This window comes from Adiantum capillus-veneris, chromosome 11, assembly GCF_014529385.1.
Source record: "Adiantum capillus-veneris isolate H3 chromosome 11, ASM1452938v2, whole genome shotgun sequence".
Lineage (NCBI taxonomy): Eukaryota > Viridiplantae > Streptophyta > Polypodiopsida > Polypodiales > Pteridaceae > Adiantum > Adiantum capillus-veneris.
The window spans coordinates 142,105,498-142,177,586 of NC_140941.1; the positions used below are offsets into that span (position 1 = coordinate 142,105,498).

Here is a 72,089-nt window from a genome sequence, read left to right on the forward strand (position 1 = left end):
TTTCATTTCCACAGAGTTGGCCACCAAGCTAGGCATCCAAGCCTATGAGATGGAAGATGTCCTATCAGCCAATGGTGATTTCAAGGGGCAAGAAGCTTCAGTCATTCCCTTAATTGAGAAATTGAGGCTCCATGTCCAAAGCTATGTGGGTACGGAGGATTTCTCCATCTCTCCTCTCAAGCATGAGGATGTAAACCTAGGGGCACCATGGTTTGATCGCATGGCTACCAATGTTAAATTTCCTGAAAGGAAAATCTACTTTAGGTTCAAGGAAAAAGATATGTGCATAGATGCTAAGGAGTTGGGTAGTACCATACCTATTGTACATAAGCAAGCTTTCAATAAGTCAATAAAGAGGTCTATTTTTGTGTTCCTCAACGGATTTCAAGATGTTTTTATTGATGACATCCCTTGTGATCTACCTCCCAAACGAGGGGATGACGACCATGCAATCAAGCTTCTTCTAGAAAGCTCACCACCTAATAAACCTCCTTATAGAGTTTTTCAAGCTCAATAAGAGGAGATTATGTGGCAAGTGCATGAGTTAGTTGAGAAAGGCATGTTTTGGCCTAGCTCATCTCCATTTTGTTCACCAGTGTTATTAGTGCAAAAGAAAGATGGCACATATCGTATGTGTGTCAACTATTGAGCACTAAATAGAATCACTATCAAGAATAGGTTTCCCGTTCCACGGGTAGAAGACCTGTTTGATAAGCTACAGGGGCGACCTACTTCAATAGGATTGACCTAAAAAGTGGCTACCATCAAATAAGGATAGTTGATCAAAACATTGTAAAGACCACATTTCGCACTACGTTTGGTCTTTTACGAGTACATTGTTATGCCTTTTGGCTTGGCCAATGCACCAACCACATTTAACCGTCTGATGGAGGAGCTATTCAGGCCTCATTGAAGCTTTACTGGAGCATTCTTTGATGATATAATCATCTACTCTAATTCATTAGACGAACACAAACGACACCTCTAGGAAATATTTCAAGTTTTGAGAGAATAAGCTTTATATAAATCGAAAGAAAAGTGAATTTTTCTTACAAGAGATTTAGTAGTTAGGTCACATTATCTCTCAAGATGGTATCTAAATGGATCCATCAAAGTTAGATGTAATAAAAGAATGGCATAATCCAAGGAAACTGCATGAATTAAGAAGCTTCATAGGTATGTGTGCATACTATAGACGCTTCATAGAAAAATTCTCACAAATCACGGGACCATTACATGACCTAACATCCACGAAGGAGAACAATGCTTTCAAAAAGCTTAAAGAGAAGCTTATCTCTCAACCTGTGCTTACACTGCCGAATCTCTCAAAGCCATTTGAGGTCCAATGCGACACTTGTGGTGATTGCCTTGGAGCTGTTTTGCTCCAAGAAAGGCATGCCATAGCCTATGAAAGTCGAAGGCTCGACCCTATTGAGTAAGCTCTAGGCATATATGAAAAGGAACTCCTCGCAGTTCTACATGCCTTAGACTCATGGAAGCACTATTTATTGGGGACTCCTTTCATTCTGTGGACGGATCACCAAAGCCTTAAGTACTGCATGACGCAGACCAAGCTCTCCAATAAACAAATGAGGTGGGCAATTTTCTTTTGCAATTTCATTTTCATATTGCTCCCGTTGCTGACAAGCATAATCAAGTGGTCGATACACTCTCGACACAACCGAGAGTGAATGCGGTATTTATAGCAACTCACAATGATCTATCTTCTATGATAGATGAGTACGCTATCGATCCCGATTTTACAGATGTGATTTCAGTCTTTGCACTAGGGAAGAAGGAATAACCATAAACCCTACAAGATGGTTATCTTCTCTATAGCAATAGACTATGCATTACTAACTCACTACGTGAGAAAGTATGTATGAATCTCATGCTCCTCCTTATGCGCGGCATAGAGGGGTTGAGTCTACCCTAAAAGGGATAGAAACATATTTCTATTGGCCTGCCATGAAAGCAAACATACAAGAGTATGTTTCAAAATGTGTGGTATGCCAAAAAACGAAGTTTGATAGAGGGAAGCAACCTGGATTGCTTCAATCATTGCCAATCCCTAATTCACCATGGGAGAGCATATCCATGGATTTTATCTTTGGATTGTCCAAGTCTATCCATGGGAATACGAGAATATGGACAATAGTAGACGGATTTAGCAAACAAGCACATTTCATATCTGCCAAAAAGAGTATCAAGCATCCAATGGCAACCCTCTTTATATCACAAATCTTCAAATACCATGGCTATAGTGTCGGCTAGAGATCCTTAAATGACTAGTAACTTTTGGAAGGGTCTCTTTGAGAATTTAGGTGCAAGGCTAAACTTTTCTTTGGCCTATCATCCCCAAATGGATGGCCAAAGTGAAGTAGCTAACCTACATTTCTTGGTCTACTAAAAGCTTATGTCACATAAGTAGATCAAAAGTCCCAATGGGAGAAGTACTTACCCTTAGTGGAGTATGCTTACAATAACATTGTACATACTTCCATCAGAAAAGCACCTTTTCAAGTGATGGAGGGAAGATCAAAAAGTCCCTTGCTACTCAAGATCTTTGTTGCTGATGAATACAGTCGAGACCTGCAAGAATCTTTGCAAAAGATAAAGGCAAAAGTCACAGAAGAGCCCTAACCTTTAAACAAAATGATTGGATCTTGCTTAAGTTTCCCAAGGCTCGATTAAGGCACACAACGGGCAAGAATCCTATAGGACACCAAAAGTACTATGTTAAGTTAGCAAAAAGATACTATCATCCCTTTCAGATTCTTAGGCCAATCAATGAGATGACCTATCAACTTAAGTTCCCCAACTATTGGCTCATACACAATGCTTTCTATGTGAGTCTACTAAAGCCTTACAAAGCCACCTCAAGAAGCAATCATTGAAGACCCAGTGGAGATCGAGGACCAAAAAGAGGTGCTGCAGCCCGAGTCCATTCTTCGACACAAACACAAGGTATTACGAGGTGGTAAGACTATCCGCCGACAATATCTTATCATGTTAAAAAGTTATCCTTTTGAAGATGCTAGATGGATGCAAGGCATACAATTAAAGGATAACCTAAACCTTGTCAATGCGTACAATGATTCCCTAGAGTAAGCAAACGTATATATGTTTAAATGAGCAAAGTTTTTGTCTTATGAGACTCTCTTTTCCTTTATTGTGCACAAATGTCAATGAGTATGCATGCTTCGGATCATGTTTGTGGAGACAACGTCTCCTAAACACCAAGTAGAGCTTGTCACTCTACTATGGAAGATTGATATGGACTAATGTACAGACATGCTTGCAGTAGCTAACACTCTCAAGCACCAATGACGAACCAGTCATCCATTCTGGGATAATGTCGTAGGGTACAATAGGGATCCTCTACCCACTAGGAAACGGACTAATGAGTGACTAGGCTTTATCTTCTCTACCTCATAGTCGAGGACGACTATGATTTCAAGAGAGAGGTAATGTCATAAAAATAAATATCTAATGCTCCCAAATGATTTTCTCATGTCAAACTGATCATTTAATATGGAGAAGTACCAGGGAAGTAAAAGCTAGAATATTTGTAAGGCTGTCAGACCGATCCCTATCATGGATCCAAAGGAGAGAAAATAGGGATCCAAAGGGGGACAGTTTGCAAAAGAGCAATGTGCTTCAATGGGGCTTAAAAGACCTAAGGTTTAGCTCCACTAAGACTTCCATAGGCTAAGGTTCCTAATTATTTATTCAATTGTCCAAAGGCTAATGTAGGGGAAAATTAAAAGTCTTCCCACATCCCTATCAAGGAGGGGGCGAGCCATGAGAGTAGGGGATGAGAGAGAAACACACACACACACACACTCCAAAGCTCCCCCTTTACACAAAGGGAATACTGGACACATGTCAGGCTCCTAGCCTAGTTGCTCCCAATCTCACGTCAAATCCTATTGGATGGCCATAGAGGTGGACCAATGAGAATGAGGCTAGAGTAAATTTAGTCTAATCAATTTAAAAATTCTTGATAAAAGAACCAATAGAAATTAAGCTCCCTACCAAGGGGGTCCAATGAGCATCCAACAGCCCAATGGCTTGCCTGATTTCTATTGGCCAAAAGACAAAAAGGTCTAATTAGAGTTTAGATGAGTTATTTAATTATCTAAAGCTCTCACAAAAGGGGAAAGGGGGACACAAGGCTTGTCTACACACTTCCTTGGCCTATGGGAACAACTGGGAGATTTTGGAATATCCCACCTCTACGTGTTTGTGATTAAGTGGAATTGAACATTCATACTTACTACCTTTTATGTGTTTTTTTCACCTCCATCTAGGGAGGTGTAGTGCATACTTATTGACATGTCTTTGTGTTATAGAAGACTCCAAAGTATAGATTGACTGCATGTATGAGCACTATTATTGACCCAAAAAAATAGCAGTAATTAATGCCAAACTTTGTAAAGTTAAGAAACAGGTATATGTGGCCCACTTTGGGACAAAAAAGCCTCATAAAACTCGTCTCTGGCCTTATCTCATGAGATCTTGTAAAGCTATAGGGGCTCCACATGGTTTCCATGCAACCCCTTGTAAAAGAAACTATATCTGAATATATGTTATTGTTAGTTTTCACTATTAGTCTTTGAAAGCAATCTAGTGGGGTGACATCTATAACATCTGGGATACCCATGCATCACCTGCATACGGTGCCAATGCTAACTATATGTTGTGTTGTTTTCATGGGTGCAGGTGAGGGTTACCTTCTCAACTATGGTTTTCAAAGTTCCTTGGTTTGAAGATGGCGGACTTATATATCTTCAAGCTCTTGATTCTCTTATACTTGTATATAAAAACTGTTATGTACTATGAATAGGAATTATACCACCTTTTCATTGACATAGTTTCTTGTATCTTTTGTAATTTGTAAGGATTCTTTTGTGTATATGTTATATTGTTATTGGAACACACACACACACACACACACACACACATTCACACCCAAAGTACTACGCTTAAACACTTTGATACACTTTCTAAAACATGTTATACACATAGGGAAAGCACTTATGCAAAGGCACACTATTGGCGCTTTGTGATAGTATGGGGTGATAGGCCAAGCCAATAAGGTTGCTAGAGTAGTTGCAAAAGGAAATTGGGATAACCAATACAACACAATTGTACCAGTACCAGTTTGACTCTCTCTCTCTCTCTCTCTCTCTCTCTCTCTCTCTCTCTCTCTCTCTCTCTCTTCCCCAAATATGCTAACACGTGGCTACAGCTTCACTTTGCCATTATACTATAATATAGACTTCATTTCCCAAATCAATGAAATGTGTTATCTAATTTATGGCCGCCTCTTTGGGAATTCTTGTTTCTCATGACATTATCAAAGTTGATGAGGCATGCCCACATCCATACACTTTGTAGAGCTTCAAGCAAGAAAATATGCGTGAAGGTGCTACAAATCTACTCCAAAGGGCTGGTTGTTGTTGTTGAGCAACAATTTCTTGAAGCACTATTATAATGCTACCATCCCTTGCACTTGGATTCCCTCTCCACTATTAGTGGATCCTTCATCATGGCCTTGCCGGATAATTTTGTACAGAAAGTGGTAGCTGATATCTCTTTATATTGTATATAGCATAAAGAAGTTTACACACTGTGATTTTGTAAGTAGAGTAAGAAACATTGCAAAGTTGCTCTCACTTTCAAAAAAAGTCTCATGGCCCATTATCTAGAATCAAGGCTTTAAGAAATTCCACTAGGCAAGGAAAATTGGCACATTTAGTTGTAGATCATCTATTTAAATAAACCAATTGCTTAATCAACCATTTTCATTGACTTTCTGTTGCCAACAAAGGCATCACAAAGTTGAAGAGGAGACAATCATGAGCTGCGACTCCACAATTGTTATAAGGTATTAAAGGGGATGACTTAGTGCTATAAAAAAAACCCTAGCTTAAGTGTAATCCCACCTACAAAATTTGAGATTTCCCTTTAAATTTTAAATTGAGAAAACTTGCAAAATTTAAAGAAGTTTAGTGTAAAACCCTTCAATTAATCAACCTGTTAAAATTTTCACTAGGAGGAGGAGGCACACATGATGATAATGGCGAGAACGGACAAAAGAGGATAGGTAGTGGAAAAAAAACATTTAGAATGGGTATTTGGTTAGAGTCATTACAGTAAATCAAGGATGAGCCTGTCATTTTGACATCAAAACCTCTCATGACCCAGCTATGCGTGGAGAGAGAGAGAGAGAGAGAGAGAGAGAGAGAGAGAGAGAGAGAGAGAGAGAGAGAGAGAGAGAGAGAGAGAGAGAGAGAGAGAGAGAGAGAGAATGCTATGACTATGACTAAATGTGCTAACTATCTCTCCCTAGATCTTTGGGGTCTCTTGGGATGGTTCCTAAGATGTTGAAACTTCTTTTTTTCTTCTTCTTTGTTTCTCTAAAATGATGTTCGCACTGAACTCCCAAGTTCTTCAACTACAATTTTTGCACTTGATGTGGACATACCCTAGGGAAGTTATTACCTATAGGGAAAGGCAAACTTAATTCTACATAGCTTCTACACAAAAGGACAACCTATTTCAATCACGAAGGATTTCAACCTAAAACAGACTACAATCTTTGTAGCTTGCATAGAAAAGCATCCATCCACATTTTTCATTAATAATGTTGTCCATGAGACAGAGAGATTGAGAGCCTACTTCTTGCTTCTTATACTTTCACCACCCCTAAAAAATGTCACATGTTAACATCCAAAGATGGATACAATTGTTGAGATAATTGAGTGGACACTTTTGTGTTAAAGATTACACATCACATTTTAGACTACAACAACGACACTCGATAGTTCTTGTTGACAATATAAAAAAACTACATATAAATGCGTCATATTCAATGTGTGTGTGTGTGTGTGTGTGTGTGTGTGTGTGTGTGTGTGTGTGTGTGTGTGTGTGTGTGTGTGTGAGAGAGAGAGAGAGAGAGAGAGAGAGAGAGAGAGAGAGAGAGAAGTTATGCAAGTTCAAGGATTGGCAAAGCTTCCCATGCCACTAATTATGGGCTCCACCCAATTTGACAGGCAACTCCACCACCTTGTCGAATTTCTCCGTGCCATCCTTATATTGTCTTTGTAGTGAAGAGGCAAAATAAATGGAGAGAGAGAGAGAGAGAGAGAGAGAGAGAGAGAGAGAGAGAGAGAGAGAGAGTTTTTGGGGGTTACTGAGATGGAGGCCACCACCACGTTAATGTCCATGAAGTAAGCATCTGGGTGTGCGCACATCCATCACCTTCCAAACATTGTCTCTAGGTCATCTTTCATCACAACAACCCTTGAATCAACTCTACACATGCGCAGTTATCCAAGGACATGTCCAAATCGTGGTATGGAAACTCCTCAGTGGGTGCTACAAAGAGCAGGGGTCAAATTAAGGACCTAGAGGGTAGATGTACAAAAGCACGGCCTGGTGTTGAATAGGGCCACGAAGGCAATGAAGAGCTCGATTGGTAGGGCAGTGGGAGTCTAGCATTAGCCATTGCCAACCATGACTTGGACCAACTAATTGGAAAAGCCAAAGTCGGAGAGCTTGTGACCTTATCCTTATCTTGTCATAACCGCACAACCCCGCCCAATGCCCTCGCTTTGCATCATGAATTTAGAGATGCATCTCTTCTTGTGTGTGTTTGTGTTGCTGTTTTAAATTAATACATATACACAAAAGAACATAATAGTCCAAAAGACATCTAGCTTTAGACAAGTGACAAGGGGTAGCACAAAAAGAACTCAGTCTTTGAATTGTTTTATACATAGACATAAGAATCAGGTCTCATTCTAGTGTTTTTATACATGGGGTAATCTGTACTGATTGTTCTATATTGTGACAAGAGTTAGCTAAGTACATTAGTGATGGACAACAACTAAGCCAAAAAAAATAATCCAAGAAAGGATAGAGTCCTCACCTGCATCCATGCAAACAAGACAAAAGATATGTTAGCCTTTAATACATTTTACAAGTGTCAATGGACTTTATCAGTTGTTATCCATGTCCATCTTACAACCTTTTTAACTTAAAACCATTGTTCAAAGTAATCTTGAATTCTTCTTTGCAATATAAGATGTGTTTTTGTTTTTTTTTATCTTTTTTTAATTCCTTTTTAAGTTCCTTTTAAACTTGTAATAAAAAAGGTCATCACTTCTTTAAGATACAAGTTAATTTTTGTAGGTAATAAATAAGAGTTATATACACTAATTTTTCAAGACTTTAAATAGCTATTTATATACATAAAATTTTGATCAAAAGGCCACTATCCCTTCTGATCCAAGTGTTTTACTTGCAATTTTGTCCCTAATCATTTTGTATCTTTATACCAATCCTTCCACTAGGCATATTGCACTTTTGAATGTCTTTATTTTTGAAGGAGTTTAATGGTGCTATGAACTCAAAAAATATTTTTGTACAGTCTATCCTTGTGATCTTCTTAGAGAAATCACTTTCTATGCCACACAAGCTACTAAAATAAACTTGTCGAAGTAATTGAAAAAAACCACGGGTTAGTGTAGCTATTCCAAGATAGCCAGAGTAGAGAGATTAAAAAAACAATGCCAACTCTATAATCTTTACACCCAAAAATTCAATATTTCATCCTGAAGAAACCCTCACCTCATTTTATAGAAAAACACACTAGATGGAGGCCTCTTGTAATGGCATAACATGGAGAATCACCCCCATGATCTGCATACTAAGCAAGTCCAGTTCTCAAGGTGCATGATGGCCAAAGGTAGTTGCCATGGTTAACACTGTAAAAGCTAAGGTAGGAGAGAGGCGAATAATAACCTAGTCGGGTATCACAAGTGAGCCAAAGAGTGTTCATGCAGTAGTGGGAAAGAGAGGGGAGTAGAAGGGGCGTGAGGGGCAATAGTATGAGCACGTACAACCAAGGAGTGATAAGGCTCTTGTATGTAGTCTTACAGAGATTGAGAAGGAGTGAATAATTACCCAGGCGCCTTATGAAGGGTGTATGAATCCTAGCGGGATAATTTTATGCTCAAAGCCTTAAGGGAGGTAGGCTATAGGAGATAAGCAATATATGATAAGCCACCCGGTGTGGAGTCCCATGCTAGAGAGAAATAAACAAGTCACCCCCGGGGGGGGGGGTGTTAAATCCCTATAAAATATTTCTTTTTTGATGTGGTCAGGGAGGTTAAGAATATAGGGTTTATTTATGACTTAAAAAATCTGCTCAAGGTTCAAGGTACCCACTGTTAAAGTCATAGATGTGTATAGAAGCATGATTCAAATCAAATCTATTGTGAGTGTGAGTGTGTTCATCCTAGTAGCTATAACATGAATTTGGTAGAGGAGACCCTAAGCTGTCAGAGATAGTGTCATTGAGGGAGAGCGTGTGAGGGCATGGGTTTAGTCAATTATAGCCAATAACAATACGTACGTGTGTGTGTGTGTGTGTGTGTGTGTGTGTGTGTGTGTGTGTGTGTGTGTGTAAGATATCCAAAGTTAGCATTCTTTTATTCTAAATGGCTAAAGAAAACTCTAAATTGGATAAAGTATGATATTTTAAGAATCTTAAGTTGGACATTACTTCACGCAAAAAATTCATGGTTAAAATCAAACCAATCTAGACCCTTGAAACCCAAACTAAAATTTTAATGTCTAAAATTTTACAGATCTTTTGGAAATTGCAAGGGTTGAGAAATATGCAATCCTATTGGCTAGAATGGATAAGAAATCACATGGATCTCACATGGGGCCAGTGTGGCACTCAAATGAAGCATGGAAGCAAATGCAAGGCCTAGAATCCCTAGAACTTGAGAAAATGGGAAGTGTAGAAGCAATTGGTGACCTCTAAGACCTTTTTAGGCTTAATTTAGCAAGCTAGGACAAGTTAAGAAGCTAGGGGCTTGCTCTTGCTTGGAAACATCTATAAATAAGCCTTTATTACTTACTTATTTACACATTGTGTTGGGAATACTTTGCCCCTCTTTCAAAACATATACTTCTCTCAAGAGAAAGGAGTTGAGCTTTCGAGGGAGCTTTTCTCAAATTTTTGCTCAGCTAAGGAATTAAAAAAAAAAAGCTCACTTCACTTCAAAATTTGTTCTAGGAGTGAGTGTTTTTCCTTAATTGCTCAATCTCTCTCTCTCTCTCTCTCTCTCTCTCTCTCTCTCTCTCTCTCTCATCTGAGGATGAGAGAGAGAGAGAGAGAGAGAGAGAGAGAGATGTAATTCCAAAAAATCTTATGCCCACATGCACAGGCAACGTATACACCTGCACTTCAAGAGCTTTATAATTTGAGTGGGAACGCCACTTAAGAAGTAATCTTCAAAAAATGAGCAAACATGGTCAATTTTCCACATGTGAGTCGATTGATGAGTCATGACAAAGCTGACAAGGACAAGCACTTGTTGAGGTCGCTTGTGGAGAGAATCAGCACACAAGATCGAGCAATGCAAAGTGCAGCACCTATTGAAGACTCACTATATTTTAGTACAGAGGTGTGAAGTCGATAATGATGAGGTGAGCAAGTGAGCACTATTTAGTGTTCAGCTTTAATTAAGGCAACACCAATTGATAAAATCACGTAATCCTCGTAAGAATCCTTAGGTCACTTCAACCTAAGTATGACTGAGCAGTGTAAAAAAGCAAGACAATCATTAGTGTGGAAAGAACTTTGTAGGTCTAACCTATCAATTTCTTTTAGATTTCCATTAGCGTGTGTGTGTGTGTGTGTGTATACTTGCTTATTGAAGTAACAAGTATGCAGCTATGGAGTCTCCATTGTGCGGCCACTATACCGTAATTGATCATGATGGATTCATGTGTTTCAATGAGACCATTGTCTCTTTACAACAACCAACGTCACTGGGAAGCCAACTAGCACAGATAAGAGACCATTGTCTCTTTACAACAACCAATGTCACTGGGAAGCCAACTAGCACAGATAAGTAGTTGCATGAACATTATCTATGCACCACAATCCATTATGCAACTTTCCTCTTCATTCCATACTTTTTTATGGACATGTTAATTGAGGTCAAAATATGAGCAAAGTAGGTGACCATCTTATTGAGAATCTGCTTAGTAAGCCTCTTAGCACATGACATCCCTAGTATCTAATAAACATTCCAAAGACATTTAGACCCCTGGTAGTTTCCATGTCATATGTGGTATACGAATTGTAAGGGAGCTGCTTGCTATTTACACGACGAAAGTGGTCAAATCCAAATAGTGTCACCCCAAACTCTTTGCTCCAGCACTGCATTGCCAATGCCTCATCCACGTGCTCAGAATGACAAAAACACAGCTCCTTATCCTCACTATTGTTCAAATTCAAAGCTTCAATATCTTTACAACCACCATGAAAGCCAGCACAAGACTCAAACGCAGGCTTTAACAAGGATTTTTTCATGGTTTTTTTGCTAAGCTTTTAGAGAATTTCCTCAGTCTTATTTTGCACCTTTGTTGTCTTCTGCGTGACTTACAACGCAACTTTGACTTAGCATCATTGAAATTCAGACAAAGTTTTTAGAGATCCTTCAGGGCTATATTTCTTGTACCCTGCTGATCTCTTCGTAAAATAATCGGACATCTGTTCATGTATATCTAGCCCATTCTCAATTGCGTTGCCGGTGTTATGTTTTAGGGACCAATGAAACTTGACGGCTATACCACTAAGAGCTATGAGGTAGAAAGGGTCAAGACTAGTTGCATTGCAGTATGCACTTTCCAATTTGATTTCTATTAAGTGCAACATCGTAGACTATAATGGAGTTCAATAGTCAATGACTCTTGCTTGAGGATCTTCAATGTTGAGACTCACAAACCATGGTGTCTGTGTAGTGCTAGAAAGTACAATGTTACTTCTGGGTTATGTTTTCCCTTAGCTTTCACCAACCCTTCACTAGTATGCATGCCTAAAGCTACAAGTGTAGCGAGGGCAATGTCCATTGGTTTTCTCTCCATCAATGGGAATAGGGTTAAAGACTTATAAAAGGTATCCAATACTTCATATTGATCAGGGGATCTCTCTCTCTCTCTCTCTCTCTCTCTCTCTCTCTCTCTCTCTCTCCAAACCCAATTTTGAATATGTTGACATGTGGATGAAGCTTCACTTTTCCACTATTCTAGTGTGTTATGTGTAAAATTAAGAGGACTCCATGTTTCCACATCGTCGACTTTGACATGGTATCAAAGCAACGAGCTCTCTAATCATAGAAGTACAAGCACACAAATAAAGGGAACAAGCAAGAGGACTAGCGTTTATGTAGCACCCTCAAGAAGGAAGCATAAAGAGGTGCTTTTACCGCGTGTTCACACACACATACACATGTGTGTGTGTGTGTGTGTGTGTGTGTACATAAATACATACATATGTATGTACACTATCCAATGCACATATGCAATTAAATACATATTTAATTATTCATAAACATACTTATGCACATGGAATAAAAGAGGGATTCAAAAGTGTGTGTGTGTGTGTGTGTGTGTGTGTGTGTGTGTGTGTGTGTGAGAGAGAGAGAGAGAGAGAGAGAGAAGGGGGAGGAAAAATACATAATTTTCTCTTTTTACCGGATGAATAAGTCAAAACATCCCAACATCCCTTTTCTCTAAATGTGTGTGTGTGTGTGTGTGTGTGTGTGTGTGTGTGTGAGAGAGAGAGAGAGAGAGAGAGAGAGAGAGAGAGAGAGAGAGAGAGAGAGAGAGGAAAGAGAGAACCAAGGAGCGTAAGTTGGGGGGAGAGTAAATATGCATAGTGTGGACAAAACTTCTACCAAATAAATAATCCAAAACGTCCCAAAATCCCTTTTCTCTAAATTTGTGTGTGTACTTGTGTGTGTGTGTGTGTGTGTGTGTGTGTGTGTGTGTGTGTGTGTGTGTGTGTGTGTGTGTGTGTGTGTGTGTGTGTGTGTGTGTGTGTGTGAGAGAGAGAGAGAGAGAGAGAGAGAGAGAGGAGGAGGAGGAGGAGGAGGAAAGATTCAAAGTTGTAGGAACAATCCCAAGAGACCTCAAAGATATATTCAACAAGGCTGTGAGAGAGAGAGAGAGAGAGAGAGAGAGAGAGAGAGAGAGAGAGAGAGAGAGAGAGAGGAAATATTTAATGTTGTAGGAACAATCCCAAGAGACCTCAAAGATATATTCAACGAGGTTGAGAGGTAGAGAGAGAGAGAGAGAGAGTTTCAACGGTTTTTTTTTTGGGCCCGTGGGGGGGGGGGGGGGTGGTGGTTCTTATGCAGAGGGGAGAGGTGTAGATGTCCCTCCTACAAATTATCATAGGGATTTCCTAGCTCCACACACACATCTACGATGCCAAAAACTTGACCTAAAGAAGCTTCTATACTAAGGTTCTAGTAGCTGTGAAACAATTTGCCACACCCACGGCAATGGGATTATTGATTACCAAAACAAGATGGTCCATGTTTTCCTCAAAGCTATAGGAAATTCGTCCCAACAATGTAAAAAAGAAAGGGAATAAGAAGGGCTTTGCATAGAAGCTCACAGTTACACATCAATTATAAGCATTATCTTTTCCTCCTTGCTCACTACGTGACCGTCTCAATTGGGCGAAGGTAGAGAGAACTCCGCTGCAGAGTTCAAACCCCAGGCGACACAAGCGGAGGGTGGGGGGACAGGGGCGAGGGTAGGCTAACTTAGTGGGTGAGGGTCTGGTGTTGGGGGGGGGGGGGGGGGGGGGGGGGGGGGGTAGGTTCTATTCTTAAAATGGCACCTTCTTAGATAAGGGATAAAATTTGTGTCAACACCTTTGTTCTTCTCTGTTTGCTCAAGCCAAGACTCTAGGCTCTAGTTGTCTTCCTAATTAGAGACTCACTAACACTACCAAAAATGGTAGATTGAGGATGAGGAGGCAATGATGTTGATTCACATAAGGTGTTTCATGAAACAAAAGTAGCAGTTTATGGAAAAAAAAAGAGATAATCAGGAATAAATAATGAGATATCCTATCATTTTCTTCATAACGTATACACTCTCCTCCAAAATAAATCAAGACTCCGATTACGTTGACAAAACCGTCGACTTTGTAACGATCAAATTTTGAAAGTGACTTATTGAGAGATCTTAGATTACGCACAAAGCATATATCATAATAGTGATCAAAATAACCCCCATCTAATGACCAAGATTGAACAAGCAACCCAAATTTACTGACTAATTTTCTACTAATTTTTTAGTAAAATAAAAATATTTATAATGAAAGAAATAAATATTCCAAAAAAAAGATAAAATCGTTGGGATTAGATGGCTTTTATGGTCGAGTTCAAACTGCACGACAATAGGGAGTGACACAGGTACGTGCGTCTCTGTTAACGAATGCTAATTGGGGGAGAAAAACGTTTTAAGCTTTTGGACCCACCTTCAATTGCCCCCCCCCCCCCCCCCCCCCAGCCCCTCCCTTCTCTCTTGCAAGCACTATTTTGTCGCCTCTTTGTCACACACTTTATCAATACAAGATGCAGCTATGCCTTTGATCTTTAACATTATGCTACCAAAGTGACCGAGAGCAAATTGTGTTGTGAAATATAGGAGGTTTCCTGCATCGTGTGTGAGAAATAAGAGGTGGAGGTAACAAAGCTTGCGAGCTTTACCATTGTGTTTGTCTGAACTCATCCTATATTCCTTAAAATTAGTGAAAATCTCTCTCTTTCTCTCTCTCTCTCTCTCTCTCTCTCTCTCTCTCTCTCTCTTTTACCGTATTTTGTAGAGAGAGTGTCCAAAATGGGCTGTCCAGAGAAGAGAGAGGAGGGTGGGAGTATTTTTTTGTATTTCAAATATTACCGTGGATATAGCTGCTAATATTATCGCATATATTACCATGATTATTGCCGCCCTAATTGCCACGTCTATTACCAAATCCCGCTTTAGCGCTTAAACATTCAAATTTTGGTGTTTCCCTTGACTATGTGGATAAACATGAAACTACAAAGAGCCTGCTCCATCCTAGAGTTATGCATGCACCTCAATGTAAAGCAAGCACCGTCATAGATGAGAAGCCAAACATGTACGACATCTTCTGTTGAGGCATGGCCATGATAGAGTGAAGTGTGCCCACATTTTACCAGATGGTAGCACCTATGTTAGTTTCTTCAAGCTCTATCTTGCAACAATGTACACGTGGTCTACACTTTTACAACAATCTTTCTCATTCTCTTGCTTATCGCACATACTTTTGCTTTTATTACCGCTTCTACTACCACACACACATTTCACCCAAGCGATTGTATCCATGCACTCTTCGCATATTCTAAAAGGCTTTATATAGTGGTGTCAAAGAGCTCTCTTGTCATAAGGTGTTGAGCAAGGAGCATAATAAAGAAGCTCTTTCTGAAAACACTCACACTGTGCACAACACAAAACCCTAGCTCCACTTGCATCCATAACGCTTTATGATAACAACACTTCTTAGAAAAATGCAAAGCATTTGTTATTTTTTATAAATAATTGTTCCAAAAAATTACAGATATTTTGTCATCAATTAAATTAATCACTCCCACTTGATTAACATAATTTAGCATGCTTCACAAAACCAGAGAGAGAAAGAGAGGGGGGAGAGAGAGAGAGATGAATGGACGACACGACAAAAAAAATTCATAACTTATACAAAACGTTTATGAATCATCTTCCAAAATATCTCTACAAGAAGCGTCATCCAATTCTAAGCCCATGGCTCCTAAATCAATACAAAGAAAAATAGAATTGTTGTGTGTGGATGTGTCGGCTCCATCATCTTTGAATTTGTCATCCTCCATCTCATCATCATCATGGCAATCAACCTCGCTAAGACTTGCAGTTGTGGGACTTGAATCATTGATCTCTCTCTTCTCTGTCTCCCCCTCATCCAAAATAGTAGGTGGGAGAGGGTCAAAGATGGTCCACTTCATTAGTGGCAAAAATGGTTCTCCTTCGAGGTGTTATGGGAACTACAAGCCAAAGTTTTGGTTGGTGGATTGTTTGGGATATAGATGACCTAAAGAAGAGAATTTCAAAGTGAGTAACATTGGTATAATTAATGTTACAAGTAAATAAGGGTAAAAAAAATAGTCACTCACCTGCTCACAATTACGCGGCAAAACTAAATTGTCATACCTCCATGTGTGATGCAGACTAGAGTCCACCATGTAGAGGTCATTCTCATGCCGTATAGACACATTTGCAAATCATTTTCACTTGAAGATGAAGGTATGAAAGGTTCTTAAATTAACCTTTAGTATCTTTCAATAGTCCCACAATACCCGGATTCATCACCATATGTGTCAAAGTTGCCCATGATGCCACATTCCATGGTGGTTTGACGCTAGTCAATGTGGCGTGTACGAAAGTGTCGACCCTTTGACCACTCTACCTTTGGTACGCAACCTCGTGCATACTCCCATTCTTTGTTAGTGATGTCTTCTCTACGTGCTTTTGCTTTGGTCATTCTCTCATGAATCCATTTAACACTAATGAGATCTGGAAACATGCAAGGTGTCTAGGCACTGAGGGTACCCTCTTGCCTCTATGCGCTTGCTTCTATGCTTTCCGCTCCAACAAATGCCTTGCTTTTGCTATTGTCCACAAGTCCACCCACTTGGTCATAACCTTTTCATTGAGGATACAAAAGTTATTGACCACTCAGGATAGATCCATATCCATGTTAGATAGTTTTTTCTTTCCACTCTGCAAGTGTGAAGTCATCCTTGCATCCTCCTCATCTGACTACATATGAGGCATTGAGAGATCAAATTGTGCTAAATCCTCTGAAATGTAAACAAATGTCTCTTGCACGATCCACCCTTTGGCCATACATGCCTCTAGCTAGGACCATAGCTGCACAAAATCTTTGAGAGTCTTTAAAAACCTCTCTAAAAAGAACATCCATCATGTATGCACTGCTCCACATATAGTGGTCTCCTCAACCACGTGAACCAAGTGGTGGATTTGGCTAAGAAGAACGGATCGAGGAAATGCATCCTCAATGGCACACATGGTTTCCATAGCAAGTGTTTGAGCAGTCAGGATGACATCTATTTCAATTTCTTTGGAGCTTACAAATCTATAAGAAAACACACAAGAGTACACTTAGTACTTGTTGAGGATATTGCGTACATAGAAAGTTTAGTTTAGTGGAGACTCTCCAAGTTTGAAAATAGCTTCCGTCACTTTCTTGTCCCGGCATATGCACATACTCATTGGAAAAATGAACTACAATGTCAAAATAGTAAACAAGAAAGTGAGAGAGTCATACACACAAATCAATATCTAGACAAAATGGGAAAGGGAAGAATAGAGAGAAAGAATTACCTGTAACATCTTGTTTCAATCATGGGATTTCAACCCATACAGTTGTATGCTTCCACCTTTCTTTGCTTTTGTGAAAGCTCCCTTTAGTGACCTCATGTATCCTGTTGGTGTGCGAATAGACACAATGACACCCTTCACTTGATCTAGCTCTTCTTTGGTTTGCATCCATGGCGCTTTAAGAAGCACAATCTTCCCATTGGGGGGGGCCGTTTCAAGGGCCTCAAATCCTCCCTTGCCCCCGATGAATCTTTTTTGCCAATAATGCGGTCCCACATGGTGTGAGCTACATTCTTGAGTACGTGCATGGGATCCAAGAGGTGTTGTATTTTTAATTCCTTCCAATATGGAAGCCTTAAAAATATGGAATACCTTGACATACCTTTTGGTGGAGTAGTTGGGGCCGGATCACTGTTGTAGTGCTCTTCCCAAATAGTTGCCCAATCTGCCATCGTGCGCTTTAGTGGCATCTTCCATTTGTTGGAGCCTTGTATTTGTTATGACCTTGGGACAAGAAATGATGGTTGTTTGGATAGATTACCTTGCGCAAGGCATCTAGATGATAGCCCGCAAGTAGGGTAGGCATTGTGGCCCAATGTGGACAACCATGTACACATACCACATCATTAGAGAGAAGCTTCAAACTACAAATGGTAACTAGAGAGAAGAATGAAAGAATTTATACCATAAATTTCTCCAGGCCCAAGATAGTCATGCATATATGGTCTACAAAAGGATTCCCCTCACAATGGCTTCTCTCCTCTCATTTTGAAGTGAGACATCTACAACGGGGATGCCTCTCCATAACTCCTCGATGAGGGGCTCGAGGTAGACATCAACATTTGCTACCTTGTATTTCCTTGTCACAAGCAAGAGAGAAGTATATTTCTCCTCTTGGTTGTCTCCCATAGTGGAATTTTGTAGTTGATGATCACCACAGACTAAGTGCTCCATGAAGTGGACTTGGTGCCAAAGGGATTGACACCATCACTGGCTAGCCCAACTCTCAAGTGTCAAGGCTCTAGCCAAAACACTAGTCATTGAGTCTCTATGTGCCTCCATGTAGGTGAATCGGCAGAGACACTAATCATTCCATCATTTTAGTGGTGGTTGGCATGCCATGTGAGAAGCTCCACCATAGACCTGCTTTTAAACACGTGTTGAATGCGAGGGATAAGTGAAAAATGTTTCAACACCTTGCGAAGTAGTTGTGTCTCGCTCACTATGGTCTTGTAGCATGCTTCTCCATACCGAGACATGAGGCAGCATATGTGCGCTCATTGCAATATAGTATGAAATCGTTCGCACATGCGTAGATGCACTCATACTCCATGCCAAGTGTAGTGACATACGATCTAGCTCTTGGCAATCCCACGCCATGAAGGAAGAGAGATGTATAAAAAGCTATATATAGAATTTACCCAAGGAGTACATCTACATTTGCATTGCTCCAACCAAATTTTTCTTGCAAGTTAAGGACTTCCAACGATACCCGGAGCACCAAGTACTATGCACCCTCTTAAAGAGGTGTCTGGGTACTCGACAACAACATGTCCTCCGTTGCTGCTGCACGTTGAGTGCATGGTCTACAATCTGTATCGCACATGTTGCCTTCATGTGCCAACAACTCATCAACCATGTCGAACATGTGCTCATCCTCAAGCTCAAAGTGTCCCCGAGACGCATGTGGAAGAGCGGTTGAAGTAGAGCTAGTGGGAAGGTCACTACGCGCCATGCCTCCGCCCAATCGCTCTTGTCGTTGTCTTTTGTCCTTGCATGCCAGAGCACCACCATCGAACACAAACCAATGGGGGGCATCTTCAAGCGAGGGGGGGGGGGTTGTGCTCTCATCTCCCTCTTGAGTGCTTTTTTGAGGTTGCTAAAGTCCCTCGTTCTCCACATGCTCCAAAGCAATGCGTCTCAAGCGAGGGATTGTCCATTTATATTTGGCGCAAGGACAAGGGAGTTTTTTTCTTGAGCCACCAATTACGTTTGGAGCAATTTGGAGGGCCACGTTCATCTTAATCTTCCTGCACACGCGTGAAAGAAAGACATGTTAATTCATCCAATTTATTAAGAATTACATGTGCTCCAAAAATTAAACAATTAATTAATAGATTAGGTGTCAACTATATTTTCAATAGGAAAATTAAGATAAATGACTAAAAATATATTAAATAAAGTGCAATAAGTAGTTCAATTAATTAAAAATAACATGTGCTCTAAATATTGAACAATTAGTAGATTAGATGTAAGCTAGATTTTCAATAGAAAAATTGAGAGAAATGGCTAAAAACATATTTAAATAAAATACAATGAGTAGAAAAAGAGAGCAAAACTTTAAAAAATTAAAAATAATACAAAATATAATTTTTAAAAATACAATGAGTAAGAAAAGAAAAGAGAGGCTAAAAATTATCAAACAAGGTACTAAAGGGGGTGGAAAAATGAGGTGGGCATTCACAAGGCTTGCAACATCAGATATTTTTTTGAACGATGGATTTTCACGAACACGATAATATCCACGGTAATATATGTGACAATATGCACGATAATAGTCGCGATAATATCCGCGAGCAAGGTATACCTCGTTTTTTGGGCATACCTGGCTCTGTTTGCATTGCACCCTCCATCTCTCCCTCTCAAGCTCTACCTCCTTCCGTCCCTCCCTCTTTCTCTCTCTCTCTCTCATACACACACACACACACACCTACACACATACAAGCAAACACACACACACACACACACACAAACACTCTTTGGTGGAGCGCTACATCAACGTAGTTGGACCGTTAGAAGAAGGCGTGGTATCGCAAGAAGAATAGATCGGGCATAAGCTCTACACAAGAGGACGGCAAGAAGATACAACCGCGGACATAGAGCAGGAGGTAAGCTTCTTTACCAATCCACCCCGTTCTATTGTATTATACACGCACACATTAGGATAGATAAATGAAAAAATCACAGACCTCTTGCATATTTGTAGACGGTGTTTACTTCCTTGCCCTCACTTTGCTTGTCTGCTTGAGTTCTTGGTTGCCCTCAATTGCATTGCTTGAGGGAGTGTGATTAGGTGGTGAGCGCATGATTAGCTTCTTGTGATCGTGTGATTAGCTTATAGGTGTTTGTTTGTTTATGGTGTGTGATTAAGAAAATAGCAAAAAGAGAGAGAAAAAGAAAGGAGAAAGAGAGACTAGTGTAGATTTGATGCATAATGTGAAGGTAGTGTTATATTAGAGTAAAAAAAGTGCCTTATTTAAAAGATGATAATTTTATTTATTATTAAATGAAACATAAAAAAGTTAAACATTAAACAAAAGACCTTTAAAAAAACCTTAAACAAAAGACCTTAGAGAGAGAAAGAGAAAGAGAGGGATAGAGGGAGAGATATAAGAAGAGTGATAGAGAAAGAGAGGAGAGATACAAATAGAGAGAGAAAGAGAGAAGGAGAGGGATAGAGAGGGAGAGGGAGAGGTTAGAGAGGTAGAGATAGAAGGAGAGGGACGGAGAAAGAGAGGAGAGATAGAGATAAGAGAGAGAAAGGGAAAGATAGGGAGAGGTTAGAGAGATAGAGAAAGAGAGGGATAGAGAGAGAGAGAGAGAGAGAGAGAGAGAGAGAGAGAGAGGGGGGGGGGGGGGGGGGGGGGGGGGGGGGGGAGGGGGGGATGGAGGGGGGGAGGGGAGGGAGGGTCAGAGTGAGGGAGAGGTTAGAGAGAGAATAGAGACAGAGAGAGGGAGAGAGAGAATAGAGAGAGGAAGAGGGAGGGAGAGATAGAGAGAATAGAAAGAGGGAGAGATAAAGAGAATAGAGGGAAATTTTAGAGATAGAGAGAATGGAGACAGGGAGGGAGAGGGAGAGATAGATAGAGAGAGAGGGATAGACAAAGAAAGAGAGGGAGAGGGAGGGAGAGAATGTCCAAGGTTTAAAATTAGATAGAATGTAGAGAGAATAGAGAGAGAGGGTAACAAGTAGAGAGAGTAATAGTAGATAAATCTTCTATTGGTCTCTCTAGTCTCTATCCTCTCTCTATCATATTATATAGATAGAGGACAACAGGAGTAGAGAGAGAGCAATAGGAGTAGATAAATCCCCTATTTCTCTCTCTCTCTCTCTCTCTCTCTACTCTGTTGTCATCATCTTACCCTCTCTACCTCTCTATAAAGAGAGTGCAGAGATAGATAGTTAGTGATTAGAGCTTGAATTTCTTTCTTCTCTGCCTAAAAAGAGATACACCCCTCTAATCCATGAAAGGTTGAAGTTGTTCATTGAAATAGGGTAAGTGTAACTGTGTTTTATTATCTCCGTTGGCATGCATGTTTACAGGGTTCGGGGGACACTATCGAAAACTATAGTCTTAAAAACGGAGTCTTTTTAGACTTGCCTACGCCTTAACCATCATTAAGCTATTAGTAATCTCAATAGAAACCGGTGCCAACTTAGCATTGTTAAACCCACTCCATTACTCTTTACAATAAACAATATTCTAAACCACGGGTGTAGTTACTTGGGTACATTTTTACAAAGGCTAAGAGTAGTAGTAACCGAAGCTTTAATCTCTATATATTTCTACCCTCTCTATCCATTAGATAGAGATATGTACTACTTAAAGGTATGCACTACTAGTCCCTACTTAGGTCTAATAGTATATATATGTGTAAGATGTCCTAATATTTACCTACCTTTAATGTCCTAATATATATATATATATATATATATGTGTGTGTGTGTGTGTGTGTGTGTGTGTGTGTGTGTGTGTGTAAGATGGCATAATACTTACCTACCTTTAATGTCCTACTTAGGTCTAATAGTATATATATGTGTAAGATGTCCTAATACTTACCTACCTTTAATGTAGATGTCGGACGAGAGACCACTTACTGAGGAGCAACCCAATCATTCTTCCTTTGATTGTTTCACGTCCCAGATAGGCTACCATCCAAGGTGGATGTCGCCTCCACTAGACCCGACTCTTGAGCAGGTATGGCCCTCTTACAACTATGGAGGTGCCGGCCCATCTACCTAGGTTTCTCCTCTAGTCGTAGATCCAGACCTCCCATGTGCACTCTCTTTGCGAAAAGAGTACCTCCATTCGACAGAGGGATTGTTTGGCCGCTACACTCAGCAGCACCTACGGCCTACGGTCTTTCTCAGTAGACCAACAGTCGTTCTCAATAGACCACGCCATGGAGGAGCCAAGGAGGGACTCCCTACGTCCAGAGCCTCGCATTGACATCACCTCCTTCTACACTCCCTTCTTACCGACCTAGTCTCGTTCCATCGTAGAGCCCCACTTCCCTTCCATCACAGGGCCCCACACCATTACATTTGCCTTTTGCTTCACCTGAGTATCGTCGACAGTCCACCGCTACTCGACGCACTTCTTTTGGTAGTACCACGCGTCGACGTTCGTCTCAAGGCAGCGGGCGTCGTAAGAGACAGAGCAACGGGAATCCTTTGGCTTTGCTTGTTTGGGGGGGGGGGGGGGGGGACCACGTCCCTTATTTCAGAGCGTGCCATCCCAGACGCAAAGGACAAGGATATTATCGTACCCGTGTCAGACACGCATGAACGCTACTACACAGTAAAGTATGGAGGCGAAGTGGACTTTGGTACAACACAAGACATGGCGGTTCAATGCCATCTTTAGATTCTTATACACTCAACGTATAAGAATTGTTTTGTAAAATTCAGAGACAAGTAGCCCAATCATGCACGCTACATCGAGGAAGCGTTGCATGCTCGAATCTCAAATGTCCTCAATGACCATTTTTCAGCATAGTGGTTGGAGGGTTACATTAATTATTTTTTTTAAACAAGCAATCAAGTGTACGATGTGCAACGGCCAACCAAGTCACAAATCGAGACATGAGCTATTACGAAGGAAACAAGACAGATGCAGAGTGGGAGTGAGCAATACAGAAAAAGACGAACAAGCTGCAAGGGGCTCATCCTATAGACAACAACACAAAGCTTGGGCCAAACAAACTCCCACGCACTATGCTTCGGGAGGCAAAATAGCTTGGAAGGACAAATATGTAAGTTTTTAAAAATTGAAGCCTAAATTGGTTCAAAAAAAGTTTCTTTATGAATTGCTTTTGTTATTGCTAACTTAGAAAAATCTCACTTTAAGTCTCCCGACAAGAGAGATGGTCAAGTATCGAGAACGGCACACAAAATTCGATACTTGACGATGGTTGTTGAAGAATCATCACATCTCTTGTCAACAATTTGACTCAGCAGTCGGATCTCTATAGGCGATAAGTCAAAACAAATCATATTGTATTGATTGTTTTGAGTTGTTAATCTGTTTAATTTGGTTTTGATAATGTAGAGTTAGGGTTATCAAACGTATGAACCTATGTACGTGGACGAGAAAGAGGACGACTTGAACAGATAGAAAATTATTTGTAGTCCTCTCTTAAAGTTTCAATGTGGCACAAGAAAAACTCTTTGAGCATATGTATATACAACTGAACTAAAGTTTCCATCTTATTTGTAATTTTTTTAAATTATTGATCTTTTGCTCTTTAAATTGTCAAGGTAAGGTATATTCAAACTCTATTGTTTTTTTTTGTACACTTTGTCAAAATGCATTTCATATGTTTTATGTAGGTCAAAAATAAAGATGCTCATTTGGGCCACCCAAAATTGGGCGACCCAAATGAACACCTTTATTTTTGAAGTCGTATAGCGGTACTATCCGGATAATAGACACGTCAATATACACGATAATAGTTGCAGACATATATCCGCGACTATTTACGCATATATTGTTGACAAACCATTGCCGCGCCTATTGACGTTATTATCGCCAACACAATTTTTCCTCTGTCCATATACATTTGTTAATATGTGGTTAAAGGGACGGTTCTCAATTTTTCTTCTTATAGTCACACACACACACACACACACACACCATGTCCGCATCCACATGCTTGTAGGTAGTTTCAGATTTATCTCTAGGTTGTCACTAGGCTCCATATTAGGTTGTCACTAGGCTCCATATTAGGTTCAACTGGATGCATCATGACACTTAATCAAGGTCCATCAAGTGCTATGTAAAGACGTATGAGATTGTGTCTCGCATTGTAGTATGAGTGTGTGTGTGTGTGTGTGTGATGCAACTAGTCTCTCTCTCTCTCTCTCTCTCTCTCTCTCTCTCTCTCTCTCTCTGTGCGTGCAGACTGTAGCGACAGCAAGGTCAACTTACTTCGCACTTACAAGGTGTGTGTGTGTGTGTGTGTGTGTGTGTGTGTGTGTGTGTGAGAGAGAGAGAGAGAGAGAGAGAGAGAGAGAGAGGAAGGGGGGGGGGGGGTAGTCACCCGATGATGAGAGGCATAGATTGACCCGAGGATGCAGGTGACGATCGTTAAGTGTCCGTCGCCGCGACCCTACCTGATCGCGAAGCACAGGGAAAAAAGTATGACAATTATAATATAAAAATAAAATGGAAAAAATGGAGATAGTACAATATAGTATCTACTGAGCATAATATCTTACGTGCTTATGATGTTTCGTTGCCAACTCTCTCTCTCTCTCTCTCTCTCTCTCTCTCTCTCTCTCACATACACACACACGAACAAGTGTGAAGTGACTCGACCTTGCTGCTGCAGTTCTCTATCTCACACACACACACGAACAACTCGTAAATGCGAAGTGAGTCAACCTTGCCATTGCAGTCTGCATGCACACACACACACACACAGAGAGAGAGAGAGAGAGAGAGAGAGAGAGAGACTATATACATGTTGTGTCACATACACATACCACAATGCGACATAGTTAGCTCACTTCGCACTTATAGGTTGTACACGCTTGCACGTGTGTGTGTGTGTGTGTGTGTGTGTGTGTGTGTGTGTGTGAGAGAGAGAGAGAGAGAGAGAGAGAGAGAGAGAGAGAGAGAGAGAGAGAAGTATACAGAGAGAAATTTAGTGTAAAAACCTTCAAATTTAATCAATTTACCGCTAAAGTTTTTCAATGTATACAAGCTTGCCACATTTTTGGAAAAAAATCGACCTTCAAATTTAATCAATTTACCGCTAAAGTTTATCATATATAGATTTGCCACGTTTTTGGGGAAAAAAAATTGAGCATTGTTGCAATCACAGGCGTCTCTCTCTCTCTCTCTCTCTCTCTCTCTCTCTCTCTCTCACACACACACACACACACACACACACGAACAACCTCTAAGTGTGGTAAACTTTTGAGAAACACATTCATAATTTTAAGAAATTTCTAATATGATCAATCTCCCTCTTGCAAGCAACCCACAATCGGAGATGTCTCTCTCTCTCTCTCTCTCTCTCTCACACACACACACACACACACACACACACACAACAACAACAACAACAACAACAAGCTATGAGTGTTCGGCGATTTTTCAAGAATTTAGTGTAAAAATTTTAAAATATTTCTAATATAGAAGCAAACTTTAAATGGAGAGAGAGAGAGAGAGAGAGAGAGAGAGAGAGAGAGAGAGACCCTGCAAATTTTCGAGTTATTTAGTGTAAAGACCTTCAAATTTTCGAGAAATTTAATGTAAAACCTGCTAACATGGTTAATTCACCTCCTACATTTCTTCTATCTAAAACTATTCTATAACAGCAATGGGATTCTTCTACCACGTGTCGCAAACTACAAACAGCAAGGAAAATCCAAGTCGAAATGAAGCTGTCGCCTACTAAACTAGGAAGGGACCTTGCATCCTCCCACACTCCTCTCTCCCCCTTCAATTGTTTCTTTCACTCTTCACTTCATATTCCGTACACTTCATATTCCGTACACCTTACTGCTCGTTTTGTATACCCCCCATCATCAGATTGCTGCATCATCCTTGCAATGCAAAGCTTAGGTTTTTGTCCATCTCATGCCCATCTGTAGTGTCCACGTTGCGTGACGACGACTAGCAATCTCAACTCTGGAACGTAGTAGTGGCAACTCTCAGAGCAAGATCAATCCTCAAATGTCAGCACCTCCATTCTCATTTTCCACTATCGACTCCCAACAAGCCTTAACTTTGGAGTCCCATGTGCTATTGTTGAGAGAGAGATGGATAGGTAGAAATAGCTTAAGCTCAAGGGCTCATTAAAAAAAAAAAAAGCCTATCACGTGGGTTTGATCAACAATAGGAAATATTTTAGTCTATATTTTGTCACATTTTCACACAAAAGGGTGTTGAAAAAATATTTTGTTAGAAAAATTACTAATTGAATAGAAAAAAAGGCCCTTTTGTTGGTGAAAAATTCACATCTAAGGTGTTTTATAAACAATCACATATATAAGTTTTACATACAGTGACCTCTCTCGAAAACGAAAGGCAGTCCAAGAATGTTGTTTGTGCTCGACCGCAACCCCAAGTTTCACAAAGTAGGTGGAGTACGAGGACACTTGGACTCATGAGGAGGACCCATAGGTGAGATCACGACACCTTATGCCTGCAGTGGCACAGAAGGGGACACCTTGTGCCTGCAGTGGCACAGTAGGTGGAGTACGAGGACACTTGGACTCATGAGGAGGACCCATAGGTGAGATCACGACACCTTATGCCTGCAGTGGCACAGAAGGGGAGGGTTGTTGGGGGCTACAGACGTAGGCTGAAGTGACAAATGAGGGTAGTGGGATGGGTTACGTGGGCGGTACATCTCCTCAAGGTTACGTGCAAGAGGATGAGGGTGGGTGGTGGTGAGAGAGTTGACAGGCATATTCAAGCCGGCAACATTAGTTGTAGCGCAATGGAGGGAGCTCTCGCCATATTGTGAGTCTTTTGACAGATATGAACAATCAGCTAGCCATATAAGGTGGTGTTGGCAATGACAAACTGCAGTCCAGCATTTACGGTGATTGTGAGATAAGAGTACGAACATTAATGCATGTGAGATGGACCGAACAACATGGATCCCTGCAATTTCTACAACAATATCTGTGCAGCCAAAAATAGACTCTATTGTGCAACAGATGGTTTGGACATTGAGGTCGAGGAGGCGCACATGGCAGGCTCTCTAGTACGCCTCCATTTTCATGACTATATTGTGCAGGGCTGCTATGGCTCGGTGTTGCTAAAGAGCATCATAAGAAAGCTGCAACCCCGAGGGGAAGAGAGACTGTAACCGGCCTGTTCAATCCAAAAAGGGCGGTAGACTTTACTTCAAACCTTGATTTAGCTTTCACCCATTATTAGTCGTCTATTTTACCTGCGCTATAGTGACACAAGAGAGGGGAATGGGATACAGATGCTAGAATGCACCTGTATGAGAAGACCGACACCAGATTGGCCCCTAACTTAGGCGCCCCTTTCGGTATTTCTTTATTGTTCAAAAGAGGGAATAAACGCTGTGGTTCCCTACAAGCTGCCCCGCACAAACTCGGCTGAATTTCCACTGTTCCAACGCGATTTCGGCAGCATAACTGTACTAGAACCCTCCACAGTCAGTATTCCCACGCATTGACTGACTTTCCCGACGCATACGGGCACTTTGCAAAACCTGGCGAGAATCTGCAGCACGCTGAATTCTCTGTTTTCAGCCCTGAAAATGCGCCAGATCACCTGTACAGCGGTCCCCTTGCGTCCCCGAACCTCCTGGGGGTATTAGGGTCCGTTTAGGGCCAAAACCCTAAACCTGCAAAAATACACAGCAGGCTGTAATTCACTGTTTCGGGCTCCGTTTCGCGTGCCGGTCGCATCCCTAGCAAGTCCTCGAGCTCCCGCACCTGTAGGGCTACTTGCCCTTTGAATCGGACGAGATTTCTGGCGTGAAACCTCTCCGAATTCACCTGTACCTGCGGGGGGATTAGCCGCTAGCTAATCCAGTACCTGTGCAAGAGGCTCTTGCCTCGGCAATCGCGCATGAACCCACACAACTGTACATTGGTCAAATGAAGAGCCCACTAGAGGGGCATAACATACTGCCAAAGGGGAGAGAGAGGGCAGTGCGTAGCGTGCAGGGCATCACTCCTGGCACCGCACTGTGCATAAGAGGGAAAGCAAGCACTCCATAGCTCTTAACCTGTGACAAAAGCTGCAAATGAGCCTCTCCCAGCTTAAAATTCAGCGCCAACTCTCTCTTGCATTAGAAACTGCACCAGAATGTGCCACTTGGCACATTTACAAGCATTTTCCCGTTTCGGGGTTGCCGCCTAAAAATATCCCAACCGGTTGCCCAGTTGACTTCACGGCAGAGTAAGAAAATGTTCCCTTTGTCATTCCGGAGGTAATGACGCCAACACATTTTCAGGTCCCAAAATAGCAGTTCCCTAAATTTTAGGAGATGCTGCCATTGTATCTTTCTAGGTCATCCGACCCTCTTTGTACACTGCGGCCACATCCAGAACTGAAATGTAGCCTCTGTAGCAAAGGATTCCACTTTGGCTAGTCAATGACCCCACTTGGCTAACCATAGTCCTTGTCCAACCTTAGTGCTCTCTTGCCCTCAGGCCTGGACTCCCTCTGGACAGTTCCACACTAGCTATGCAATGCAGGGCAGTTAGATTTCCCGAGGGGTGTTTCCAAAAAGTGAAAGTAAATAGATAATAAGAAAGAAATCAACAAAAAGGATAGATAGTAGTCACACGCTGGTGACATACCCCCCTCTTGAAATCTCAAACGTCCTCGTTTGCATCTATGTCGTACATGCTTACTGTCAACACTGATGTATTCAACACCTGTCGACACATATACGACACATACATGCTCATTGTCAACCCTGGTGTATTCAACACCTCGTCGACTCATGTATTGCCTGCGTGTGAACCCTGTCCCAATGACATAGTGGTAGCTTCGCACTCTGCCATTGCTTTGAGTCACTAACTTTCCAATGACAAAATGGTAGCTGCACATTTTGCCACTGTCTTATAGTACACGTTGGATCCCGTAACACTTTCGAGCATACCCAAACCGACAGTTTAAGAATGCAGTTACACATGTACTCTTTAATAGAAGCAATCACTGTATCCTTGACAAACTGACAAGAAATACTCACTTCTATAGCACTAACCAAACTTTTGGACATTCCATAAGAGCAATTGCCAAACTGACAATCTGTACAGCTCTAACATTCATGTAACAGGTATTTCATTTGAGCTCACTTTAAATACCATGTACATCATTTGTTTCAGAAGCCATTGTCACACTGACAATCCATGTAGCTTTGAAACTCAAGGGGTCAAGGTAGGTTGCAAATCGAAGGCTTCCAGGTAAAGTGATAACACAGTTGGTGACTCTGCAAGTTCACCTTCTTCCATCCACTTAGCATCCATTGGTGGATAGTTTCTGAACTTTACCAAGTAACGCCTAGCAACCTTGCCTTTCACTTTCCTTTCTTTGTGTGCCAAAATCTGTTCAGGGACCAAGATCTCGTCAAGTTCCTCGACTTCCGGCTGATCTTCAGCTGGCATATCTTCTGGCACATCACCCACATAGGGTCTGAGAAGACTCACATGAAACGCATTGTGAATCTTCCAACTGTCAGGCAATTTCAGCCTATATGCAACATCACTGATTATGTCGCACACTTGAAAAGGCCCATAGTAACGCATGCTGAGCTTTGGAAACAGTCTTTCCTTGCCCTTCATCTTCTTTAACCTTGCCTTTTCAAAGCGTAGAAGCACCCAATCACCAAGTGAATATACCACTTCACGACGGTGACGATCAGCTGCTTTCTTTTGCTTTGCCTGAGTCCTTTCTAAGGCCACTTTGACCTTCTTGTACATTTCATCCATGTCTTGAACATACTTATCTGCTTCAAATATCTTGTCCTTTGTATGCAGTATGGGAGGAACTTTCTTGCCACCTTCAACTATCTCAAAAGGTGCCTTGCCAGTTGATGAATGCACTGTATTATTGTATGCATACTCCACCAATGGCAAATACTGCTCCCACTTTCCTTTATGCTCTGACACATAGCACTTCAGCAGATCTAGGACAGTAGAATTTGCCTCTTCTGACTGCCCATCTGTTTGAGGATGAAATGACGAAGAGAATTTGAGCGTGGTACCCATATTCTCAAACAAGCCTCTCCAGAACAAACTTGTCATGCGTGGATCACGGTCGCTAACAATCGACTGTGGCATGCCATGATACTTGAAAATATTGCTCATAAACAAGCGTGCCATCTGATCTGGCTTTATCTTCTTCCTGACAGGAATAAAATGAGCCTGTTTGCTGAATCTGCAAATAATGGTCCAAATACCATCATTTCCTGTCTGCGTTCTCGGAAGATCAAAGATAAAATCCATAGCAATACTTTCCCATGGTTTATCTGGAATAGGTAGTGGTTGCAATAACCCTGGTGCCTTTTGCCTGTCAAACTTGACCTTTTGGCATATTAGGCATTCTCGCACAAAGGCATCCACATCCCTTCTCAATGTAGGCCAATAGAAGAATGTCTCAACCGCTTTAACTGTAGCATCAATACCACGATGCCCTGCATACGGTGGGACATGACTCTCTTCCATAACTTTGCGTCGCAATGGCTTTGTGACACACAATCTGCCATGCATCATCATGAACCCATCTTTGAGAGATAGTGTTCATGACGTTGTCCATCCATTAGTTGCTCGAAGACCCTTGCAAAATCTTCATCATTTGCATACTGTTCTCTCATATCATCAAGTTCATGATGATAAGGAATCGACACAGCTGAAATTTGTGGCTTCCTTGACAAGGCATCAGCCACAACGTTCTTCTTGCCTTCCACATGCACAATCTGAAAATGGAACATGGACAAGATATTTGCCCATCGCATATGCTTCTCAGATAACTTTGTCTGTGTCAAGAAGTATCGCAAGGTCTGATGGTCCGTTTGGACAACAAAGTCTGCGCCTAGCAGGTAGTGTTTCCAACTTAAGAGCGCATGAATCACAGCCAGTAACTCTTTCTCATAGACCTGCATGGTCATCTCTGGCCCTTGCAAAATTCTGCTCTCATAGGCTACTACCCTGCCATCTTGCATTAGCACAGCACCAATGCTATTACCGCAGGCGTCACACTGGACCACAAATGACTTCCTAAGATCTGGCAACACAATGACTGGATCTGAAGTCATCTTTTCCTTTAAGAGATTAAAAGCTGAAATCTCTTTTTGTGTCCATCTAAAGGTGACTGCCTTCTTTTGAAGAGCATGTAAAGGTGAAGCAATCTCAGCAAAATTTCGGATAAACCTTCTGTAATAGGAGCATAGTCCCAAGAAGCTTCGGACATCATGCACCGTCTTCAAATTTGGCCATGACTTGATCGCTTCAACTTTTGCAGGATCCATTCTGACACCATCCTTTGAGACAATGTGTCCCAGAAAGTGAATCTCTTCCAGAAAAAACTCACTTTTCTTTGCATTGATGAGCAACCTATGACTGCGTAGCTCTTTGAACACAATGGCCAAGTGATGCCTATGCTCCTCTTCATTCTTTGAGTAGACTATCATGTCATCAAAGAATGTACCAACAAACTGCTGGTGTGGACGGAAAATTCTGTCCATCATCCTATTGAACGTAGCAGGAGCATTTGTGAGACCAAAGGGCATCACTAAAAATTCGTAAAGGCCAAACGTTGTTCTAAAAGCAGTCTTGTGCACATCCTCTGATCTAATGCGGATCTGATGGTACCCACTCTTTAGATCTATCCTGCTAAACATAGCTGCTCCTTCTAATTTGTCCATAATATCATCAATTCTAGGTATAGGAAACCTATTCTTGATGGTATTCTTGTTCAGTGCACGGTAGTCGATGCACATACGCCATGAGCCATCCTTTTTCTGCACCAACAACACTGGAGAACAGAATGGAGATGAACTGGGCTGAATCAGCCCCTTTTCTAACAACTCCTGTACTTGGCCCATTATCTCTTTCTGCTGAGCCGCACTAACCCTGTACGGAGGCTTATTTGGTGGGCTACTGCCTGGCACCAAATCTATCGCATGGTCCTCGGGTCTCTCTGGCGGTAATTGAGACGGTAATGAATCGGAAAAGCAGTCACTATACTGTTGTAAAAACATTGACCTTTCTTTATCTAGCACAGATAAATTTGATTCATCACAATCTGACACTTCACGTGCAAAAACCAAGTACGCAGAAAGATGCTTTTTCATTACAGAAGTAATAGCAGAAGCTGATACAGTAGGAATAGACTCCCCTTTAAGCTTTACATCCAGAATGTGAGTCTTTCCCCTGCTCTGTACAGTGATCTTTTTGTTGTAGGCATCCATGATTCCCTGTACACGAAACAACCAAGGAATACCTAACAACACATCACATCCGTCCAGTGGCATGATGTAAAATTCTTCAGCATCTACATAGGACTGGATATGTAGACGCAACTTTCCAATAATGGGTGTCACAGCCTCTGTATGCCAGGACATGCCAAACCTGCCTCTGCTGTATACCCCATCTCTTCAGGTCTGATTCCCAACTTTGAAGACAATTCTGGGGAAATGAAGTTGGCTTTGGCACCTGGATCAAAGAAGATAAGCACTGTTTGATCCCTGACCTTTCCCCATGCTCTGCAAAGCTCACTTGCATCTGAATTTGGCTGGTCGCCCACCATATCTGGCACTAGACCAGCCATGGGCTTCTTTCCTTTCCTGTCCTCCTTGTCTTCAGAATCAGCTGGCCTTTTCTTTGTAGGACAGTTGTAAGCAATGTGGCCAGGCTGCTCACATATAAAGCATTTGTTCTCTGTCCTCAGGACCTTCTTTTGCTCTTCTGACTTGCGAGGAAAACGTCTTTTCCATTTCTTTGCTGGTCCTTTTTCTGATTCAGCCGTAGCTTTGTCTTTCCCTGTGTTGGCCGACTCCTGAGTCCCTTTAGGAGCCTCATTGGGAACGTGCTTCTTGGCTGAATTTTTCTTGCCTGATCCTGCCTTGACGCCAGTGTTAAATTCACAATCTTCTCCCTTGAGCAAACCATTGCCAGTGTTTGCTACCTCGATGAGCTGCGTCAAAGTAGTGACTTTGGTCTTTGTGCAGTATTTTCTCAATCCTTTGGGTAGGCCACAACAGTATTTTTCTATCTGTTCTGTCAATGGCACAAACCTATAGGAAGTTACTGGAAGTAGAGCTTTCCAAAACTTCCGATTGTAATCATCCAGATTTCTGCAAGTGGCAGCATTTAGCTGGTGCCATTCTGTCATGACATCTGCTTCGAAATCATCAGATAACCATGCTGCTGCAAAAATCTGCTTGAAGTAAATCCATGTGGACGGAGCTTGCCCTTGAAGCAATAAAGTTGTCCACCATTGTCCCGCATTCCCTGTCAAGAAAGTGGCTGCCTTGCGGACCTTTGAAGCCTCTGTAAAGTTTCCCCCTGCATAGGCCTTGTCAAACTGCTGGAGGAATGAAAGAGCCTTCTTCCTGTCATCAAACCCTGTAAAGGTCGTGAATGACACACCTTTGCCACCTTCTTTGTATGGAGTTGGCCTCTCCAGCGGTGTTAAATTGTCATATGGAAGTGACTGAAACATGGGAACACTATTAAGGTTCATCTGTGTTCCTTGGCCGCTATTAACTTGACCTGGAAATGCCATATTTGGCTGCTGATTTGTAATTCCAGCCATACCAAAATTTGCTTGTGGCATCCCAAATTGGCCCTGAGTGCTTTGAAACCCTGGTTACATACCCATGACACCATACATGGGGTTAGGCATCATCGTTTGAGCACCCCCAAACACTGTTCCTGGCGTATAAAACTGATTTCCAGGTGCATGACCAACCATGCTCTGGAATACCGATCCACCTCCAAAATAGCCAGGGTGTACTGAAGGTGGTGGGAAGACCTGTTGCATAGCCTGTAGGTTGCTTCCCTGCCCATTAGAACCAGCTATAGGTTGTTGAAAGGTGGCGGGCTGAATTGGTACAGCTTGAAAAACTGGCATCTCAGCCACCTATTCTTGCACCTTAGGCATAGGTTGTGGAGACTGCATGTTCTCCGTCAAGTGTACAGGTGTTTCCATTGACTGTGCGGTATGAATCACCTGTGCTCGAGCCTTAACAGGCTTTTGAATATGATCCAGTGATCCAACTTGCTGAGACGGAACAGGAGGTTGCATAAAGGCTAAAAACCTCAGGTTCTACATTACTTGTGTGAACATAGCCACAGCAGTAGCCAACTGGGTCCTGAATATATCGTCATCAGTCTGTGGTGGTCTTGAGGACTCACCCACTTCATGTGTCTGTTGACCCTGTGAAGAGGAAACCTCTTCAGTCACATCATCTGGTCTGTCAGCCATAATTGCAATTCCCTATGTCTGGTCTATGATCCTCTGTGTCTTCAAGCCCAAAACTGACCAAGGCTCACTTCTATGGGAAAAAGTGATTTAATCCCGTCGATGGAACCATGTAACCGCCTGTTCAATCCAAAAAGGGCGGTAGACTTTACTTCAAACCTTGATTTAGCTTTCACCCATTATTAGTCGTCTATTTTACCTGCGCTATAGTGACACAAGAGAGGGGAATGGGATACAGATGCTAGAATGCACCTGTATGAGAAGACCGACACCAGATTGGCCCCTAACTTAGGCGCCCCTTTCGGTATTTCTTTATTGTTCAAAAGAGGGAATAAACGCTGTGGTTCCCTACAAGCTGCCCCGCACAAACTCGGCTGAATTTCCACTGTTCCAACGCGATTTCGGCAGCATAACTGTACTAGAACCCTCCACAGTCAGTATTCCCACGCATTGACTGACTTTCCCGACGCATACGGGCACTTTGCAAAACCTGGCGAGAATCTGCAGCACGCTGAATTCTCTGTTTTCAGCCCTGAAAATGCGCCAGATCACCCGTACAGCGGTCCCCTTGCGTCCCCGAACCTCCTGGGGGTATTAGGGTCCGTTTAGGGCCAAAACCCTAAACCTGCAAAAATACACAGCAGGCTGTAATTCACTGTTTCGGGCTCCGTTTCGCGTGCCGGTCGCATCCCTAGCAAGTCCTCGAGCTCCCGCACCTGTAGGGCTACTTGCCCTTTGAATCGGACGAGATTTCTGGCGTGAAACCTCTCCGAATTCACCTGTACCTGCGGGGGGATTAGCCGCTAGCTAATCCAGTACCTGTGCAAGAGGCTCTTGCCTCGGCAATCGCGCATGAACCCACACAACTGTACATTGGTCAAATGAAGAGCCCACTAGAGGGGCATAACATACTGCCAAAGGGGAGAGAGAGGGCAGTGCGTAGCGTGCAGGCATCACTCCTGGCACCGCACTGTGCATAAGAGGGAAAGCAAGCACTCCATAGCTCTTAACCTGTGACAAAAGCTGCAAATGAGCCTCTCCCAGCTTAAAATTCAGCGCCAACTCTCTCTTGCATTAGAAACTGCACCAGAATGTGCCACTTGGCACATTTACAAGCATTTTCCCGTTTCGGGGTTGCCGCCTAAAAATATCCCAACCGGTTGCCCAGTTGACTTCACGGCAGAGTAAGAAAATGTTCCCTTTGTCATTCCGGAGGTAATGACGCCAACACATTTTCAGGTCCCAAAATAGCAGTTCCCTAAATTTTAGGTGATGCTGCCATTATATCTTTCTAGGTCATCCGACCCTCTTTGTACACTGCGGCCACATCCAGAACTGAAATGTAGCCTCTGTAGCAAAGGATTCCACTTTGGCTAGTCAATGACCCCACTTGGCTAACCATAGTCCTTGTCCAACCTTAGTGCTCTCTTGCCCTCAGGCCTGGACTCCCTCTGGACAGTTCCATACTAGCTATGCAATGCAGGGCAGTTAGATTTCCCGAGGGGTGTTTCCAAAAAGTGAAAGTAAATAGATAATAAGAAAGAAATCAACAAAAAGGATAGATAGTAGTCACACGCTGGTGACAGAGACTGGCCTAAACGTGGTGAATGACATCAAAACAACCCCAGATGAGAAGTGTCCGGAGGTTGTCTTCAATCTTGGGCCGACATTCTGACTATAGCGACCCAGGTTGTGATAAGCAAGTTCTTTATGTTGCCAAGGTGGACCGAACACAACCCAAGCGATCCAGTAAAACTAATTTACAAAACCTTGTAAAATACATATGGTAAAACTAATTTACAAAACCTTGTAAAATACATATGGTACGGTTTAAAGATAAGCTGACTAGATCTTGCTTTATTTTCAAAATTTGATGGAGCATTAAACTACACCTAGGCTTTTTCCAAGCACTTATTCGCCCAAGTCGTGTGTGCTACATAGAGCACCTTCGCAGGGACTAGGGTTAACCCCTTACCAGAAGGCCTCAAAAAAGTCTTGCTAAGGAAATGTACCTCTGTCGAAATTGGTAGAGTTAAGAAACAATCTCTCTACCCCTACCTGACCCTCATGCAAACACAATGGGCGAAGCCTTCAAAGGTAGAAAAACGACCTCCTTTCGTTAGCTCGAAGCTGCCCTCCAGCATGCAAAACCCTTCTTAATTGTTTCATCTTTTGATATTTGGACGGCCAAATCTCTTACCACTCCCTTACCATGTTACTGGTCCGATGTCAACGACCTGGTGGCTGCCTTTGACAAGGTGGGACTGATTGCCAGTGACATGGTGCTGTTGGTGGGAGGGCACACCATAGGCAAGGCCAATTGCTTGAGCTTTGATGAACGATTGATGTCAACTAACTCTACGCAAGATCCCATGGCTTTAGTTGACAGCCATTAGGAGTTTAAGCCACTGCAAATGACTGTGTTAATGGCCGTGTAGCGGCCATCAATGAGCAGTAGAGCGGCCCCTTGATAAGAGCGAGTGAGACCCACTGTAGGCGGGTCGCACAAGCTGGTGCATTAGAATAAATTAGTGTCACATATATGATGTATCACCAATTCAACTGAAAAAATATGGGCTCCACAAAGCTATCAAGCCTGATAGTGAGCTTGCCAACTTTTCTGGTTGCAGGTAACATGAATATTCTTGTGCAAATTCTTTGGGGCAACCTGCTACACTTATCATACATCTTTGTAGATTAACTAGATTGCCTGCTACACTTATCATACATCTTCGTAGATTAACTAGATTTCCTGCAGGATGGATCAGACAACACCTACCTTGATGCGTCTCTCGGCAGACGAAGAAGAAGACAAGAGGCCCATATGAGTGAGAGCCTCATACAGCTGGCTCCATCTCTGCTCCATGGTGCCAGAATAACCAATGGACATGCGAACAAGGCCCGGTGAGATGCCTGTCTCCTGCTGCTGCTCCTCGCTGAGCTCGCTGCTGGTGCTCGATCCTGGGCATGACATGAGGGTATCATAGTAGCCCAAGCTGACTGCCATCAAACCAAATTGCACATTGTTTTGCAAATATTGAATGAGTTTGTAGGCCTTCTCCTTGCTACCCAAATCCAAGGCCAACATGCCCCCATAACCATACCCTGTGTTGGCCATCCTCTTCAAGAGACTGTGTTGCGGGTGCTCTTCTAGCCCTGGATAGATCACCTTTAAGCCTAGCTTCTTTAAGTGTGTCGCGTAAAACAAGGCCCTGTTGCAGTGCTCCTTCATGCGCAAAGGCAGGTGTGGGAGGCGCTCTGAGATGTCGAAGGCCACTTTTGGGTTCATGGTTGGCCCAAGAAGTAGAAGAGCACCCTGGTGAAGATTCATCATGGAATTGATGAGCGAGGCAGGTCCGCACACTGCCCCCGCTATGACGTCAGCTCCCCCACTGATGTACTTGGAGACACTATGAATCACCACATCTGCACCCAGGCGAATGGGCGACAGGATGATGGGTGAGAAGGTGTTATCCACAACAACAATAGCCCCCATATCGTGCCCAATGGATGCTAGTAAGGGGATGTCTGCCACACACAGCGTAGGGTTAGATATAGTCTCGAAGTAGAGGACTTTGGTGGAGGGGGTGAAGGCAGCCCGTACAATAGTATTGACATGGGCATGATCATCAAAAGTGTCGAGGTCCAGGAAAGTGGTGGTAATGTTGGAGGTGCGGGGGAGAAAGTGAGAGAGGAGGGCATGGGTACCGCCATAGAGGCGGCTAGATGCCACGATGTGGTCGCCATGACTGCAGAGCTGGAGAAGCACACTTGAAATAGCGGCCATGCCACTAGAGGTGCAGTAAGCAGCCTCTGCGGCCTCCATGGCCGCAATTTGGCGGCTGAGATTGAGCACGGTAGGATTGAAGTGGCGTGAGTAGATGTAGAAATCCATGTCAGGCCCAAGCTCGCCGGCAAAGAGCTTGCCTAGCGTTTCCGCCTCCATCACGGTGAAGGTGGCTGACGCTTCGATGGACATGTTCACGCCGCCATGCTCACCAAATTCATGGCGGCTTGACGCCATCCCCTGCACAGGATCTTGCCAGTACCCGCACCCACGGCTGATGCCCAACGACGCAGGTGCTGCTGCTGCTACGGTACAACTGCTCGACTTTGCCCGCTTTGCATCGGGCTCCTGATCTTCTGAGGCAACATTCCTGCGTGACATGATGTGCCCTATTCACATACAGCACTGGGACACGGCCCTTTTTAGCTAATGCGAGGACAGTTCTACCTCAAGTAGACTACCGGATTCAATGAACCGCTACCTGGACATACCGACGATTGCGATCAGCTTGATGACTCATCATGAAAACAGTCTTGCAAAAGTTGTATTCGGTTCAACCTCTCCATCCTGCACGAAAAGCTCACCCACAAGTGACAACTTTTGGTTTGAATGAAAGGGGATGATAGTATTGGTTTGTCTTAGTCTTCTATACTTCTATAATGCAGCTTAAAATTTCTGAGGAAGGAGAAGGCCTCTACGTGTCGAATTCTCCATCGAGCCTTGCACTGAAGGCACCTTCTCCAACGTTTGAGCCTTCGATGTTGGGTGTCGTCCTGCCTCTTCTTTTAAAACTCCAATGACTTACATCCTACGGGGGCCTCGCGTTGAGAGAGAGAGAGAGAGAGACGGATGTACGACTGCTCCTGGCACACTGTGTTTGTGTTTGTGTGTGCATGAGAGAGAGAGAGAGAGAGAGAGAGAGAGAGACGATTGCACGTCAAGAGAGATGTAGGCGTGGCACGCTGTGCCTATGTGACATGTGTGTGTGTGTGTGTGTGTGTGTGTGTGTGTGTGTGTGAGAGAGAGAGAGAGAGAGAGAGATGCAACTGGCAGTACTCCATAATAGGCATCGCAATGACCGCATGCGCATAGCCTGTGTGTGTGAATCAGAAGTGACACTCGCGTGCACACATGATTAGACTCTTTCCTCATCTCTCTCTCTCTCTCTCTCTCTCTCTCTCTCTCTCTCTCTCGTCTGGCTGCTTGCGCAATGTACCATAAGGAAACGCATCACTCTACCAGACCTACCTGCACAAGTCATTTAAAAGCTAACTCTTCAAACGCCAACGGGAAGGAAAGGGTCAGTGTGTGTGTGTGTGTGTGTGTGTGTGTGTGTGTGTGTGTGTGTGTGTGTGTGAGAGAGAGAGAGAGAGAGAGAGAGAGAGAGAGAGATTGCAGCATTAAGTGTCATTGTAGCTTCCAAAGTTCAAACAAAAAGCAAAAAGAAATAAGAAAGAAATTGCAGCATAATGCGTTGATTGCAACCTCATTACAAAGTTGCATGCACATTAGTCTCTTGCAAAAACAAACACATGCCAACAATCAACTAAAGCATTTTCTCTCTCTCTCTCTCTCTCTCTCTCTCTCTCTCTCTCTCTCTCTCTCTCTCTCAACACACACACACACACACACACAACTTACTCTTACAGTAGGGGCTGTAGTGGCAAGGTGCTACCGTGCATCATCTTTAAGATAGCCATAAACACAAACTACGACAAACAATGCTATACGCCTACAATTCGAACTTGGTCTACCAAGGTGTGGCCAATGCCTGCAAGTCAAGGCATCTCAAGCAAGTGGCGATCGACTGCAAGGTGGGGATGGAATCATTTTGCTCGAGTTGCGGATTGACAGCTAGATGTCGATTGGTTGGGCATCGATTTAAGTGCTATAGAAGGTGAAGAGAAAAACACAAAGTGGTGGAGAGGGTGGCCACGGTTTGCCACTAATGAAAACGAGAGGGAAGCGCTTGATGCTGCATTTGCAACCGTGTGGTTCCTCGATCCCTCTCTCCTTTATTGATAATATCTATCATAGTGGATGACACATTCTACTAAATGGAGGGACATCGACATCTTGTGAGCTTCCATAGGAGGGAAGTGTGTCCATGTCAGGGAGCACAGACAAAGGTGGAGTGTTAGATGAGGCATGAGAGCTGACAAATTGCTACATTAAGGTTGTTGATGGAGTGTCCAATACAAGTGTGCTGCAAGAAGAAGCCAAAGGGTACGAGGAAGAGGACATGTTGTCTAAAGGAGCAGTATCTTTTACCAAGGGAGATGTAGCTATCATGGGAGGAGTTGGAGGATGGGAAGCTGCAAGGAGAATCTTGCAACAAGTACTCAGGAAGCTTAGAGCATTTTTGCACAAGCGTAGTTCCACCCCTGCCTGTGAACGTGAGCAAACAAAGCTTGCAAGACCCAACTCTACCAATTTCAAGAGAGTGGGCAAACCCGGTCTTCGACCCCCGCCTCCTAGATCGCTGAAGAGCTTACATGTGTTGTTGATTCTAGCCATTAAACACAACGCATCAAAATTGCTTAACGAGCGGCTAGGATTCTACCCCAGCTCATTCAAATGCACCCTTAGCTAGAGAAAAAGGGGTGGGAGGAGGCTAATCAGTAGCACCATTCGTGCATGATAGTGGAAGACAAAGCACGAGACCACAACAATACAATAATGGATGCTGACTAGGCTCTCAATGGAGTGGTGGCTATACACTGCAAACAATAAGGGCATTGTGACTCAAATCTAGGCAACAAAGAGGGGGTGCCCCCCCCCCCCCCCCCCCCCCCCCCCCCTCGGGGGCCCTCTTTCCCCTTTCCTCTGTCTTTCTCATTCTCACTCGCCGCACCTCTATCTTTGTCAATCTCCCCATCTCGCTACTTGCTGGACTGAGGCTACCAATTGGGGGTTGTTGTCATGGATTTGAAACAAGTGTGTTCTGCAAATTTGGGCACCTACACTTGCAGCTTGAAGGCTTGCGGCATCTCAATAAAAAATTAAAGCTCATATGTACTTTTCTCTTTTGTGTAATTCATAGTTAGGGTCCTAGGGTTGTTTCAACAATTCCAAAGTGAGAATTTAGTTTCCAGTGGCACAATTACCCATGCTTGAAACTTGAAAGCATGTTGTATTATGCAAGATAGTAACATTGGTGAACATTTACACATTGTAATGTTGTTCTTCACTCATGAGCTCTTTGCAATGCTTTGGTAAAAATTTACGTTGAATAGGGTGTTCTTTTGAAAACCCCAAATGATTTATGATGAGCTATTTGTTGGTATCTTTGAATATATAAATTGCAAGACATGAACAACATATACAAATACAGGTCCATGAACACTCGGCTGCTTTTAGCAGATGCATAGTGAGGATTTCTCCCCAAATGTTATCACCTTTGCTAGCATTCTGAAGGCATGTGGCATTACATAACATGTCGGAAGGTGGGTTGTGATCTCCTGGAATGCATAAATTTTAGGTTATGGACAAATGGACAAGGCTAGGGAGCACTTGATAGCTTTCGGCATGTATGACAAATGTGGTATACATTTGAAGGCTTCAAAAGCTTGAGTTGAGGATTTTGTCTATACTATGGGGTCCCTTGGGATGCATTGATACAATGATATGTCCAATAGAGGAAAATCATGGAAGCATTGGACTATTTTGTGTGAATGCAAAGTGAAATTTTGGTAGCATTGGGTTGTTTTAAGCTCTTTTTTCACCAGACATGTGTGTAAACTTTGGTGTAGTTTTAAAAGCACAGTTGTTTCCTAGGAGTTTTTCATGAGAAATGTGCTCTTTAAGAATGCACTAATTGCACGATATGCCCAGCAATGTCAAGCCAAGAGGCATTGGGCTGTTTTGTGTTAGTGTAGCATGAGCACAAACGACAATGAGCAAGGTGGCTCAATAAGATGAAGGCTTTTTAGAAGATTTGGAGATATGATATGCAAGCAAGACACATTCAAAGAAGGGAAAAGCAATTTGGAAGGTGATGGTCACATCAAGTTATGATGAGCCTAAATATGGGGATCAAACTGATGAGTACACAATGATGATGATAAATCGGACTCAGTAGGTAGAAAATAAGGTCCAAGATAGCGTAAAGGATGTTGAGGATAAACATGTGAACGAGGAAAGGGGAGGAATTCCAATATTGCAGAAAGTTGATGAGCGACTGGGTAGAGTTAAGTTGGTGGGTTATAGGGCAACACATTCATTTGTATGTATTGACAGATGCATGGCATAAGAATGGAGCAAGTAGTGTCTCAATAAGTGGTGAAGGGTTGGACTAAATTTGCAGGTACAAGAATGCAAGGAATGTGATGTGAAGGTGGACAGTGGAGTGAAAGGCTAACCATGGAGCATAGAAGCAATGAGAGGAGATAGCTACAACAAGCATAGAGTAGGGGTTTTCCTTTGGCTATAATGAAATTATTATAGGTATGGCATTCAACATGAGCAGGGCAAAGAGACTCTCTACTATTTGCCAAGGATGTAATTAGTGAGAGTGATTGAGAGATGTGCTTAAGGGGAATTGTGAAGCTGTGGGTTGTTTTTAGAGGAGGTGGAGCAAAGATTTCTTTGCAAGTGAAATCTACATCTTAAGGAATGTAGAATTATGCAAGAAGTTATTAGAAAGAAAAGTCATGATGAATTTCAATGGAGGTGAAGCAAAGGCTTTTCTCAAGACACAAGCTGCAACTTGGAAGGCATTGGTTGTGAGATATTCTTGACAAAGTAGGGCCACGAAGCTCTCAATTGTTGTTGGAAAGAGCAGAGTGGGGGTTTTCATTTGGCTTTAATCTCTTTAAATGTACATGTTACAGGTTGTGCCCCCAACGTGGGTAGGCTCTAGGCTTCATTCAACGGATGCAACAAAAGATTGATTGAGGGGCACTCTAAGGGGAAGTGGAGGAACCTTTGGTTGTTTTTTGAGGTGGTGAAGCAAGAGCTTCTCTTCAAATGAAACCTGCATCTAGAAGGCGTGAGCAAAAAAAATCATGATGAATGGTACCTAGGTATTCTCAAAAAAGAGTGATGTACTTGGTAGTGCTTCTATACTGTATATAATGCAGCTTAACTTTTTCAAGCAAGGAGAGGGCATCCATGTGTCATGCATTGGTCAACTTAAAAGAAAACCTTACAAACTTTTCAATCTAAAATGCAAAAGTGATTGGTAATATAGCAGGAAATGAAAAGACTTGGCATTGGAAAATCAAAAGACTTTCTACTTTACAGGTTACATAAAGAAAATATACAAGCTTAAGTACACATAACAAAAATGATCAATTTTAATGAAGATTTTATCAATTAATGGATATCTAATTTTTGAAGATATATTTGTCTTTGTTTTTTCGAAGGGACCAATTTTAATATTTTGTAGAAATTTATGCAAGTTTATAATTTAAAATATAAAAATAAACCATAAAGAGATGCTTCTATACCCTTTCTTAAAGTGCTTGAAAAACTGTTGAACATTAGGCACCTATGCTGGTGCCCCCGCCCCCGCCCCCGCCCTTTGCCTTTGTTTTTCCAAGAGATTTTTTTAAGAAATTTGTGCAAGTTTATATGTTAATTTTTTTTTAAATAACCATAAAGAGATGTTTCTATACCCTTTTCTTATAGTGTTTGAAAATTGTTGGACATTAGGCACCTATGTTGGTGTCCCTCCGCCCTCCCAATTCGTTGATTACTTCATTGAGTGCATGTATGTACGTGCACGTACATGGAAAACACTAACGAAAACTCAAACATTGAGTATACTTTTATGAAGAGAGGGGCTTGCCCTCTTACGAAAAATTGGGCCATCCATGGAGTAGCTCTAGATGTAGCTCAAGTCTGTCATGGGGGGGGAGAGAGAGAGAGAGAGAGAGAGAGAGAGAGAGAGAGATTGCAACAAAAGGAGATTCATGGATAGTCCATTGTGAGATTTGGAAGGATCGCATCCGCTTGGATGAATCACCTTCTAGGACGTTAGATAGGCCACTATCACCATGAGAGAGAGAGAGAGAGAGAGAGAGAGAGAGAGGCCACTTTCACCATAAGTGTATGTGTTTAAGTATAAAAAATCCCCTCAAAATTGAACCATACTTAGACAATTGTATTAAATAATATATTAAATAACAATATTTTAAAACAAGATGTCATAAACCTCAATTATCAATTCATATACACTAATACAACATTCTGTATCTAATGGATAATACAATCATTTAGATCAAAAATTTGATCTTTGATCACTACAATATAATATCTTAGTGTTGTATCTTATGTGCTTATCCTTTGGGATGAACTTCCACTATATCTACATGTAGATGGATCCAGCTGGTACATTGGACGATCTTCCACTACTGCTGCAGTTTTCGTTGTAATCCCAAGGAAAGAATCTCTTACCTGTCACCATCCAAGAAACACAAGCCTGTCAGAACTGGCATTACTTGGGAAGACAGGTGTCAACGACTCCCTCCCCTTGTTATTGGTGTCAAAAATTACAACAAAACTAACATCATAACAAAGATCTAATATTAAGTTTGAGCCATTTATTTATGCTAATGTTTATATCATTTAATTCCAAAAAAATTGGACAGCATCTCCTTTGTAAAATGGATCAATTCTCAAAAATTTCCGTCTACTGCCATCTCATCCGAGACCCCCACTTGGGGATTAAGGCTCTTTTACCATTCTTTGGACTAATTTCAAGTAAACATTTGTGTTAAACATTATCCATTTATTCGATAGCTATATGCATTTATTCTCACATTATGCATTCACCACTATATATACTTACCTTCATCAGAAGTGATTTCCTGCAACTAGGCAAATGTTTAAGTTGAACCGTATGTTATTTATATACATATTGTGAGACGGATGTTTAAATTATGTGCAGTCAACCTGTAAGTATTAGCATTATAGGACCCAGAAAGTGCATCAAAGAGTGCATCAAAAAATACAAATACACAAACTTTGTTGTTACAGCCTGGTTATCAAATAATTCAGATGAGAAATACCTAGCATCTTATGAGCATACTACCAAAGTATTAACAATAAGCATGTCTATGTGTGCTATGAATCGCGTGTTTATGTGTCCTTATGCATCTTTTTGTAGTGACCTATTCTTGATACATTTCATTTGTAACTTAAGAAGGACCGTATGTACATGTACGTACAGGGCTTGTGAAGCTTTATGTACGCCTGCGTGCGAGGGGCATATAGGTACCCAGATGATGGTATTATGAGTTGAACATGTAAGAGAGTTATAACATGTCAAGCATCACCGCATAGTACTACGACTCGACTCAGCAAATTGTAGCCCAATGGTGTTATTTAAGTGAGAGGGAACCCCAATCCTAAGGCACGACAATCGAGGTAGTGAACATACATATCTGTGTCCAAGATTACCATGTAGTAATCAGTTGTTAAAAAATCCAATCAATGTCCAAAGCTAGTACTGACAAGACAAGTAATGACAAACATCCTCTATTGTGTATGTCTCTCAAAGATTTGAAAACAATTAAGCAGCCATTTATTTGTATTCCGACAGTCACCCAAAAGATACCATAGGCCACCATCCATGATAGTTCCAATATTCATCTAAATATGATACTTTGAAAAAAGTTTCAACCCGTAATCCAGCAATATGGAACAAGCCTGTATAAATCTACCCCATCAGAGAGTCTAATGTATATTATGTATGGTAGACAATCAACCCCAATTTCATAGTTTTCTTTAAGGTTTAGGGTCTCTATCCGTGTATACCAAAGTAACAGTATGATGCTAGTCAAGTTTTTATTCAGCTTGAAGTCAGTACAAAACCTTATAAAATCCAAATGCAATAACCATAACCATATATGAGTTTTACCAGTAAATCATGTGTCATAACCACCAAGAGATGATACTCACCTCCAAGTACAAACCTTGGGTAAAAAGCAGCTCCATATGACTATATTAACGAAAAGGACATAAGAAATAATCGTATTTAAAAACCAGTATGTACCATTCCATCATCTAGATTACCCATCTCTAAAGGAAAAATTTGGATAGCATCTCCTTTGTACAGCGGATAGATTTTCAAATTTCCAGTCACAGCCATCTCTACGGAGACCCTCACACGAGGTTAACGGCCGTCACAAAAAGGAAAACAAGTTCAAAATCTATAATGTCCTTGTAGTTCTATTCTTCCGAAATCAATAACCCTGCATTTGTTTCCATTACCATTTTACCACTCATCTGAGTACATATTGTACTTTTTCTTGCCAAAAAAAACCTACAAACCAAATGTCTAAATTCTATATTTGATAGTGAAAAAACTATGAAAGCCATCATGTATATGTCTATGTGTAAAGCTATAGTACTCCAAAACAACCAGAACCAGTCAAAAACTAAGCAACCTCCATATCAAACAAAGTACTAAATAAGTGTCGTTCATGGATTAAAGTACTTTTTTGCTGTCAATTGGGAAATTTATATGCTTTGTCATAAAGCAAGAATGAATATCGTGTCCTAAATGCCGATTCTCGACATAAGCACAAGTTAGTGTTAAGATTTTGCAAGTATTTTTCCATTGCTTGTGACAATTTCCAAAAGAAACCAGAAGACCATTATCAAAAGACATAATAGAAGTCATAATGAATGTAAAAAACAAAATATATACTTTCTACCGGATTGAGTAGGTGCAGTGCACCTACCTGGACGATGTTGCTTTTCTCTTTGTTGAAGCAAGTGTTGTGTGTCAAAGCCTATGCAGTAGTAGCTCGAAGATATTCCACACTAGCTATTGCAAGGGAGACCATCTTGCTTGCCAATTTGATGTATGTACTGAGACACAGAAGAAGTTGAGAATGTTGTTTCCAGGCACTGTTTCCTTGCTCGATACCCGATTACAGAAGGTGCTTCAACTATTGGAGGGAGACCAATGGAGGTAGAATGTAAACTCATGTGGTCTGCTGCATCTCGTCAGTATGCAAAAAGAGGGTGAACCCGAAAACGAAAATCATGAAGGGGTTTGTAACACCAAATAGCTCTATGGGCAGCGTCTCTCAGGAGGAAGGCTAAACACAGCATGCCATCGTTCGATCTCCTCTGTGTGTGTGTGTGTGTGTGTGTGTGTGTGTGTGTGTGTGTGTGTGTGTGTGTGTGTGTGAGAGAGAGAGAGAGAGAGAGAGAGAGAGAGAGAGAGAGAGAGAGAGAGTGTGTAAACTCTGTAGATAGAGTCACCAAGGAAGTGATCCTAAGTTGCGCATATTCAAGCACCTGTGTGCATGTGTGTGTGTGTGTGGGGGGGGGGGGGGGGGGGGGAGTACATGTATACCGACTGTCGCAAGGAGCAGACTGAGGGATCTGGTGTTCGGAGGTGCAGGAAACGAGCACAAAGCCTGAGGGATACGGTGTTCGGTGGTGCAAGCAATGAGCACAGCGCTTCGTTTTTGCTAGGCTGGGCAGTTCGCACGATATGGCACTTTTTTAAAGGCATATGAAGTATTCATCGGATAAGCTTATTCAAATGAAAGGTCGACATGTGTGCAAGTTCAATCCCTTTGTAAGCTCCTTATTGCAAGCCATGTGTGGGACATGTGTGTTTAACTATATGCACTATAAAAAGCAGAAGAGCTCTTGTATTTTTGCCAAAAAGCCTTTGACTACTGGGATAAAAAAGAAGGTAGGTGCAGATAAGATAATGGGTAGCCTTAAACAAATGGGTAACCTTAAACACATTACACCATATTTAAGTTGGAAACCAACTACTCAAGCCAACCAAGTATGATCACGACCCTTAGTTTATGGTAAAGAAAATAACTTAAAGGCTACCACCTTTCCTCGAGTGAGTGCGTGCTCGGAAATTTACTGACTTTGTGTGTGTACTACACACTATTGAGAAGGGCGGGCAACCCAGAATGTATCACCAAGCCAAGAGATCCCACAAGGACTTCCAGAATGTCGTCATAGTGTAGATGTAAGAATCGACACTGTCAGCTCGTAGAGTCAGACCAAGGTCGTGATTGGAGAAGGGCCGAAATAGAGAATAGTATCTATATTTACTAAGCAAGAGTGTGTGTGGGTGTGGTATACATCTGGTAGAGATTTGGTACCATGAGCCATTACATGTGGTCTTGTCTAGAGACTCGGTGAAACTTTTTTAGAGAGTAGCAGCTCTAGATTAGCACACCAAAAAGGGAAGCTGTCAACCAAGGGTTAGCCATCAACTAGTCAGCTAAATAAGTGTGTGTGTGTGTGTGTGTGAGAGAGAGAGAGAGAGAGAGAGAGAGAGAGAGAGAGAGAGAGATTAGAGAGGCGCTAATAAATGAAAGGAAGATAGGGGGAGAGAGAAAGAGAGACACAAAGATCAGAGAGAGATTGATTTTCAATAACTGCTCATGTCGAAGTATCCTCAATTCTTAGTAAAGAGGATAAACAAGATTTTCTTTACGATGAAAAAGAGGGTCGACTACATGCACAAGTAGATAGATAGATAGATAGAGGGAAAGAGAGAAGAAGAAAACAAGTTCTACCATCAATAAATCTTGGATGTTGGAACTTTTCCTTAGAGAGGAATTTTGATCACAATTCAACTACATTGGGGCAATAAAGGGATTTTGAATTCTCTCTCTCTCTCTCTCTCTCTCTCTCTCTCTCTCTCTCTCTCTCTCACACACACACACACACACACATATATATATAATACATGCATGTATACAAGTGTGTATGTGTGTACAAATGTATACACACACACATATGGGTGTGTGTGTGTGTGTGTTTATACACACACACACACACCCATATGTGTATAATACATGCATGTATACAAGTGTGTATGTGTGTACAAATGTATACACACACACATATGGGTGTGTGTGTGTGTGTGTTTATACACACACACACACACCCATATGTGTGTGTGTGTGTGTGTGTGTGTGTGTGTGTGAGAGAGAGAGAGAGAGAGAGAGAGAGAGAGAGAGAGAGATGTATACACACACACACACACACACACACACATCCATGAGGAGAATTGTTGGAAAAAACCCCAGGGATCTTAGAGAACTATCTAATAAGTCGAACCCAACTCTTAAGGATTACACTAAAGCTAGGTTTTTTTCAAGCACTAGAGGAGAGTTCACAGAGTTAAGCCTTGCTTCTAATTAGCTGCAGCAATGCGCAGGTCACACACTAGTCTTATTGGTACATCCAAAGATCATTCCAGTCTCAAAAGAGCAAGGCCTCTAGTAAAACAAGGTGAGAAGGCACGAAGGCCTGTTAAGTTAAGGAGAGATGCAGGAGAGTAAGTTTAAATATGTGCCCATAATCACATGGAATTTTATTGTGATCAACTATAAAATTGTATGATCTATTATACATATATAATCACAAGTAGTTTACATATTACAAAGAACCCCACTTAAATACTATGAAAGGTGCACATTGCATATCAATAGTTTGACATAAGATAAAATGAGAAAGAAGTAAATAACAACAATAAAATTTAAATTCAAAACACAAAAAATATTTTAGTGCTTTTTTCATAACAAAATATAAATTTAATAAACATAATAAAACAAGATAGTGAAATGAAATTTTATGAAGTTTTTAAATGAAAGGACCTTTATCAGTACTTCATATCATGGCATCAAACTCTTATGAATACACTTTTTAATCCAAAAAGGTGAATGCAACTTTGAAAAATAGCATTTAAAAACTATCATGTCTTTCTATTCACAAGACTTTCAAGGTCTCTTGGGACACTTGTCAAGCAATGAAAATTGAACGACCTTCACCCATAGTACATTAAGGCCTTTAGCATGCCAAAAATGAAAGCACCTTTTGGAAATAGCATTTGAGGGGAAATGCCTTCTTTCTCTTCAATTTTTAAAAAGACACATGTCAAGCAAACAAATTTGAACGACCTTCATCCATATGGATACTAAGGCCTTTAGTAGGCCAAAAAGCTCAAGAGTACTCAAACAAAGAGCTTAAAGAAGAAGTAGAGGAGCTCTCCAAAATCATGGAAAAAGGAGGAGCCTCGGAAGAGGAACACTGCCAAAGTGCAACTTGATGAGATACAAGTTGAGGAGATAAAAAAGATCCGGCTGCTGGCTAGAGAGCTCGCCCTCTAACCTGATTCGGCCAACCAGGCTCATTTCTTTAGAGCTCTGAAGGTCAAAAGAAAAAGGGATTCAATTATAACTATCAATGACAAGAAGGAAACATCATAAATGACCAGAACGCGATGGCCAAACTCATGCTCGACCATCTTAGTCAAATTATTGGTCAGGCGAAAGTATGCTCACACGAGGTTGAGGAGGCAAAAGCCCAACTACTTAATAATTGTTAAGTGTAGTGTGTTGCCCACTGAAGCGATAGCATTGGAGAGCTCAATTTCAGTCGATGAATGTTGGTTTGCCTTGTAGGCAATGGGGAAGGAAAAGTCCCCTAAGTGGGACAGGATCAGAGTCAAATTTTTCAAAGAATTCTGGGAGGAGCTCAAAATTCCAATAGTCAAGATCGCGAGAAGGGCTCTCCTGGAGGGGCATTTAAACGCTGGCCTCAAAAAAGGGCTAGTCAAACCTATTCCCAAACTGCTAAAACACTGGCGTCCTATCTCAATGATGACGGTGGCGTACCAGCTCATTCCCAAGGTCGTGGCTTTAAGGTTGGCTCCAATCTTGAACAAAGTCGTCGATCCTCATGAGCATGGCTTTATCAAAGGACGTTAACGCTATATGTGATAACATCTTGGCAACCATGGTCGACAAAGGCCTATGACAAAATCTCATGGTCATACGCTGTGTTGGTCATGAAGGCTCTTGGGTTTGGACCCAAGTTGTGTGCGTTAGTGCATACGCTTGGGGAGGGGAGCTGCTCTGAGCTACTTTTCAACAATAGGATTGTGCACTTCGAGGTCAAGCAATCGATCAAATAAGGTTGCCTCCTTGCCTTGCTGCTCTTTGCTATTGGTTCTCACCCACTGATAACCGGGTGATATCACTTAATGAGCGATGAAAAGCGAGCGAGGGACAAAATCGAGCAAATAGGGGGTTGGATATACTAACCACACTGTTGAAGGTTTTCTGAAATTGTTTTTCCCCCTATGCATCTAGCTTGTGGGGAAAGTTTTTCACTTATACATGGTCTCCATGTGGAGATACTCTTTATTGTAAACAATGTCTACATGTACATAGTATGTTAAATTAAGGGACACATTTCACTCAAGGTAAGTGAGGAGATAATTTAAAAAACTCACCTATTCTGAGATGGTTACTGACTATAGAGACTGGGTCTATTGTTCCATCCATTAATTAATTTCCTTTGAAGATTCTTTGAACACCTTAACTTTTGAAACTAGGCATTCAGCTAGACTGATGCATGTACTCCGTTATGTCTGCCTGTTTTTCCCTTTCCCCACCTTGCCCTGCGGTCTTGTGACCAGTCAAACCACTCCTACTTCAGTAGAGACAGTCAATCTCAACATCTGAGTGACCTTGTTGGGTGCATGAAAAACTTGCAACAAAGAAAGAGACACACAATTTTATCGTACTCCTCCCTCCATCCTCATCCTTGTCCTCCTCCACGTCCGTCCTGCCCTCTGTTAAGTGTAAGCTCTCACCCCCTTGTCTACATCCTCCTCCTCGTACTCCTCCCCATCCTCTTCATTCACACTCCTCTTGACCTGCCCTGAGCGTCAACTCATCCTCATGTCCCATCGTGGCAATCAAGGCCATCATCTGCTGTACTGAGAGAGAGACAGAAAGAGAGTCCTCCATGTGTCCACCCATATCAGAGACAAAAAAGAGAGACACGCAACTAGCTATGCGTGCTCAATTGAGAGAAATAGAGAAACAGAGAGACGGGGGGGGGCGAGAGAGAGAGAGAGAGAGAGAGAGAGAGAGAGAGAGAGAGAGAGAGAGAGAGAGAGAGAGGGAGAGAGAGTTTATCCGCCTGCTGATAGCTTGCTCCATTAGTCCTCCCTCTCATCGTCTCCTCTGGCACACAACTATCCTCTCTTCCGCCTGCTCCTGCTCTCGTCGCAATGCCAAGTATTTCCCCTCCATGAGCAATGGCTGTGTCTTCATGTTGCTCGTCCATCTGTCGCTCCACTTCTTTTTATTAAAAAAAAAACATCTTTCACTCTCTCTTTGCCAGGCATAGATTAGAGGAACATGAGGAACGTACTCATTCGAACTGAAAAGTCCATGTTTCTTTTCTAGTGCCCAAAGGATCTTCTTAGATTCTATCTAACGTGACATGCTTAGAAGATTAGAGGAACATATTTTGGTGATGTGTTTGGTGTGAAAATCTTTATCTCAAGACATTTTCATTTTCTTCTCCCTGCTAGCCCTGACTGCAACTTGGTGTTTTACACACTTTAGTAGATGATATCAACACATCCACCCATAGAAAACACCAACAAAACATATCGCTTCCCGTCTTCTTGATCACATGAATGCCCTAAAACTCTTTTCCGCCCCTCGTTGTCAGAGATCATTATTGCTCAGGCTTATCCATCCATGCTATTGCATGAGCAACTATCCTTGAGAGACACTCCTCTTAGGCACTTCCTAACCTCCTAATATTTTTATGCCTGACTATCGCTTTTATGGTTGGCCCTCTTTGTGCCAATAAAAACTGAAATAAAGCTTATCAAAATTTGGTTCCCACGGATCCTGCCTAACGTGCGTTTCGAAATGCAAGCCGGAAGGGCCTAGTGATGGCAAACGTCACGAGTGGCTCCCTAATAAAGCAAGATCAAAATTGAAGAATCTCCCACGTTTTGCCCAACCAAAAGGACATAGCGAGCACTTTTAGACCAAGCTCATTGGCACTACAAAGCAGAAAAGGCATCTTGTTTGAACATTTCTTTTTCTTTATGAATCTTCTACACAACAACGAGAATAAGATTGTGTTTTAAGCTCTTTGTTTATGTTTATCAGAGTTATTATTGGATGTGATGACTTTACCTATCTATTTATTTGCTTCACATTGGAGCTTTTATCACAAGAGCAAGCTTGCTTAGCTAGATGAATTATGGGCAGCTGCATGGACACAAGTGTAGCTTCATGCGTAAAGAGAGAAGGAAGAACTAGAGTCAATGGTAGAGTCACTGGTGCAACAAGTTGAGACAAAATGTTTGGCTGTGGTACAAGTAGAGAAGAAGCATAGGCACTCTAAATGAGAAAAATACAAATTTTGTATCACCAGGCCCTTCTTGCTTGCGTTTGGAAACGCAAGTTGGGAAGGGCCAGTGAGATACTTTTTTATTGATCATCACCAACGCCATCCAGCTTGCTTTTGGAAACGCAAGTTGGGAAGGGCGGCTAGATCTGACAACATTCAGAACAAAGGCCAGCTTGAGGGCCATCAGTGTCCATATTAACACCACTGACTAATTAGCATTTTGCTAGGTTTAAAGCACAAAAAATTAACATAGAAAGTGCACGTCAGCATGTCAATAAACCATGCGATGGCAAAAATGGTGGGAATTTTGCTATCAGCATGCACTTACGTGTGTTCACACAAAAAAACCACTCCTCATGTTGATCACGCTGTTGTTTTCTCTATCGGCATGCACCTACTTGTGTTCACACAAAAGAACCACTCTCATGTTGCTCACGCTGTTAACGATAGACCTTTGTGACGCTTGTTTAAATCTGAGCTGGAAACCTAGTAATTCTTACCATTTGTGGTTTCAAGGCCGCACCTTTGAGCATTAAAGGCTAGGCTTAATGTCATCCCGTCAATCCCTATATAACCTCAAAGATCTACCTAGAGTCTCGAACTCAAGACCCGAACTCAAGACCAGCTAGTCAAGGGACCTCTGTACGAGAGAGAGAGAGAGAGAGAGAAGAAGAAGAAGAAGAAGAAGAGAGTTTTAATGTCGTAGGAAACTATCCCAAGAGACCTTAAACATCTAGCCGAAAAGAGAGAGAGAGAGAGAGAGAGAGAGAGAGAGAGAGACCTAAATAGTCCAATAAATATTAAAACGGACACATGTCCTTGTGCATAGGTCAAATATTACTAGAGACCTAGACCAACCAATTACTGGTTTGTAAGTTATTAGCTCTAGGAGCGAGATTTAAGAATTCAAGATAACTATGCCGATATAATGAGAAACTTTGAGATATTTGTAAGCACTCACAAGCCATAAGATCAATTTACAGCAATATCATCAAGTGGAATGCCTCTATCGCATAAGCACTAAGTACCAACAACTACTTTGAATCAAAATTATGAAGCATTTCATGTAAATCCAAGTTTTTGGGTTTACCCACCAACAAATCGCATATCATGTTTTTGGGTTTACCCACCAACAAATCTCGTAGACAAAGTAGGTTTTCAAGAGCTTTAAGAAACATTAGTGCATGTCACTACCCAATATACATATTTTCTCTCCCGTTATCCCTAATCCAACGCCTTCAATATGTGTGTCAATTAGTAGAATTGTTAGGATGAAACATTCATAAAGATTGTCACATTTATGGCTGTAAAGGGAGGTTAATAAGGTTCTAATTCTATGCAGTTCTAGAATATATACACATATACACACACATATATATACAGGCGCGCGCGCACACACACACACACACACACACACACACACACACACACACACATATCCAAAGAATAAGTTCTATGGGCTATCCTCCTCAAAAGCTCCAACAATACTTCCCTCTTGTGTTTATTCGGGGTACTCTAAAGCCATTTTTCACAAAAGTTGAGGAGGATAGAGAAAAGACACTTTGCCAATGTAAAAACCTAGTTTTTCAAACCTTTTATGATTCCTCACTTGTATACCAAAATCCCTATGCCAAGTAGTAACTTCCTTTCAATCTAATAACATGCTACAACCTCGAGTAGTTGATGAGTTCAAACCTTTTATGATTCCTTACTTGTATACCAAAATCCCTATGCCAAGTAGTAATTTCCTTTCCAATCAATCTAATAACATGCTACAACCTCGAGTAGTTGATGAGTTGAAATGGCTACCACACACTTAGTATCCTAGTAACAAGGTTGGCTAGCCTTTTTATTCCATTATCATATTGATATATCTTACCCATACAATGCTTATAATCACATTGGAACATTGAGATCCTACTAGAAGTCTTAGCTCCGCTCGGTTTTAGTAGCTCATTCTTTGCTCATTAAACGATAGCACCCCGGATAACCTTACTCGAGGACAATGCTTCAAAAGGAGAAATACAAGGTCTATCACTTCCTGGAGGTAAACAATTGCTCGCAAAGTTGTTTGCAGACAATTCCCTATTGTCCCTGAAAGCAAGCCAAAAGTGCTAAGAAGAGCCCTTGAGATTGTTTAGCTATTTGCCACGGCTTCCAACTCAATGTGCAATATTGAGAAGTCAAGATTTATTTCTCTATCTAAAAGCGACTCCTTTGACCCCGTGGAATGGTCAGGGACATTATTAGGAAGGGCATTGTGTTCAGGCACCTAGGTGTCCCACTGGGGGTGGGACTATTGGATAAGCAGCGATTTGACAGGGCAATGAACAAGATTAATAGTAATGGGATTTTTTCCTCCCCTTCCATAGCAGAGTCAATGTCATCAATGCCTTCATGATCCCTTACATTTCCTTTGTGTTGTCATTGCTTAAGTTGAGCAATTCCATTTGGAAAGATTTTTTTGAAGCCTATTAAGTGTTTCTTGTGGACATTAGGGGAAATTTGGACTCTCAAAGGGGCCCTGTAAGGACTTTGACTTTCTCTCCCTTATTCAAAACGAACGCACGGTAAATATTTTACCAATGAAATCAAAACTTGTCGGACCCTTTGGATTAAGAATGTACTCATCGAGATCTATCCATTGATATATAGCATGCCATCAGATTCTTTATATTCTAGAAGTTTCTATTTTTTGATGTCATAACTCCAATTTATGAATGGAATCTCTCCCCACATTTAAGCTTCATTGGGGAGCCCATAAATTCTACAAATCAACTCCAAATTTGTCAAAATTAGGGGATTTAGAACCTACTTTCTAAGATCTTTCCAATTATATGTTGGTTGATAGAGTTTTGACAAAGCGTTCATGTACTTCATTGGGTTGCCCACTTTGGACAAGAGAGGCAAAGTCAAACCTCCTTATAGGGCCCCTTTGAGAGTCCAAATTTTCCCTAATGAGAGCAACACTAAGACCACAACCCCTTGTCAGTGGGCCAAATGGGAATGGTTAGCAAGACCAAAGAAACAAGGTGACATTGGGATCTTGGACCCCATGCTACATGCAGAAGCATTTTTATTCATTGCAATAGGATAAATGGGACTCAGAGTGTTCATTGCAATAGGATAAGTGGAACTTAGATTTATAATTTTGGTTGGCATGACTAATTGCAGGGTGGTGCGGGGACACTATCGGGAACTATGGTCTTAATAATGGAGCCTTTCTAGACTTTCCTATGTCTTAACCATTATTGAGCTAATATATTAGCAAGCTCGTTAGGAACCGATGCCAACTTAACACTGTTAAACTCACTCCATTACTCTTTGCAATTAACAATATCCTAAACTACGAGTGTAGTTACTTGAGTTCTTTTTTTTTTAGGGTTAAGAGAAGTAGTAACCAAAGTCCTATAAGTGCCAAGGAAAGAGCTAGCATATATAGACAAGAAAATTTAATCATGGCACAACATAATCAAGAGAATCTAATTAATATTTGTCATAAAAACTAATATCTAATATTCCCAAATGATTTTCTCATGTTAAACTGATCATTTAATATGGGGAAGTACCACGGGAGTAAAAAAGCTAGAATATTGGTAAGGTTGCCAGACCAGTCTCTCTAGGGATCCAAAGGGGGACAGTCTGCAAAAAAGTAATGTGCTTCAATGGGGCTTAAAAAGACCTAAGGTTCAGCTCCATTAAGACTTCCATAGGCTAAGGTTCCTAATTTTTTATTTAATTGTCCAAAGGCCAATGTAGGAGAAAATTGGATGGTCATGGGAAGACTAAAAAGTCTTCCCACATCCCTATCAAGGAGGGGGCGAGCCATGAGAGTAAGGGATGAGATAGAAACACACACACACACACTCTCCAAAGCTCCCCCTTTACACAAAGGGAATACTGGACACATGTCAGGCTCTTAGGCCAGTTGCCCCCATTAGGCTAGAGTAAAATTATTCTAATCAATTAAAAAATGCTTGATAAAAGTGTTGGGGTATAAAGCCCAATGTGGTCGCCCAGGTAAGTGGGCAGGCCGCCAGGTATGTACACATATTCTTTTGTAAAAACCTAATAAGAACTCACTATGCTCTACACATTACAGTAGAGCGAGTTCACCATATCGTCGTGCTCTTCTTCTCGCACTCTCTCTCGCGTCGCACTTCCGCTCGTACTCCTTCAACTGGTATCAGATCTCAGATCGAGGCTCGGGGCAGCACTGCACGAGGCTAGAGTCACCAGCTCAGCTTGGAGTGAAATTTGTTAGGCGAAGACACGGCCCCAAATCCTGTGGGAAGGCCCGAAGAGCTTGGTGTTCTCAGAATTTCATTCTGAGGTCATCTCGGGCACCGTTCGGCTTCGACAAAGGTCTGCGCAGGCCATTTTCGACTACGTGGTCTCGACGGGTGCAGATCCGACTGTGCAAATTTGGGGTTTTCGGCCTACGACTGCAGGTGCTGAGGATATCGACACTCCCAGAGTGTTGATTTGTGGCTGCCTACACATCGAAGGACGGCTCACAGTTCTTGGAGGCGTGTCACATACGACACGGGTGCATCTACACACAGACTATAGGCGACAGACATCCACTAGTTCATCAGGTAGCTTGTGTTTGCTGCTTGATATTCCAGATTTCATCCTGACATTGCAGGTACTTCCACATGGGATGTATTGTCAGAGATGATGTATGTCTGTTGAGGGTTTGCTGGCTGTGAGTCACGCAGCAAACAACCGCCGCAGCGGTTACAGCATACAGTGGGAAATTTGTGGATGTATGACTTTGTGGGAAGTCTATGTACTGTCAGATTTACTGCAGCCTTTGTTGAGGGTCGAGTGAGGTTTTATTGAGCTGGGGGATTCTCGAATGTTGAGATCCTTTCGGTGATACAGGTCTTGGAGCGATCCCTCGAGCACCCTTAGATAGGCAGCTAGGATGTATTGACTGTGAGTTAGACAGGTGGGATTGCATCTTTGCTTTACTGTCATTGAGGCATTGTCATAGTCTATGCTTACAGGACAGTGAGAGACAGTACAGGTGCAGGACAGGTTTACCCGCAGCTTACAGTGTCAGAGAGACAGTGTTTTTTGAGCTGTTTTTTGGTCTGTTTTTAGTACACCAGAGCCATTTTACAAAGGAGACTCTGCCAAAATTTATGCAGAATCTGAAGCTTTCTTGGTTCATTTGACAGGTTGATATTGGTTCGGAGGTCAGTTTACAGGGGAAACTCTGCCGAATTTTTCCCAGGAAAGTAAACTATTGTGAAGCGTAGCTATGGCTGGATCACGGGACACTGCTCTTTACAATATCAAGAAGCTGGATGGAACCAATTTCCCATTGTGGAAGAAGCAGATTTGGCACGTGTTGGTACAAAAGAAGCAGATAAAACCTATAAAGCTCAAGGGGATAAAACCAGAAGATATGGACGAAGATGAATGGAGCGAAATGGATGAATTGGCACTTTCTACCATTATGCTGACTTTGGCAGAAAGCGTTTACTTCAATGTAGTCTGACGAGATGTCGGCTTATCAAGCATGGTTAAAGCTGAGTGATCTTTATGAGAAGAAGAGTGCAGCTTCACAGGTATACTAGCTTAAGAAGCTTGTTGACTTGAAGATGAAAGAAGGGACACCTATGTCCAATCATCTGAATGAATTCAACACAATCTATAGTCAGTTGTCAGCTCAAGGTGTCAAGTTTGATGAACCTGTTACAGCTATGTTCCTGTTGATCACATTGCCGGAAAGTTGGGACACTTTTCGCACAGCTTTGAGGAATTCTGCACCTCCAGATGGTTTGAACATAGCAGGTGTAGAAGGAAGTCTGCTTACTGAAGAAACCAATAGAAAGACATGGACAAAGGCAAAGGAACAGCCTTAGTTGTCAGGGGAAGGACCAAAGAAAAGTACAAAGGTGGAAAGAGGAATCAGTCTCATAGCAAGTCCCGCAATGCTAAAGGCAAGAGTGACATAGAATGCTACCATTGTGGCAAGAAGGGTCACATGAAAAGAGACTGCAGAGAATGGAAAGCAGAAAAAGGCAAAGAGAAAGCTGAAGACCATGGTGAGAAGAACAATTCCTCAGTGAAGATTCAAGAAATAAATGTGACAAACACTGTTGCAGAGGATGACAGTCTAGTGTCAGGAGACATCTACTTCTTGAAGAATACAATGGACTCAGCTCTTCTTACAGTATTTGATGGAAATGCACTGAGTGACTGGATTATAGACTCAGGGGCATCACTTCATGTGTCTCCAAACAAGGAGTGGTTTACTTCTTATGTGACCACTAAAGATCATGTTCGGCTAGGCAATGGGCGTCTAGACATGTGAGATCTTAGGTGTTGGAGATGTTCAATTGAAGTTTCAGAATGGCTCTTCTTTCACGCTGAAGAATGTGAGACATGTTCCCGCAATTACAAAGAGCTTGATCAGCACAGGTGTACTTGATGATGCTGGCTACGTCACCACTTTTGGACAGAACATGTGGAAGATATCCAAGGGTTCTATGACAGTAGCACATGGAGTAAAGTCTGGAGGACTTTACATGATTTATGTATCAAATGTCTCTAAAAATGTAATCAATGTAACCGAGCAGCCGAACGTTTCTTTGTGGCATAGCCGGTTAGGACATATGTCCAAGAAGGGAATGGAAATCTTGTCTCGTTCTGGTTATTTGCCTGGCTTTTCATTTAATGATTTTGAATTCTGTGAACATTGTCTGTATGGTAAGCAAACACAGCAGCCACATAAGCATAGAAGCAGTAGAAGAGATACACAGTTGGCACTTGTTCATAGTGATTTGTGTGGACCTATGCCTAACCTATCTCTAGGGGAGCTTCTTACTTTATGACATTTATAGATGATTACTCGAGGAAAGTATGGGTTTACTTTCTCAAGCACAAGGATGAAGCGTTTAGTGTTTTCAAAACGTTTGTGACACTTGTGGAGAATCAGAGTGGCAAGAAGCTTAAATGCTTACGCAATGACAATGGTGGAGAGTATGTTTCAAAGGCCTTTCAGGACTTTTGTGAGTCAAAAGGTATAAAACGTGAACTTACTGCTCCTTACAATCCTCCTCAAAATGGTGTTGCTGAGAGGATGAATAGGACCATACAAGAGAAGGTCAGAAGTATGTTGTCTAATGCATAGCTGCCAAATGGGTTTTGGGCTGAAGCTGTATCAACAGCTGCTCATCTTGTAAATAGATCTCCTAGCAAGGTTTTGCAGAAGGATTCAGTGCCAGAGATGGTATGGTCAGGCAAGGTGCCCTCATACAAGCATCTCAAAGTCTTTGGCTCTGAGGCATATACTCACGTTGCAAAGGAATTTAGGAACAAACTTGAGCCAAAGAGTAGAAAGTGCATCTTTCTAGGCTATGGTAATTCTGGTGAGATGGGGTACAGACTTTGGGATCCCGAATCCAGAAAGGCTGTCCGCAACAATGATGTTCACTTTACTGAATCCAAATATCATTCTAAACCAGAGAGGGTTGAGGAGATTAGAAGAGTTGTCTTCCAAGAAGATGGACCTGCACGTGCAAGACAAAATGTCATGGCTCAAGAGGAGCAAGGACAGGATAGAGTGGAACCACAGGTTGTGGCTGAGCCTGAGCCACCTATTGTGCGTAGATCTGGACGTGTCACGCGACCTCCTGATAGATTTGTTCCATCTATGAACTATGTCATGTTGACTGATTGCAATGAGCCTTCATGTTACAAGGAAGCAGTGCAAATGAAGGACTCCGGGAATTGGCAATTGGCCATGCAGTCAGAGATGACAGCTCTGCATAAAAACCAGACATGGAAGCTAGTTAAATTACAACGGGGCAAAAAGGCTCTACCCTGTAAATGGGTTTACACGTATAAGATCACCGCTCATGATAGTCAGCCAAAGTACAAAGCAAGGCTTGTTGCCAAGGGCTTTAAGCAAGAACAAGGCATTGACTTTGATGAAGTCTTCTCTCCGGTGGTCAAGATGACTACATTGAGATGCTTTCTTGCATTGGTTGCCATATTAGATTTGGTGTTGCACCAAATGGATGTCAAGACAGCGTTCTTGCATGGTGATTTAGATGTGGAAATTTACATGCAGCAGCCAGAAGGGTTTGTTGAGAAAGGCAAGGAAGATTGGGTACGCCAGTTGTTAAAGAGTCTTTATGGCTTAAAACAATCACCGAGGGCATGGTACCATAAATTCCACAAGTTTATGCTTTTTCAAGGCTACAAACGTAGTGAGTTCGATCACTGTCTATATACAAAGAAGGCTAAGGATGGTAGTTGGCTGATCCTTATTTTGTATGTGGATGACATGTTGATTGCTGGTAAGCACTTGGAAGAAATTTCAGCTTTGAAGTCAAAGATGGCAAAATCGTTTGACATGAAAGACATGGGTGAGGCAAGTCATATACTTGGTATGCGCATTGAGAGAGACAGATCAAAGAAGTTGATTTGGTTATCTCAAACAGAGTATATTGACAAGGTTTTGCAACGTTTCAATATGGAGAAGGGAAAGGCATTGAGTGTTCCATTGCCACCATATGTGAAACTTAGCAAACAAGATTGTCCCGTGTCTGAGGAAGAACAGGCTGAAATGGATAAGATTCCATATGCGTCTGTAGTGGGTAGTTTGATGTATGCAATGATTGCTACTCGCCCAAACATTGCATTTGCAGTGGGAGTAGTAAGTTGATACATGTCAAACCCAGGCAAGAAACATTGGGAGGCAATGAAAGGAATATTGAGATACCTGAAAGCTACAAAGAGTATGCATATATGCTATGGGAGTTAGGAGCTAAGTGTAAAGGGTTTTACAGACTGAGATTATGCAGGTGACTTAGACAACCGAAGGTCTACGTCAGGGTATGTCTTTACATTGGCTGGTGGAGCACTATCATGGCGTTCTAGATTACAAGATTGTGTTACTCAGTCTACTACAGAGGTTGAATATGTTGCAGCATCAGAGACATGCAAAGAATCAATTTGGCTTAATCGACTAGTAACAGATTTGGGAATCAAAGAAGAGATGCCTGTGTTATATTGTGATAGTCAAAGTGCTATACAATTGGCTCGCAATCCAGTTTATCACTCAAAGACAAAGCATGTGGATGTGAAGTATCATTTCATCAGGAAAATGCTCGAGGATAAGCAACTTCAGCTTGTCAAAGTTCACACCACAGAAAATCCTGCTGATCTACTTACAAAAGGACTTCCCTCAGAGAGCTTTGCGCATTTTCGCAAGCAGTTAGGTGTAGGATAGTACATCACTTCTCTACATCTCTTGTATATTAGCTTGTATAGTAGCTTCTCTCACACTTAAAGTACCACATTGGACTTTAAGTGGGAGGTTGTTGGGGTATAAAGCCCAATGTGGTCGCCCAGGTAAGTGGGCGGGCCGCCAGGTATGTACACATATTCTTTTGTAAAAACCTAATAAGAACTCACTATGCTCTACACATTACAGTAGAGCGAGTTCACCATATCGTCGTGCTCTTCTTCTCGCACTCTCTCTCGCGTCGCACTTCCGCTCGTACTCCTTCAAAAAGAACCAACAGAAATTAAACTCCCTAGAAGACTATTGGACAGTCTACCAAGGGGTCCAATGAGCATCCAACAGCCCAATGGCTTGCCTGATTCCTATTGGCTAGAAGAAAAAAAGGTCAAATGAGAGTTTGGATGAATTATTTAAATACCTAAAGCTCTCACAAAAGGGGAAAGGGGGACACTTGTCTAAGCATTTAGCAAGAGGGGTCGACCAAGATGAGAGAAGGGGCTGTATTTACTCTAACGCAATGCTACACACACACACACACACACACACAACTCATGTGTGCAAGAAGAACTCCGTGTCCTTCTCCAAGCATTGAGAAGTAGAGGCCTACACCAACAACTCTTGGCTATGGAATGCAAATCCAACCAAGAGCCAAGCTTCAATGGCATGCTCATCTCCTCTACCATGCTAATTACTAACCTAAGCTATGCTATTAGAGTGATTATGTGAGGAGAATACTTATTTTTCGTAAGATACCTCTTCTTCCTCTCAATATATCCTCATTCCGTACTAGCTCTCACCATTTTTGAAGGTGTGTGAGGTCTTGGGATTGAGGCTAGGGACACTATGTGTATTTTTCAAGCATAATTTGGTGTATGAAGCTTCCATCTTCATTACACCAACTAGTTTTATCAAGGAACACAAAGATTCTATTGTACAAAAGCCTCCTTTGATGGGAGAAGCTATAATACAAAGCCTTTATGGAGGGGGGACTGGCTCCATGTAAATTCGGTCCTCAATTGTTGTCAATTGTTCTATTTCTCTCTCATTTCAAGTATTGTCAATGCCAAATTAGCTAGGTGTAAATTTCTATATTGCTTTCTCAAATTAAGTACTCTATCTATGCTCATTAGGAACTTCTTTTTAATGAAATGCTTACTATGTTATCAATTTCCGCTACACACAAGTTACTAGTGCTTAAAAGTTACATTGGTATTAGAGCTATTGGTTTCTCTTTTCTTGCTCAAGAAGAGAGGTCCTCAAGTTTGTTTCAAATGGTTGGTGTTATTAACTGCAAAAGAGTAAGTAGAATAGGGATTTTTCATCCTTGAAGCACACCTACTTTATGCAGTTAACGGGGACACCGTCGTGAGCTATGGTCTTAATAATGGAGTCTTACAGGGCTTGCTTATGGCTTAACCATTTTGAGCTATTAGAAGCTTGACAAGAACCGGTGCTCTCTTGGCTCTATTGAACCCTCTATTCTATTCCTTGCAATTAATAATATTTGAGCCACAGGTATAGATGCTTGAGTGCTTATCTTTGAAGGTAAAGAGGAGTAGAAACTAGGGCTTGAAGTGCCAAAGTACACGTAACAGTTTGCACCTAAAATTTGCTAGTTTGGCTGACAAAGGAAAAGAGATTGAAATGAATGTTGATAGCTTTGATTTTGCTAATGAAAGAGAAACTAATGATGCCCCTATGCTTGTAAACTATCTTGTTTCTAGGCTACAACAAGCCCTGGACAACCCATCCCTCCAAGGTGAAGTGCTACAGCAATTGCGCACCCATGGTATTCTCCAAACTCCCCACCAAGAAGAGAGAGTACATAGGAAGCCTCCTAGTGAGACTTCCAAAAGAGGACTCTCTCTTATAAGGGAAGAAGAAGAGGATCCGTACAAAGGGCTCAAAAATCTACTACTCGATGACACATCTCCTTCCCAAAGGAGAACCCAAGTTTCAATGATAGAGCCCCCACCAAAAGAACGAGAAAGAAGTGAGTCTCCTCCCACCTCGGCGGAGATGGATCCACGAAGACAACGGGCAAAACGCTCTCCAACACCCCCTAAACGGAGAAGACCATCACATACTTCTCTACACCATAATTCAAAGAGGGACGAGAGAAAACAAGAGAAGAAAAAGGCAAGAAAGTGGTCACCCTCTTCTCCATCTTCTTCATCCTCTTCCTCTTCTAAAGAAAGTGATGGTGTAGACAAGGAGGAACAAGGGAAGAAAAAGGCGAGAAAGAGGTCACCCTCTTCTCCATCCTCCTCATACTCGTCCTCTTTTGAAGAAAGTGATGGTGCAGCTCTTGAACCACCTAAAAGAAGAGGCCATAGGAAATCCTATGCCACTTGGAAGAGATTGTCCAAGCTCAAAAAGTTCAAAGAGGGAGGAAACATCTCTTTCCTTACCTACGATGGCACTTTTGGTGCTAGGGACAAAGTCTTGGCCTTTATCCAACAATTCGATGCGACATTTGGAGATGAGGGCTTCACAGAGTCCTCTAAGCTACACCATGTAGCTATGCATTTTCAAGAGTCTGTCAGGCAATGGTGGTCTAGTCTACGAGCAAATGGTGAAGCTCCACAAACATGGAAATCTTTTAGAGCTTCCATTATGAAGCAGTTTTTGGCTACCAATGCCAAAGACAAAGTACTCACTGAATGGTGAAGCTTGAAGATATCTCCCTACGAATCTATTCACAAATATGTAGACAAGTTTTGGGATTTACATCTCAAAGCCACTATTCTCAAAAAGATGGATTTTGGAGAGAAAAAACAACAATTTTGTGCAAGTTTAACTGAGGATATGGCGGAGTATGTTAACTCCCAAAGGCCACGCACCATAGCTGCGGTCATACACCATACAATGGTGGCTTCAAGAATCAATTTCGAACAAGGGGCTAAGAGAAATCTTAAGCCCACAAAAACAAGGACCTTAACAAGTCTAAGGGGAAGAACAATGTCCAAAAGTCTCCCAAAGGCAACACCAACAACAATAAAGCTAAGGAGAAGGGAGTTGATAAAGGAAAAAATAAACTCTCTCCTGAAGAGCTAGAGCATTATCGTAAAGATAACTGTTGTTTCGAGTGCGGGGAGCAAGGGCATGCCTATCGTGCTTGCCCCCACAAGAATACACATAATGAGCCTCCTAGAGCTACCTTGGTTGAAATTCAAGAAGAGGATGCTCATCACAAAGGATCTCCTTTATGCCATGCTTGGGGAAAGGTAAGAGAACACATTATGTTTTTATTCTCTTTGACCCTGGTTCTACTCACAATTTCATATCCACAGAGTTGGCTACCAAGCTAGGCATCCAAGCCTATGAGATGGAAGATGTCCTACCTGTCGATGGTGCTTTCAAGGGGCAAGAAGCCTCAATCACCCCCTTAATTGGGAAATTGAGACTCCATGTCCAAAGCTATGTGGACAAGGAGGATTTATTTATCTCTCCTCTCAAGCACGAGGATGTAATCCTAGGGGCACCATGGTTTGATCGCATGGATGCCAATGTTAAATTTCGTGAAAGGCAAATCTACTTTAGGTTCAGGGAAAAAGATATGTGTTAGCAGCAAGCTAACTCGGATACCATTTTTTGGAGCTCTCATTGTAAAAACGCTTATTATTTTGATAAATTGAGAATATTGTAACTCTTATTTTTCGGATAAACTTTGTAATTGATGAGTCAGGGCTACAAGCTTTCAGACTGTATCAACCTGTCTTTACCCATCTTTAGTAGAGCTCCCAGATTATTAGTTTTGACCACCAAAAACCTTGGCTAAGGTATAAAAGCCAATTTTTGTAAGTTATTTTCAAGTTTTTGGATAATGAAATACACAGCATGAGCTAACGGCACTCACTTATCTCCTTCTCGCGCTTCCTACTCCCTCCTCGATTGTCACATTGCAGTTGTGCCTGTTCGTGCAACCGCAAGTAAGAGCTCTACGCGTTGACGTAAGCATTTCATGATATTTTTTAGCTTTTGGCGTCGTCGACCGATGGCCTAATTTCATCATAAGTAGGAATTTACACTTTAAAATAAAAAACTAAGCATAGGCGGGGATATTGGGACATCATTGCTAAGCATTTAGATGCATTCTGAGTCGAAAAAGACAGAGGAGTGAGGTTAGACACCCGTCCCACATTTGGCACCGCTGCCCAGGATCGAAGAGACCTAACTAAGGAAAAACACGAGCATCTTGTGAAGTTATTCTTTAACTTCCTCTAGGATCTCATAGAGTAGAAACATTCTTTTTAGAAACCGCATAGCTTAAGATTATTCTCTTTTGCTGTGTAGAGGTAGCTTGGAAGTAATCGTACTTGCTGAGTACCTTTAAGATTGTAGAACTAGGTTAGGATTTTGAGAATGATTGATGGACGAGACAAGTCTTAAGATCAAGGCTCAGAAAACCATAAAAAACAAGAAAACGAGTGTTTGTGGCACTTTCCACAACCCCATTGCAGTAGAACCTAAGAGTAGGGTAAGTAGAATCCGAGGTGGATTTCAGAAGACTGCTCTCTCTGAAGGAATCATTGTGAGTTGTTATTTGAAGTTGCATAATTTCAGGTCTACGGCCATAAAGAGCATGAAAAGACTGCCAATTACTCAATCCGACTGGAGAGTATGCTTAATAGTTATATGAACCAGTAAGTAAGCTCAAGGACACATTGAGGTAAAATTTTAAGAGTTTGCAAAAACTCAGATTATTTACTTTTTCTTGACATTTTAGTCCAAATTAAGTTTTGACTTGATTCATAGGCTTAAAATAGCTCATGAAAAGACTGTCCATTGAAAAAGTGCAAAAAAGTGTTCATTTTGAACCTAAAGTAAATAATCACGATTATTTACTTTTAGCTCAAAACTGACCAAGGTTGATACCAGTGACTCATTGCATGTGTACAAATAACTTTTGTAAAGGACCATAGAATTTGGATCATCAAATTGACCAAAAACTGGGTAAAAACTAAAGTCTGGTACTGACTTTCGAGAACTTGAGTGTAAATTGGGAAATTTTTTGTTCAAACTCAATGAAACTTGATTCATAGGCTTATATTGATGTGATACACATGTGTATATGCTCAGTTGACCAAAAAGATGCAAAAATTTGTCAGAAGTAAATAATCGTGATTATTTCCATCTATCCCATTTTTTAACTTTTTTGATCAAGTTAGCATACCACTAGCTTTACCATGTTATAATAAGCCCACAAATCAAATTTGGTAAGATTTGGATCATTGGATGAAAATTGTGACCTAATTTGCAAAATGAGTCTACAAATACAAAACTGATGACCATTTGAACAAAAAATTGTCCACTCTTGAGGAAACTTGTCCAAGGACCTTAAGTTGAGATACTTAACAGATTTGTGTCAAGATTGGGACAAATATTTGTAAAAAATTAGTTACAGTAAATAATCGCGATTATTTACATCTGCTTCAAAAATTGATAATCTTGCACATTTGAGTATACCACAAGGTCAAGCATATCAAGTAGACCACACATATCAATTTTGGTGAAATTTGGATCACAAAAGTGAGACTTCAGCCAGATTCTTGAAATCAGAGTCCGCGGACACGAAAAAGTTGTTAAACTTGAACAGATTTTGTCCAAACTTAGTGAAACTTTTCCAAGGACCTTAACAGATTGTACACTTGGAAAATCAAGTCAAAAAGTGTAAAAATCTAAGAAAAGTAAATAATCACGATTATTTACTATTGCTATATAGGGATACCACTTTTGACTTTTGAACTTATACAATGTTCGACCATCATAATACAAGGCCACCGAGCAATTCTGGGTTCAATCGGATCCAAATTGGTACATGTTCATTCAGTTTCAGGTTGAGGATTAGTCCTTTGACTTTTTGCAAAATTAGGGTCTAAAAGTCTCAACTGCTGACTCGCATAGCTTGATTGGAAGTGATCCACATAGACCAATCACAATAGCTAGCAAAAACTACACAGTCTTTGTGAAAGAATAGCTAACTTGATCAACATTGATATAGGAATCAGGTTGCAGACAAGGAATCAGCAGCTTGACAGAAGTTGCAATCAAGTTCAGTGGAAAAAAGTTGATAGCAAGTCAATCCGACGGTAAGTACTCTACCCAGGGCTTCACAAGTCTATATGAACCTTAGATCTGGTCATATACTAGGAAACCAAGGCATATTTGAAGAAACCTCCAATAGAGTATCCATCGGCGGAGAGAGTGTGAATCAAGGCAATCCCTTGCACACTATCCTTGAAGAAGTCTCAAACACTTTTTCAGATTCAACATCTAAAATGTCTTCCTATTCGACTCACTCAAAAACCGGAACGACAGTGCGCTACAATCATATACTCTCATTTTATAAGACTAATTGCCATGGAGCTCAGGTTTACCTGGACCCCAACAAAGAGTATGCTATTCACATTGATGACCATGGTATTGAATTCGAAGAGGAGATCAGGGCAAACAAACAAGGAAAAATGTACATTGATAGAAACGAAACTCAGTATTTATAAGTTGAAAACCCTGACGTGATAGACAAATGGGGTTAGAAGTAAACACCATAATTTCAGATATGGCAACAAATAAGGGCCACCAACTTTAGAATTCGACGGATACGATCAAGTTGATTTGAAGCCTTTGAAACGGCTTAGTACAGACAATCCTAGGATCGGAGTCTATTGTTGGGAGGATAGGAACGCCAAGGATCTTCTGTGGACTTCGCATGCCAAATTAAGACAATTAACACCCATGAAGATCATCTATATCTTCAAGATAAAAGATAAGAGTTCAATAGATCTACCAACCTACTTGTTTAGGGATTTTTATAACAACAACTTTGTTATGATGACTCCTAAGGAGGTGGAACAAATCAAATAGCAAGGGTATTCCATAAGAGATTGGACATTGGGCCAAGGACCAGAAACTATTCCAAGAGAAGAACACCGTGAGAGATCCTATGAGAGTAATGTTAAGAAACCAGAAACCACCTCATCACGAAAAAAACCAGGTGACACTAAAGCCAGTCCCAAGGCTACATGAGTCATTATTTCCAACAGACTGGTTTGAAGGACTCAAAACAGAACCAACTGCTAGGAGATCGAGAATTTAACCAAATAGATGTGTCATACCAGTTGATTTTTAGAAACGGATCAAAAAATACAGTGGATCTGGGGATCCCTATGACTACTTAGCAAGCTTTAAGCAAGTGTTAAGAGCAGAACGTATATTCAATTTCTATACTCAATTCGAGGGGTTTGGAATGACATTAGAAGGGAAAGCATTAACATGGTTCCAAAACATTCCACCAAGGTCAATCATGGACTTGAATACCTTAGCTCAAGGATTTATAGCTTCTTGTTCCAAAATAGGGATCAAACACAATACGTTAGCTCAAATCTACAGTTTTAAACAGAAACAAGGTGAGTCTGTTAGGGGTTGTGCAACTCGAATGAAATAATACATTGCCAGATGCCCAAAGCTAGAGATATCTGTAGAAGAACGACTAGTATCATTGTTTCTAGAGGGACTGTTAAACAAAGAACTTCATGCTATACTGTATATCAAGAAGCATACAACCCTAGAAGAGTGTGTGTCAGATGCTATTGATTTAGGAGACAATTGTGTTATTTTCAACGAAGAAGATGTCCCTAAAGATAACAAAAGTGAGAAAACAACATCCACTAAACCAACTCAAGTGGGAACAATTACTGCAACACCACTTTCAACCATAGAAGACATGCTCAAAAGGATGAACGACATGATGAATGGCATGCAAAAAGCACCTATGAGACAGGACCAGGACAAGGAATACCCCAACAGGGACAACCAATTAGGCCATAGAAATGGTGTGCAGTCAAAGGTAAATGGACCAACCATGAGACCAATAAGTGCTATTACCAACCAAAGTATGATGGAAATGTTCAATACGTGCCTATGAGGCCACAAGGACAACCCATGTATAGATATCACCCTAACATGGCCCCAGCTCAAAGACCACCGATGGGTTTGGAAAGACCTCAACCCGTATTGGGCCAAAAACCTCCATATCCGGGACATAATGTAGTGCCTATAAGGTACATGTATCCAGAGGGAGTCATAGATGAATAAGCACTAGTGCATGTTACACCCTATGTTGAGCCTAGTCTATCTACAGTAATGGTAGAAGGGGATTGGTATAATTCACATCCACCACCAGTGGAAGAAACTATGACTTATGCTACAGCAGAGCTTGCATCAATGTACTATGTGGCTAATCAAGGTGTCATACCTCCTATGGTAAGACCCATGATTAAGCCAAGAATTGAAAACTGTCATAATTGTGGTGCAGATGATCATTGGAAAAATGAATGCTGAGACCAGAGCCTGACAAGAACCTCAAGCCACTTGAAGCTTATTGCATACAATGTTGCAAAAAGGGAGGACACTTCCTGGAAGATTGTCCAAAAAATCTTTTAAACAAGGGTAAACAGTAGTGAACGTAGTCCAAGTGATACCTAGTAGCTCATCTGAGAGTGAACCGATTGTTCGAATCAAGGTAATCACCAGAGACCACGCTGAGAAAAAGAAACATAACTCCTCTAATGATTCAGAAAATACAAAAATTTCCTCTCAAAAGACCAAAAAAAGTAGAAACAGAAGGTATGAATGAGAAAACAGAAACAAAGGGCTAAAATCAAGGAGAAAGCAAAGAAGCTATTCCAGGAAAAGGTGAAAGAAACTGTAAGCGAAATCAAGGAGACCACCGTGAAATCTAGAGGATCAATTTTGGTTGACAAAATTTTTGAGCCTATTAATGTAGCCTTGGAAGCCTACCAAGCGGAACTTAAAGCATGCCAAAACATGGAAAACAAATGGAAAAACTATCCTTCTCCAGACATGGAAGCAGCTAAGCTTAAAGCTTATCAAAATTTGGTAAGAATCACGCAAGATATGATAGAAAAACAAAAACCCAAGCTTGAAAATATGGCAAAACCTGAGGAGATTGTGGTAAGAGCCAATAAAGAAAAATCCAAAATGGTGGTAGAACTCCACCTTGAAACAAAAGAGCCAGAACTTATAGTGCCGGACAACGAAGATGTCTTATACGAAATTCCATTCGTAGAAGAAGACTAGCCAAGACACTTATGGAAAAAAGTTAGAGAGATCAATCATGGGAGCCTAACGCTGAAGTCAGCTCCTATAGAGGAAGTATGGCTAGACAATCTACCTCTTGATCTGGACATGGATGTACAATCCTTGTATGGGAATTGTGGATCTGAAGCTTCACGGATATCTAAACCATTGACCTTGAAAACACTATCCTCTTACTTGGGAGATAACGAAGATGAATCCATAGTGTGTAAAACCACTCAAGTAAAAAGAGCGGAACAGACCC

The 72,089-nt window shown here is 41.6% G+C and overlaps 1 protein-coding gene across 10 annotated transcripts; it reads right to left on the reverse strand.

Moving 5' to 3' along the window:
* Nucleotides 1-7,748: 7,748 nt before the first annotated feature.
* MGL (methionine gamma-lyase) lies at nt 7,749-38,720 on the reverse strand. Of its 10 annotated transcripts, none has more exons than XR_015189683.1 (6): nt 37,278-38,719; nt 24,613-24,681; nt 17,975-19,319; nt 17,293-17,844; nt 16,062-17,193; nt 15,585-15,979 (listed from the first exon to the last, which is right to left on the reverse strand). XR_015189683.1 is itself a non-coding variant. In XM_086523997.1 (3 exons), the coding sequence occupies exons 1-3, from the start codon at nt 38,668-38,670 to the stop codon at nt 7,881-7,883; spliced, it is 1,521 nt and encodes a 506-aa protein (XP_086380123.1). In that variant the 5' UTR covers nt 38,671-38,720; the 3' UTR covers nt 7,749-7,880. The 10 variants fall into 10 exon arrangements, 5 of the variants coding, with proteins under 5 accessions (XP_086380123.1, XP_086380127.1, XP_086380124.1 ...); XR_015189684.1 differs by having other exon boundaries at nt 17,293-17,582; nt 17,672-19,319; XR_015189685.1 differs by having other exon boundaries at nt 16,062-17,044; nt 17,293-19,319.
* Nucleotides 38,721-72,089: the final 33,369 nt, after the last annotated feature.

What these genes read in the sequence shown, in the direction of transcription:
- MGL (XM_086523997.1), bottom strand. Translation starts at nt 38,670, where the DNA reads ATGTCACGCAGGAATGTTGCCTCAGAAGATCAGGAGCCCGATGCAAAG. An exon ending in CGAGAGACGCATCAAGGTAG is followed by an intron (nt 24,682 to 37,277) that starts GTGTTGTCTGAT and finishes GCGATCAGGTAG; the next exon opens with GGTCGCGGCGACGGACACTT. An exon ending in TCTATGCCTCTCATCATCGG is followed by an intron (nt 7,940 to 24,612) that starts GTGACTACCCCC and finishes GCATGGATGCAG; the next exon opens with GTGAGGACTCTATCCTTTCT.